The 63,892-nt window shown below is 38.0% G+C and overlaps 1 protein-coding gene, 1 long non-coding RNA gene and 2 pseudogenes across 3 annotated transcripts in view; 3 read left to right on the forward strand and 1 right to left on the reverse strand.

Moving 5' to 3' along the window:
* Positions 1–490, forward strand: part of LOC122344639 — a 1,242-nt gene extending 752 nt beyond the window's left edge. Inside the window, exons 3-4 of the long non-coding RNA XR_006250912.1 lie at positions 206–263; positions 350–490. This is a non-coding gene — a long non-coding RNA (uncharacterized LOC122344639). The remainder of the gene's footprint in view (positions 1–205; positions 264–349) is intronic.
* A 1,016-nt stretch (positions 491–1,506) lies between these two features.
* dennd1c (DENN domain containing 1C) lies at positions 1,507–10,527 on the reverse strand. Of its 2 annotated transcripts, XM_043238095.1 has the most exons (23): positions 10,347–10,527; positions 9,427–9,491; positions 9,012–9,055; positions 8,659–8,708; positions 8,453–8,572; positions 8,228–8,297; positions 8,063–8,143; positions 7,906–7,980; positions 7,619–7,672; positions 7,109–7,219; positions 6,693–6,793; positions 6,291–6,336; positions 6,104–6,205; positions 5,904–6,029; positions 5,726–5,827; positions 5,170–5,260; positions 5,052–5,092; positions 4,509–4,559; positions 4,168–4,203; positions 3,949–4,068; positions 3,282–3,370; positions 2,978–3,206; positions 1,507–2,514 (listed from the first exon to the last, which is right to left on the reverse strand). In XM_043238095.1, the coding sequence occupies exons 1-23, from the start codon at positions 10,361–10,363 to the stop codon at positions 1,756–1,758; spliced, it is 2,580 nt and encodes an 859-aa protein (XP_043094030.1). In that variant the 5' UTR covers positions 10,364–10,527; the 3' UTR covers positions 1,507–1,755. The 2 variants fall into 2 exon arrangements, with proteins under 2 accessions (XP_043094030.1, XP_043094031.1); XM_043238096.1 differs by lacking the exon at positions 7,906–7,980 and having other exon boundaries at positions 10,347–10,524.
* A 5,755-nt stretch (positions 10,528–16,282) lies between these two features.
* Positions 16,283–35,723, forward strand: LOC122343854 (annotated as a pseudogene).
* A 1,685-nt stretch (positions 35,724–37,408) lies between these two features.
* Positions 37,409–60,505, forward strand: LOC122343897 (annotated as a pseudogene).
* The last annotated feature ends 3,387 nt before the right edge of the window (positions 60,506–63,892 follow it).

Genomic DNA, 63,892 nt, shown 5'->3' on the forward strand with positions numbered 1-63,892 from the left:
ATGCATACATACAATGACTTGAGCTCAGTTCATGGTTAGTATTTTTGTAGATGTCCTTGTAGCTGTAGGTTAGTGTTGTTCTTCCAGACTAATAATTAACCCCATCAGTCCACAGCCGAACAGTAGACTCTTTTAAAATTATCTCCTCATCTGTGAATGTGTTAGTAGGAATTCACGTCTTGCTTTTATCTTCCTCCTCCACTAGGCTAAAGTTCCCTTCCAAAATGTAAAAGGATGCCCGCTGTTTAGTCCCGGTTAACCAGGTACTTTGCTCCCTCACACACACACACATCTTGTGTCTTCTAGAACGGACGCACATCCTTGGGCCGCCGTTCTCACACGTTCTCAGTCTGTGTTTGTTTTCACATGTGCGTGTGCGGAGCATCATGAGTTCGGTGAGCGCGTCGGGCCTGTTGATGCCGGTGGTCTTTCTGCTGGCTCTGGCCTTGGTTCTGTTCTCGTGCGTCCTCCGTAAGAGTCGGCAGATGGAGGGATCGTACCAGCCTAGCGCGGAAGAGCGCAAACAAGCCAAGAACCACGGAGCGGAGAAACCCGGCCTCGCTCTCCCGCTGCCCAAAGAAGAGCGACTGATCTGAACAACCCACTGTTTAGGTTGATCAGGTAGACCTAAAAATGACTTGATATTGATATTTATGTGGTCGGACACGTCTGCAGTCCCGACTAACAAGTGGAAGGTCATGGATGGAGAACGGTTAAAGTGCTGGTGGTTGGTATTTCTGGTGTTTTTGAGGTGTGAGAATGCTTTCACGTCGCAACGCACCGTTAATGCTGACAAATCAATTCAAGTACGCCTGAAGAGGTTTTCATAGCATACCCGGGATATCTGAAGACACCGGGAAGTGCATTTATCAAAAGTAAAGAAAAGTCAGATGGTTTACGTACACAGCCAAACCTGTTTGACTTTGTTTACTTCATCTGTACTTTGTTTACTCACTTTGTGAAGGAGTCACGTGGCAGCTTTACCTCCAAAATAGTTTACCATTGTCATACTGAATACTTTAAGTGAGCAAAAGATAATGTTTTGTCACAGGTTTTTCAGAGGTGGAGAGAAAATATATATGTTGCACTTTGCCAAATGATGTTTTGTATTTGTTTTTTCATGTCTGTAACACATTCCTGTTAGCAATGATGGTGATCGTTACGTGATGTTTAAATAAAATGCACGCTTATGATCGGTTTCCTGCTCTGTTCAGAGCGTGTTATTCAAGGGTTTTTGGTTGTGGCTGAGTCAATATTTACTCTGAGTTAGGAGCTGGTGCTTTGCACTCTCAGATAAGGTTTTTATAAATGATTAAATATGTTTGGATTAAAAAAAATGTGTTGGACTTTATTGATCAGAATTGGTGCATTTATCAGTTTCTTTTGATAACGTACCGTATTTAGTTAGAATAAAAGTTAAAATCGACCTGATTTACTTTAATGCACCTTCGGTGTACATTATTTCAAAGGGAAAAGTAATCCTTCACTAAATTGGAATAACTTGCATTGCCTTTTAATCGATTTTATTGATGTTAAGTTAAGTTTAAACAAACAGTTACATGAGACCTTCCACAATCCCAAAGTTTAGTATGGAACACCAAACTTTCACGATCCAGTTAAAACCCAGTGGATATTTTTATTGATTTTGACTCAAAAAAAGGGGTGCAACTGCTATTTCTTGAATATTTGTAACTGACAATATAAAGAAGTTCATCACTATAGTTTTGCTTCGGTATGCTTTTTCTTTGTAATGATCTATTGTTCAAATCTCTTCTTCAGCTCTGAGACTTTAACAGGAGGCTGGGTTTGTTCTTCTGATGTTGATGAAGCGGGCGCTTTCATGCTTTGTTCTTCAGCCTGCAGGCCCATCATTGGACCCACACTGATTTTGTGGGTTCTGATGGGAGTTTTTAGAGATTTATCGCACCCTCGGGAACTAGGAGACTCAGAGGACTTGGACTGGAACAAAGCTACAGCAGACAAAATGTTCGGTGATTTAGGTTCAGCGTTCTTCTTATCTAGCTCGTCTCTTTTGTCTATCGTTACATGGAGTGAAACGGCGGAGGTGATTCCTTCATTTGTCGGTCCGTTTGGGCCCAAGTCATTTGTCTTCATACGCTCTTTCTGGAGTTCTTCTTTGTCGAGTTGCATCTCTGTCCTCTCTGTAACTTCTGTCTCAGTTTCCAAGCTTTCCTCCGTTGTTCCGTTCATTTGTCCATCATTTTTCGAACAGCTGTCCTTTTCCTGCTCCTGAGAACCCACTTCGGGATCCTGAGAAGCATCCTGAGAAGCTTCTTCTAGAATTTGTAGATCTGAACACAGATTTTCCCCTAACTCGTTCAAGTCCTTTTCTAATTCGTTAAGCTCATTTTGTGGCTTGTCGATCGGGAGATGAGGCCCCTCCCCCTCAAAAACAGGCCCCTCCTCTAGCCCCTCCTCCTCCCAGCTCATGAGACTTCCGCTGTTTCCAAAAGAGGGACTTAGGCTCTCCTGACTTGGGTTGGTCAGACTCTTCTGAAAGAGAAATTAAATAGTGAGAGTGTGTGGCCTTTTCCACCGATAGGTTCCCGGTGCTGGACTAGTTTTCAAAAACAGTAGTCAGGTAACTAAATCAATTAAATCAACTAAATAGCAAAGCTATTTTATTTTCTCAGTTCACTTTAAATATTTGTCTTTTTTATGTAAAAGACATGCAATTTAGCAACAATTCCCCAGTTCCTGTACATTTTATTTTTCTAAATATTATAAGAAATGTTGCTATTTACTTTAATTAGAGCTATTTTATCATATGTAAAAATCATATTCCTCCATTTGAATGCATACCACACAGGGATAAATGTCTTCTGATCGTGACGCCAGGGTTATAAAGACTTTAAATGTGCTCTTAAAGCGGAGTGCAGCTTGTTTGTTGCAGGTCACGTCAAACACCTTGTCCAGCACCGTTTAGCTGCGACGCGTGAGAAGATCCAGGCCTTACATGTGTGATGAATTCACTGCTGTCGGAGCTGAAGAGGTCGAGGCTGCGTGTGCCGTACAGTAAACCTGGCTCTCTGGAGCTCTGCGCGCTCAGCGTGTCGAAGATCTCCCCGAGCAGGTCCATCTCCTCTGGGTCGGCCACAAGAGAGAGATCATCATCATCATCATCATCATCATCATCTTCCTGTAAGTCGCTGGCGCCAGAGCACTGCTCGGGACCTTCTGTTGCACTGGAAAGAAAAATGCATTGTAAAAAAATACATAAAACGGCCAGGCGTCCATGCATCGGTCTTCTCTCAACTCACCTGTCCTCATAAGCGGCGTTGCCGTCCTCTGTCTGTTGGTCATTGCCCTGGTGTCTGTGATGCTTGCGTGCCGGCCGACGCGGTCGAGACTGAAGCACAGTAGAAAAACAAACGTCATATTTAGAAGGTAAAGTGAATGTACTGTTTTGTGGTTGAACACTAGGTAGAGCCAAACTGCATGAAATGCATACATTAGTCCAGGATACAGTGTGCTACTACTATTACTCAGTTTAGAAGTATACTATTAGCAAGTTTAGAAAAGAGAAACTGCTTAAAGGTGCGAAAGCAAAGATTTCTATTTTACATAAATGCTATTCTTTTGAACACATCGTTATTCATCAAATAACTCAAAATATATCAGGGTTTCCATTGATAATAATCAGTATATTGAATCATGTGACACTGAAGACTGGAGTAATGATGTTGGAATCTCATCTTTGATTTACAGCAACAAAATTACATTTTACAATGTATTCACACAGAACAAAGTTTTAAAACTCTAGAAATTCTAATCATATTCTACAATATTGCAGATTTTTACTGTATTTTTTTTTTGTTGTAATCAAATGCAGGCTTGGTGAGCAGAAGATACTTCTGACCGGTAACATGCAGTCTGTTTTTTAGCTTTATGTCATAATTTGTGCGCAGATTCGTTTGGATGCCTTACTCTGCCAAAGTGCTGTGTGATTGGTAGACGATTCTGAAGGCAGTCTGATTGGATGAGGCGGTACGTGTGCGCTCCACACACAGACCCGCCCCTCTGCAGCATGTGAGGTTCACTTGAGTCCTGAAAGGGAAAATCCCAACAATGAAATATAAAACATTCAATCACATACTTAGCACATGTGTGTGTGTGTGTGTGTATATATAAGGAATGTAAAGTCACCTTTGATGACAGGAGGTTTTTCAGCCCAAACTTGGTCTGAGATATAAAGAGAACTATGTCATGCAAGAACAATTCAAATTAAAACCGTTTTTATGTAATATTTAATAATGCACAACAGTGATGGTCCCAAGATCTAGATCGAGACACTTTTCTCCTCTTTAGTGCACTGTGGTCAAAAACCTTCTATATATATTTATCTATTATATATGTTTTTGCAGAAGGGTTTGTACAGCACGGCGGTCAAGTACTGTTTGTATTAGAAATATAAAAAAATAAAATGAAAGCAATGTTTTACTTAAACAGATGAAATGAAACGTGACAGTAAAAGTATAAATACTCACTGCTTTGTTCGCCGTAGTCTTCCATGTCACAATCAGAGCTCCGCCCCCTTTCTGTGAGGATCCAATTTTTACAAATTGCATCGAATTTTGTGCAAAACAACTTTTCTAAAGCCTATTTTAATTATGCATCAATGTTTGATGCCCATTCTGGTTTATTTGTCTGACTGAAATGGAAATATCTGACAGCTGTAAGATGAACATTATTGTACTAGAACTTAATATGTCGGCACTCTTAAACATTTAAAGTGCTTTTTGGTTTTTTTTATCTAAATGGTTCTGGAAATAACTTTTAACATCCAAAGAGCCTTTCTGTTTTTCAAAAAAGGTCTTTGTTGAAAAGGAAGGTTCTTCAGATTATAAAAAGGTAAGAGAGAGATATGTTTTATTTATTGAATGGTTCTTTGTGGAATCAAAAATGGTTTTTCCATGACATCACTGCGAAGAACTTTTAGCACCTTTAATTTTAAGAGCGCGTACTAAAAAGAGTGCCCTTTATGCACACTGAGCAGTGTGGGTGTGTTCCAGAGTTCCTGTAAAACCTACCTTTAGGTTTCCCACCCACTGCCGTCGCAGTTTAGAGGCACCTGAGAGCAAGCACCAACAGAAGGGTGTTAAAATGAGCGACTCAACGAGCAAGTCTTATTCTGTGACGAACACTCACCAGAAGAAGCTCCACACTGAAGCACCTCTTCCTCAAACACATCATCTGGCTCTTTGCCCTGGTCCAGCATTTTCACCCGGCCGTCAATAAACTGAGAACAGTATGACATTAGAATAGGAGACACAATACAGCCTGCATATTTACAAGAAATCACGTGAAGCTGGAATTTGTGCATGCTCAAGCTTCTCCAGTTAACATTAAAATGATTGTTTTGTGTTATGAGATTTCTGAAACGTTGAAATTAGCTACATGCTAATGACTAGTATTAATCATTCAAATTAATTTTGAAGTTCATTTCATGCCATTTAAGTTTTAGAAATGTTGTTGTGTTTGTGTGCTTTTAAAATGAGAAGGATGAATTTTTATTCATAGATTTGATAATACCAATAATAATGTTCATTCTCTGTCTCATTTTACACACAGATTTTTTTTTAATAAAAACATTTTTAAGAAACATTGCTTTGAGTCACTTGAGAACTTTTTTATTTTAAGCTGCATGTACAAACACGGAAATGAAAAGACAGCCCTTAGACTTGACGTTGCATGAAACGGTTACCTCTTTGAAACACTGCAGGTGAACGGCGCTCTCCAGAAACTCCCTCATGCTTTGAGACTTATGACTGAGAAACAGCTCATTGCAGAACACCACCGGCCCTTCCTTCACCATATGAGAGAGGAAGCACTGTTAGCGTTTCTGAAGCTCTATTGATTGGACGTGAACGTGCGTCACTCACATCCGACGGCTGTAAGGCGTCCCTGTATCCTCCGAACAGCAGAGCCTGGGCTCGGAGGAAAGCGTGTGCGACCCCTGACCCGGCCGCCGCCGCCTGTTTTTTCAGCCTGACCTTCAGTCCCGCCACCTGCAGGAACAGAGAGCACCGTAAACCTTCACCCTTGCCGAGTCAGAGATCTGAAAGCGGCCCGAGAGTCTCACCACGTCGGCCGGGATCTTTTTCAGGTCCTCGTGGGGCGACTCCAGGGTGTTGCTGTCCACGTTCAGTATGACCACGTCCTCCAGAGCTCGACTCCTCACTCTCTGTCAAACACACGGAGAGAGAGAGAGCCGCGGGGTGAGTGTTTGTGGTGTGAAAGACAACCACGGGACGAGGGAAGAGTCATACCTCTGACAGACTGGAGTGAATTCCAATGAGGTACGGCATCGGTGCGCTGGAAACGGTAAAAGTGAGAGAAAAATAGGCAACGGTTACACAGGATGTATGTGAACAGATGGATTGTATCTGCACTGTTTTAGTCATTGATCTAGTGACCCTTTTTAATATTTTATTGCTTCTGTCAATCATTGAGGTTGGCATTAGCAAATAAAACATTTAATTGTTTTTAGCCTTGGTGGTATTTAACTTGGTGGTATTTATTTTTAGTTTAAAGACCCCCATTAATGCACAACAAATAACCATTTGTTAAATTAATAAAATTTAAAAAGAGAGTAAGATAAGAAACATAATTACATTTGGTCTTCTTGAATTTATGTCAGTAACACAAGTTAGATTATAATAACGTCTCACCAGCAGTAGTCCAGCAGGTGAGGAGGCAACACTGGGATGAAGATGTGCTGCCAGTACATGGGGTACAGCATCCCGTTACACGCGTGTATGCAGGCTGTCAGCTGAACACACACACACACAAATTAATTGTTTGGTGCTTGTTTAATGAAGCTCTCTCCCTACTGGTTGGGACAAAAGCTGTGATTTGTGGTGTTTAAACTCATTGTGTCACTCCTGGTTAACGTGTTTTCACGCTAGGGGTTGAAAGAAGGAAACAATCCATTTGAGCTAGCTGCAGAAATGCATGAAATGGTTGTTTTGTAATAATGTTTGTTTGTCTAAAGTGGACACTTCAGTGCATGGATTTCTTTGGGAAACGCCATGACCTGTTGCTTTCACTTTGGGAACCGAGCGTTATCGGTTCAGATTGAACTCACGGTGCTGAGTTTACTGCAGTAAAAGAGGATCCGTCTCTCAAACAACATGCTGGCGTAGAGCTGTAGCAGGTTTCCCACATCCACCGCCACCACCAGCTCCGTCAGGTTCCTCTGATGAAACACACACGCATAGACATACATACCGGAAAAAAACCAATCTCTGCTAACTATGGCTGTATTTATTTGATCGAAAAAGTACAGTAAAAAAAGTAATATTGTGAAACACGATTGTAGCTTAATAGAAATGAAATATAAAAGTACTGTTTTCTGTTGTAATATGTTGTGAAAAGTAATTTATTCATGTGATCAAAGCCGAATTTTCAGCATCATTATCACAGTCTTCAGTGCCAAGAAACATTTCTGATTATTATCGGTGTTAAAAACAGTTGGGCTGCTTAATATATTTTGTTTAAACTATTATATTAGAATAATTTATAAAGACTGCTTCATAATGCCGGAAAAAGCAGCTATTTTAAATGATAAAATTATAAAAACTATGGAAAAACTCACACTCTCTGGAATAGAAGGCAGGGCTTTGGGATCTGGTGCGATGAAGTACGGGATCTGATGGGGAGATGAATGCAATGAAACCGTCTGACCTCAAGGTTCTTAGGAGGCATGCTTTGTTATTCAAAAGGACCCATTAGTGTTTTAGTTAAGCATTGTTAGAGATCCAGGGTTAGTTTTTGAACACTGGATTAGTTCGCTCTCACAGTATGAACTGTATTAGGATTTATTAGACGCTGGGTTGAAGGTTTAGTCCGGTCGGCTGCTCTTAATGTGGATCAGGGACTCACCCCCTCCGACTCCTCCCTTTTAGGGGCGTGTCCACAGATGCCAGGCATCTTGCGTCCAATCATTAGCTTCCCTCCCTCAGTGAAGAACACACCAACCTGATTGTGATGTCGCATGTGATGTCATAAACGGAACTTCCGCCAGCCAATGAGCACTTACCATCTGCAGCGTGATGGAGCCGTTGGCTGGAGGCACGGGGTGCTTGTAGAGCACCGAGAGCAGCTCTTTCATCTCATTGGTCTAGCAGAGTGTTTGAATGAATGAAGTGGCGTTAGATACAGTAAATGGCTTTTTAAATGTGGGTCATCAGGAGTTAAATCATACCTGTCCTTTCGTTGAGTAGTCAGCTAGATTATTCAGAAGTTTGTAGAAGACCTCAAACCAGGGCAAATAACTGTGTTGGGAGACAAATTGGGTAATAAGTTTAACATACACCTCATAATGAAAACTGAAAGAAAAAGTGATCGTGGCTATGAGAAGCAGAGCGTGGGTCTTGATCAGCGAGTGTCCGTCATGTGTTTCTGGGTGTATTTTGTGGGTGTTTGAGACCTGAGGATGCACAAGCAACTCTGAGAGCTGGAGGTGAGTCTGCAGAAGCCGAAGCGCTGACATCCTTCCAGATCGGTCAGGACGAATGAGAAGTGCTGCACGGCAACGGTGTCCTTCACCCTGTCCACCAATCGACCACAGTTAATCAGTCATAACAGGTAAAAAGGTCGAGAGGTTATCTTTAGTGACGAACGAGTGATTTTCACCTCTCTATGTCATAAGGGAAGCAGAAGCGAGGCAAGGACTGCAGGGACTCCTGTGACAGAACAGAAGAAACGTCATCAAACTAAAGTTTAGAAAGCGATGCTATTAAAGTACAATTTTCAGTAACTGTTATTTGATAATTGATTGACATTAATGCCAGTTGATCTTTGGCAAAAACCAACGCTGCTGAGGAAGTGTAAATGGATGAAATATGTGTGTGCGCTCTTGCCTCATGTTATGCAGAGGTATCATTTATGTATTTTTGCACCTTTTTTTCATGCAATTATTTAAACAGTTTATTTTAAAATACACCAAATCAATAAATGAAAAGTCACTGCGATCCTAGAGTACCAACCTCATCACTAAAGTCTTCAGGGAACTGAAACAGCACACCAGGATCTGATCAAATAGAAACATACACGCAGTCAGTCACATCAGTTAATTTCTCATGCAGAGGATGTGGTTAAAGTCGGGTCAAAGTCAGCCACGCAGGGTAACCAGTCCAGCTCAGCCTGTTTCTACACAGCCAGACCTAAGTCAAACCCATCTCTCCTCTGAATCTGACTGTGCTTCTTTAACTTGTTAGCAGATCACAGCATAATAACTAGTTCCTCTGACTTTTCTCATTCTGAGGAGTGTGTATCTACCCTGCTGTGTGGTTTTTCTCGTTCAGTCATGTGACAGGAAGAGCCATTCTCAGAAGAGGCAGTTTGTGTTTATTACATCAGTTAGTCTGTGTGTGTGTGTGTGTGTGCGTGTGTGATACACACCTTTATCTCTGGCAATTGGACATGAAGCTTGAAAGAACCAGTAGAACGTTTTTTCAGGGTTTTCTCTGAGAACAACAAAACCATGAGCAAAACTGTCATCATAATAAAACTGCCACTAAAATTTCACCAGCATTAACACTGCAAGCGTGGCCAGTGACTGAATGTGAATCTTCTTCTGTAGCTCTTTTCAAAAGAGCTTAATAAGACTCTTCGTTGGTGCAGCAGGATGTGGTTGACAACTAAATTAGAAGAAGCGCATCTACAGAAAATATTTTCGGCTATGAGTTTGACCATATGTATAAAACAGACTTATGTTTGTCTGCTAAAAATATTTTTAAATGAAAAAATATCAAGAATGTGGTGAGAAAGGTTCAACTTTAGATGTTGCCTGGTCTGTTGTTTCTTAACAGGAAAATCATACTACATTTGCAATTGATTACTTTATTTTTTACTCAAAAGAGATGAGAAACCAATAACAAATGTATTGTTGAAGACGGTTACGTGTTTATAATTAATGTGTTTTTTCCACATCTTTGTGAACTTGAGAAATGATTTCACACAGCTACTGAAAATGACCAGAACTGGCGGTGATTCAAGCACAAGAAGAACTAATGAAGATTAAAAGTAGGTGCTTGATCTGACGTTTTTCTAATTCGGTGACATTGAGACTTAAAGCAGTTTTGAGGATGCTGTACGACCGAAATGAAGCGTGGAGAAGTGTGCAGACTCCTGACATCTCCTGTGGATGTCGTCTCAAAACTCTCCGAAATGTTACGTTTTTTGCATTTAGGTTTATTCACTGAATTGTGACATGATAAGTCTCGCATCCGAGAACGACAGAGCGAGGAAGAGGAAGTAAGCAGCAGACCACAAAGTGAGCAAACGGAGAGAAATCGACAGACAAATGGAGAGATTCTTACTTTATCCTGGAGCCCATGATGCGCTCGAATGTTGGGGCCCATTCGGGGATGTTCAGGGCGTCAGCAGACCGAACTCATTAGATCGTTTATTAACATGCATCGACGCACACACTTCTGCACACACACATCCTCACATCAAACAGCCAGTTCCGCCGACTAGCATACAACTTAAGACAGCACTTCCTGATCTCTCTGTGTGTGTGACCTACATGACGTTTGCCAGCTTATTGACACTAATATTCACTCTTTAACCCTTATTATCAAAAAGAAGTAGAACATTTTGCTCTTTCGTAGATCAAGTCTAGTCTTCAGGTTGAATCATTTCAGAAACATACCTTTTAATTAGACTCAAGGGTAGTATTTCATATTGCTGACTCATTTTTATATGTATGCATGCACATTTTTTGTTTTATACAGTATTATTCTGTCGTTCTTAAACTAATGTTTGTTCATTAATAACATATTTAAGCTAAAACCAAGCTTTGGTTGAAAACACATAAACACGTTAGAGGAAACACTGGAATGGACTTCCTCTATTGATTCATTGCTTTCTCATTACTCTGTTTTTATGCTCTCATCATCATTGCTCACGTGTTTGCTCTCTCTCTCTCTCTCTCTCTCTCTCTCTCTCTCTCTCTCTCTCTCTCTCTCTGTCTCTCTCTCTCTCTCTCTCTCTCTCTCTCTCTCTCTCTCTCTCTCTCTCTCTCTCTCTCTCTCTCTCTCTCTCTCTCTCTCTGTCTCTCTCTCTCTCTCTCTCTCTCTCTCTCTCTGTCTCTCTCTGTCTGTCTCTCTCTCTCTCTCTCTCTCTGACATTGAAGAGTGATCAACATGGATGTGCTGATCTTGGTCTTATTTACACAGACACACTCTTACACACACACACACACACTCCCTGTTCAGGCAGCTCCTTTGACTAATATTTCCACTGCAATGAACGCACATTCAATTTTTGGTACCAAGTGTTTTGGGGCAAAATGGTTCCCTCAAGTGTTCACTGAAAGAATGGCTTTTTAGTTGTAGATGTCAGTTTTTCTGAAAGCTAGCATAGCCCATTTCGATAATTGCGACTTTATATTCTACGACAATAGTGTGTCAATCATAATTTTGACAATTTCTTATTTTCACAATAGCCAAAGCCATAGTCTATTTATTCTATGGAATTGCAAACAAGAAAATGGATCCTGTTTGTTGTCTCCTTATTAAGTTATGACTTTTCATAAATTATGCAAATAATGCCTTTTTCAATTCAAAACGCCTACTTGTCAAAAAGTTTATCTTTGCCTATTACTGTTGCTTGTTGAACATTTCTGTCATAAATCAGTTGTTAAACATTACTTTCTTTGACCATTGAAAGTCAAACTGAAGAATCACGCTGGAATTCCCGCACGTCTTCTGTAAAGCTCGCCTTTTGTAATTTGACCAGCCATTTCAAACGTTTTGACAAGCCCAAGAACAGGTGTATTCTACTTCACCCCTACTAATAAAATACAGAAATTGAACAATTTATAAAAAAAAAAAAATACTGTCCTCAAAGTCATCCTTCTTCTCAAATTCTCCTTCTTCTGCGGGGCCGTACTGGGTACTGCTGGTACTCAGACACCAGGCCGTTCATGTTGCTCTCAGCTTCTGTGAACTCCATGTCATCTATACTCTCTCTGGTGTTTAGAACAGGAAGATCTTGCGGCGGCTCATGGAGGTGAACTGCTCCGAAATGCATTTAAACATCTCCTGGATGGCAGTGCTCGTCGAAGTGCGTTCATTGGTTACCTTGCTGGGTTCCTCCTCTATGGAAAGGCGGCAGGAAGTGAGGTTGTCGTGTTTGGGTGAGAATTAGATGGGCGATTGCTTCCACCTTACAATCCTCAACCCAGTCTTCACTGGATTCAACGGCTTTGGAGGGGCATAACCGGGCGCGATGTTCTTGGGATTATAGATACGCTTTCCATTTTCCGGTTCATCCAGTTTAGGCTGTTTATCTACCTCCGTGTTGCCACGGTTACAAATTCGCCAGAAGAGAGTGGAATGTTCAAATCTTGAAATAATGTTAATTTGGATCAGTACCTGGTATCACAATCTCATCTCATCTTGGGTCTATGTGTAATGTACCTTTCATTTTTTACTTCTGCACTGGACGAAGCTTTGATATTCTTTTCCTGACAGAGACTTGTGGCTGGCGAGTTGTCCATTTTTGAGGAACTTCGTCCACTGGACTATTCTTGCACAAACAGGTCTAAATCCCAAGTCCTCAAAGAGTTAATGATTAATGAGGATTGTGCATTAGTGAGGAAGAGCTGCTGTTATTGAGAATTACAGAACATCAGTTCTTTATGTTTTATTAGTTAAAATGATACCACCGTCATGGAGATCAGTGTTTGCTTTAGTTGGGCTCTTGACCCTTGACCCCCGTGTAACACTGCATGTCCTGTTGAGAAGCAGAGAGATTAGGGCTGGACAGTGAACTTTTGTTTTCATATGATGAGTTAATCATCAAGTGTTGACCAATGTCCAAATCTTTGTTTTTATATTTTTATTTGTATATTCAGGTTTTCAATAACCAACTAACGTGAAATTACAATATGCGGTGAGTGTAGCTCCAAAAGTTATAGTGAATGAATTTTAATTCTATGCAATGCACATAAATATTTGAACTCAAGTACTATTTATACACACAGACATCAAGAAGCAACATACCAATCTCAAATATGGTGACAGTAAAAAAAATAAACAAATAAATAAATTATTATTGTCACCACTGTCAAGGATCATGTTCATGTCTAAAGGCATGGGTAATGTAACTTATTGTTTCTGCAATAGTTGAATGTCAGTTAATAAACCAAAGAGAAAAACCTTCATGATGTTCATTCAAAAGCAAAGTGTGTAAGCCTATCTGGTTTCTCAAGCTTTTAATTTAGTAAGTTGTTTGTTGTGAAGCAATTGCTTAAAAGCAAGACACTCTGGGCTACTAAAAGGGCCAAGAGCTCAACTAATGCAAAAATTGATCTCCATGATGGTGACATAATTTTAACCAGTAAAACATCAACATCCGATCCTCTGTAATTCTCAATAACAACAGGTGTTCATCACTAATGCACAAACATCATTTAATTAGTATCTTAATAATCTAATTAACTTTAACTCTTTGAGGACTTGGGATTCGACTCAAGACTTGTTTGTGTCTTGAAAGGAATGACTTGGTTCCTCTGGTGAAATCAGCTGCTGAGTTCATGGCTGGAATAAACATATTTCTGTTCCCTGGACTTTACTTCTCTGCCTGTAATATATCTGCTTGTTTTACACTCTTTGGTCAATAAGCCTCTAGAAATGAACCCTTTTTGAACCATTTGGCTGAAGAGCCGGAAAGCTTCAGGAGGCTTCATTCTTCAATATGACTTGAAAGCTGCCTGTAGTCACTCAAACTTTGTCCAGGTGTGCATGTATATTCAGGTTGAGAGGATTGGCACACCTTGCTGTTTGTTTGGGTGGAGGCCATGAGCCCAGAAAAGACTGTAGTTGTCTCATTTCATGCTACAGGTTCTTTGTAACTTCTTAAGGAGTTCTGACTGCTCTTTCCGAATTTCATTCTTTCCCACATCGATGACGATTCAATTTGCAGTCTTGTGTGTTATCAGAATGTTCAGAAGTTCCTTGTTCAGGTAAGAGATGGTTGCTGGAGGAAAACAGCATGTAGTTGTTGTCCTGCTTCTGACGTTACTGATAAGAGTCCTGTCAAACAAACCTACTTAACGCATCCTAGGACCCAAAGGATATGGGTGTTGCTTTAAAACCAAACACCCACACCTTAACATTGCAGTTTGAAGTTCAAATTCAGCACAAGCACGTATTTTGCTGAAACATCTGTGACATTTATCTTTCAACCCTTAAAAAAAAATCAACAGAGGCTGCCAGTTTGCCAAAGGTCAAATTTACACAAACATTTTTGGAAACCTAAACTGGACTGCCATGAACTGTTCAAAATCCTGTTGTGTCCCGTTTTGTTTAATTACATTGCCCAGATCGCATCACATTGTCGGACCAGAACCGTCCAGAGGTGGAAATCCAGGGGACAAAAAGTCTTGCCATATTTTTGACCCAGCCATGAACTCAGCAGCTGTTTTCAGAGGAGGAACCAAGTCGTTCCTTTTAAGACACAAACAAGTCCTGAGTCAAATCCCAGGTCCTTAAAGAGTCAAAGTTAATGACCTAATTAAGTGACAATTTTTGGTTTTGTTGGGCTCTTGAGCCTTTTGTGCTAAAGTTCTAAAAAAAAGAACTAGCTTGTTGTTCCACAGCAAACATTTGTGTAATGAGAATCAAATCAAAAGTAGCAGATTAGCTTATGCTTCCTGTTTATAACTTATGATGAGTGAGCAACCTTGGTTTAAATTTTGTTGATTGTCTTCATTGTTTTTTCATTTCTGTGTAGGTCTAAGCAGGACATTTATCAGTGTTAAAATTCATTCATTGAAAAAATACTGCATGTTGCAGTTTTACAGGACTGATTATGCAAAACCTAAACATATAAATGAAATAAAGAAAGTTATATTGGATGTACCCAAACCAGCTTGTGATGATTATCACGTTGTTGTGTTGAGTTTAATATGCTTTTGGACTGAGAATTGTTCATTGTATTTTTGGAAAATGTGTATCTGGCCATAAATGTTATCATGATGCAGTGATTCGAGGGAAATGACTGATTAAACTGAAACAATACACTCAACTGTACCAAAGATCAAAAACTATTTAAAACATTATCTCACTAGTCGGTTTCTGAGCAGCTATACAAGTTACAAATAAGTAAAATGAAGTTTGCTTCACTGTATTTTACTTCGATAAAGTACCAACTGCGCAATGCTTAAACTGATGTGTGTGTGTGTGTGTGTGTGTGCGCGCATGTCGAAACTCATATATAGCATATATAGTCTACGTTACCTGTTGCCTTGTTTTTCCACCTTGTTTATCTGTAAATTAAATTAAATATATTTCAACAATGTATTCCTTGTATGTATATGCACATTATGTATCATATTCTAATGTGATATAATATGTCTTATTGTCACATCTAGTGTAATACTGTCTGCTCAAAATAAAGTGACCCCCTTAATGAGGTCGAACTCGACCTTTAATATATGTAAACCTTATATTTTCATTGCTACTGTATATATTATGCTGTTCACTAATAAAAGGCTGGGTACCCACCACAAGATATTTGGGCTGATTTTGGGGCAGATTTTTCTCCTTCCAACAATCCTAGGCAACGTCTCAGTTATCTTGGTGTTTCTTAAGATTATCTTATCGGATAGGAAATAGTGTGATGTGCGTTAAGAGTAATTGAATCTGCTTGGAAGAACGTCTGTGGTATCGCGATCGCACATCGCAATCGTATTCAACATGCTGAATATTTACGATTAGAAATCCTGATGCTTCGGGGAAAACGAAGACACAACACGACACGACTAAATCTAGGATTTTTTTGTTTGTTTGTGGTCTCTCACAGTTTGAAGATCTTATAAGATATTTAATATATTTCAGTGTGTACCCAGCCTAAAAGATCGACAGAACAGCTGCCAATTTACCAAAGGTTAAATTTACACAACTGGGTTTTGCAGGTCATTTACGAGAAATCTGTATTGATCTGCAGTGAACTCTTCGTGTCCTTTTGAATCTCCTGTTTGATGCACAAAACTGCACTTAGCAACTACAGCTTTATTTCTACATTAAACAATGCATAAGAATAACTTGAGAGTTTGATTCTGGGAATCCTCAAGTTATTGAGTCTGGAATATTCACCCACCAATGAAAAAAAAAAAAAAATTTTGGTTTAAATAACACTTGCTGTTGTTCAATTCTACATCGGTGAAATAAAGCTTCTAAGCATCTAACTATTAAAAAAAGGGTGTTAGTGATTCCAACAGTAAATGCAAAAAGAGCAACTGAGAGAGAGATCAGTTTGGACTCGGAGGTTGGTGGAGGGGGGGTATAAAACCGAGAGCGTTCACAGGAAGAGACACACAGACGGTCAGGATGGACGTCAAGCTGCTGTTTCTGACTGTTGTTCTTCTCTCCTCACCGATCCTCACACTATGTGACCCGCTGTGAGTATCAAACACTGTTTGTTCACGGAGTCACTAACGGATCTGTTCTCAAACGCTCTGATTTGATCTCCTCAGGTACGTTCTGTCAGCTCCTAACTTGCTGAGGGTGGGTTCCTCAGAGAACGTGTTTCTGGAGGCTCTGAATTACTCTGGAGGAGACCTGAACGTGAGGATCTTTGTAAAGGACTTCCCTGCACAAAATGTGGAGATACTGTCCAAATCGGTGACACTGACTGCAGACAGCAATTTCCAGATCCTTACAGATATAAAGGTGACACTGCATATTTTCACCTCGAGTAATTTTGGAGCATGACTCACAACTCCTTGTTCAAGCTGTTCTTCTGCCCAGGCTGGACTATTGCAATGCTCTTTTTGCAGGTCTTCCAGCCAGTTCTATCAAACCTTTACAATTAATCCAAAATGTGGCCGCAAAAATTGGCTAAAACAACATTTCTTCCATCTTCATTCGATCCTATAACTCCTGCACTCTCTATTTGATCCTATTCTATTTAATAATAATATTAAAGTAGCTTATTTCTTTTTCTTATTTTCTTTTTTGTTGTTGTATCATATTTATTGGTTTTCTTTTATGTTATTATACAATTAACAAATAGCAAAACTGCAACCCAGTTCCGAAACCGAAGAAATGCATTTTAAATAGGAAAGTCAAAATGGCTCTTTCTTTAAGCCGGTCAAAATAGAGTATTGCATGTTGTCCCTTCTTTATTGAACCTGGTCAGTTAGGTTTTCAGACTATATGCAGATCACACTACACAAACAGAGAGAGAGAGCATGTCTTATTGCTGATTGATAGAAGAGTTATATACATAGTTAGAAGATTGCGGTGGAACAGCATCAATGGTTCATGTGTTTTATTTATCAAGTTCTTTGCATTCTTGGTCGGGTCTTTTTCTCAACAAGGGTTTTCCGTTGTTACTACTGTGAGAACGTGAATATTTGACAAAGAGCCACCCATTTGAATTTCCTGGACTTCTTGTATGATTGAGAATTAGATTTTGTTGCTTTACCACTTTGAAAGACTGATACACATGCACTGGTGAACCCACACACACACAAGCATTTGTTTGTATGCTGGCTATATACTGTACAAAAATTTCTACTACATCATTTCTAGTTACATTGAAATCTGTCAAAAATATGTTTCTTTGTTGTGTTACATGATCTTACTAGAATCTCTTACAAGCTTGGTTATTTGCCTGTAGAAAGGCGACACGTTAAATCTTGGCGGTTCAGCCAGAAGATTCTGTCGTAAGACAAGCTGAATGTGATCGAAAGGGTGCATTTCTTTTAAATACCTTTCGGTTTTGTAAGAACTATATTTAAAATGGAATGGAACTCTGAGATATTAAAGTGCCAAAGGCTGTCCAAGATTAGTTGGGCTTACGCTTTCTGATTCTGAACATGGCAAGCAGACCACTGTAGAGTATACACTACATATTTCTAGAAATTGCTTCCCTGTAATTTCACGTTTACTGATAAATGCACTCCCCAACATTTGTTTGTATGACAGCTATATTCTTTTGTTATTCTGTACATGTAGAAGGCTTTGGTTGTAGTAACTCGCTCGACAAAGGGGTATGTACAAACGGTGGAGAACTCAACAGACAGGGTATTTAAGCACAGAGACTTAATTGGGAGAATTGAAAACTGCTGGACAAACACAAGTGGGGACTAATTAACTAATAATCTCAACTAGGACAGGAATCACCAAATAAGGCCAAAGGAAGACAACAGAAAACACAACACGTATGACAGCATCTGTCTTTTTGTTGTATTACAAGATCTTACTCTAGTGTCTTATGAACCAATGCTTGTGTGTTTGCCTGTAAAAGGGTTACTCTTGCTCAGATATTTTTCTATTCTATCTTCATCTTCTTCTTAATCAATACTTAAAAACAAGCCCAAAAAAACTAACTGACACTTTTTGTATCACTTGCATATACTTTCTATTTTCTTGACTTTGATTGCTTCCATTGTTCCTCACTTGTAAGATCCCTGAAGATCAGAACTTATTCTCTGATGATCCCCTGGAGAAGCAGTATGTGTATCTACAAGCTCAGTTTTCATCCGACACTCAGAAGGTGAAGATGGAGAAAGTGGTCATGCTCTCATTCCAGTCCGGATATATATTTGTACAAACAGACAAGCCCATCTACACACCTTCTAGCATAGGTACGACTAATTGATAAATGAATGTGAAATATATTTTGCATTATTGGACAGTGGGAACTTTAACTGTTACATTATAACTGAAATATAAATTTCAGTTTGACCTCTTTTGCAGTTCAGTACAGGATTTTCTCTCTGACACCCGACATGAAACCACACAGTGAGTCTGGAATCACCGTGGAAATCATGGTACATACTTTGTGTGTGTGTTTTAAGCCTTTTGAATGAAATGATAGGGACAGAGATTGTCAAACCACATTTACATACCTATGTTACACACACACTAATTTATGGCTTTTCTGCTGTAATTAACATCTAACAACCTGAGCTTTCTCAGTATTAAAGCTGATTTCTGTGTTTCTGAAGAATCCCCAAAACATCACAGTTACATCAGAGAAGATATTTCCAGTCAAAGGAATCAAGTCTGGAAAATACGCTATTCCTGAAATGGCCAGGTGTGTAAAACACCGTCAGAATGGAGAAAGCTCAGTTTGAGTGAATTTTTAATTACCTGTATGATTTCAATTAAGATTTCAATTAAGTATCTAGTAATTTATAAGAAACACCCTGCTCGTGGTCATGAACTGCATTATTATTATTATTACTATTATAATATCAGGTTTCCTGTTGTGCAACTATAACCTTAGTGTGACTTTACACATACAAAAAAAAATAACAACGGGTAATTTTCTACCTTTGCACTTTCAATGCTTCATTGGCAGGGTCCTGTCTGCGAATCCATATCCGAGCTCTTATTATAAAACATGGTCATAACACAGACAGAGTAAGAATAAAAGCAAACGGGTATGAGATATGAGTGTTCCTAATGCAAGCGTGGCTCTTCGTTTGGCGACCAATATCTAGAGGGCTTGACAAGAGACGTAAACCGATAACATGAGCAATGAATCCAAACGAGGAGCAAGAATAGGGTTAATCTGAAGCACACGGGTAATGATCAATAATAAGGAGTGTCCAGACAAGGAACTAAACTAGATTTTGAACTTAACTGAAGAAACACGGAAGGGCTGTATATATAATATAGCTATTATTAGGAGAGCGAAATTCGTTACAGAATACTCAAATTGAAATTTTCTTGCTTTTTCATAATAAGCGAGGTCAAGGGGTTATGTAACTACCAATATAAGTTTTATAAACTGCACACAGCCTGCAATAAGTGGCTATGATTTTCACAGTCACCGTCATCACTCGAGTAGGCACTACAAGGTTAAATGACAAATTTTAATTGAGCTAAAGTGTGTATCTGGCTATGTTTCAGCTCCGGGATCTGGAAGGTGGTCACACGGTTCTCAAATGTTCCTCAGAAGAAATTTAGTGCAGATTTTGAGGTCAAAGAATATGGTGAGAGCTGAGTTTACAAACTGTTGTTGCATAAGAACATGATAAGTCAAAGAATGTAAATGTTTATTTATTTGTGCGTCTGGTTTGGTTTTAGTACTTCCAACATTTGAAGTGCGATTAAAACCCAGTAAGTCATTCTTCTATGTGCGTGATGAGAGTCTGACAGTCGACATTGAAGCCAAGTAAGTAGTCAATATAACAAAAATATTCAATATTCATTACATTTAGTATGTGAAAACACTGATTTGACTGCATCCATTTAACATAACTGTAATATGGTCAGATTAAAGCAAAATGGTGGAAAAGCTCCTTTCCGTTTCCTTAAAATGTCCATGCGGCTTTTTTCTATATGACGAAGTGGACCTGTGTCAGTGACAGCCATCATCACCATTCAGTTTTTACAGCAGAATTTGAATGTTTTTATAGGTATCTGTTTGGACAGAAGGTGGAAGGAAATGCGTTCGTGGTGTTTGGTGTGATGGACGGTGAGAAGAAAACAAGTATTCCTACTTCTCTGCAAAGAGTTGAGGTGAGCGATGTCTTTAATCTCATTTCTTCTCACCTATATAGAGGAAAATTTAAACACAATAGCTTTTCACTACATATTGTAGACTGATATTTCTGTTTTTCTTGGATATGAATAGATTGAGAATGGAGAAGGCGCTGCAGAACTGACCGATGAGATGATTAAAAAGACCTTTCCAAGCATTAACCAGCTGGTTGGACGGTCGATCTATGTTTCTGTCACTCTTTTAACAGAAAGTGGTAAGATACCGTACATCTGTATGCACATGTTTACACGCATGTGTGTGATCGTATGTGAGAAGATCATCGTTTGTGTTTCAGGAAGTGAAATGGTGGAAGCAGAAAGGAGAGGCATTCAGATTGTGACGTCCCCGTACACCATCCACTTCAAAAAAACACCACACTTCTTCAAACCTGGGATGCCCTTCGACGTTTCGGTAGCCAAAGTTACTCATTATACTTCATAGATTTTTAAAAACATGTGGCACTTCAAGGTCCTGGAAAGCAGTGATGCATGATGCATCAGGACTTTCAAGGACTTTTCAAGCACAATTTTGTTTTGGTTTTCAATATTACAATTCAATATCTTTTGAATTCTAATAAACAAACTAATAAAAGGTAAACAAGTAGAGCGCAGCGCATGCAAAGTGTGCACTAACTTTGTCAAGAATACTATGACAAAGTTATCGCTTTCCTTATTTAGAGTGATTTTTCTAATGAATATATGACATGAAGAGTAAAAGCTTTGTCATACACTTGAAAAGTTATTAGCTTTATCATGCACATAGACACTAGGGGTGTACACTTAGCTCATAGGATGAGACAAAATACAGATACTTGGCTCACTAGAACGAGACAGTATTGTAATACTATTTAATTCATTCAATTCATGTATTTATTTTTGGTCTGGGTTTAATAAAAGGTGTATGTGACAAATCCTGACCAAACACCAGCTGATAAGGTGGAGGTGGAGATCAGTCCTGGAGGGCACAGTCAAACAAAATCTAATGGCATTGCGAAGGTTACCATCAACACTCAGAAAGATTTTTCTTCATTGCAGATCACCGTAAGACTTACGATTTCAACTCCACTAATGTTTATCCGGTTTCTAGAATGAAATAAATCAGTTGCCAGATGTTTAATGAGCAATGCAGCATTTTATACTTAGCTCATCAGAAAACAATGTTTATTTTGCAGGCAAAGACCAAAGCTAGAGGTTTAAGCGATGAACAGCAGGCAGTAAAGAACATGACGGCTTATGCCTATGAGCCCAAAGATGACTCCGACAACTATCTGCACATCGGCATTGATGCTTCTGAGCTTCAGATCGGTGATCAACTGAAAGTCTTTCTGAACACTGGACAAAGTCCAGGATTCAGAGATCAAGACTTCACATACATGGTAAAGATTATGATTATTTCTTGTTAAGCTACACTACAACAGCTTGTGTTTGGAACCATATGCATGCTTTTAACTCATCTGTTTCCTTTTCAGATCTTGAATAAAGGTCAGATTGTAAAAGCAGACAAGTTTACGAGAACAGGACAATCTCTAGTGGCTGTGCCTGTGACTGTAACCAAAGACATGATACCGTCCTTCCGCTTTGTGGCGTATTATCATGTGGGCTCGTCTGAAGTGGTGTCTGATTCAGTCTGGGTGGATGTGAAGGACACGTGCATGGGAACGGTGGGTCAAACATCACGAGAAATAGATGACATGCCAAACTAGGTATGACTCACTTCCTCTTATTTTAATAACAGCTCAAGGTTGAGGTGAAGGATAAAAGGAATACCTATGACACAGGAGACGAGGTTGAGCTGCAGATCACTGGAGATCCTGGAGCTAAAGTTGGTCTGGTGGTGGTTGACAAGGCTGTGCATGTCCTTAACAAGAACAGACTCACCCAGACAAAGGTGAAGATTATTCATAGTAAAAATCTTCAATTTATGAGATTTTCTGGCATTAAATGCATGCAACTGATGTTCTTTTAGATCTGGGACGTCATAGAGCAGTATGACACCGGCTGTACAGCAGGAGGAGGAAAGGACAGTATGGGGGTTTTCACTGATGCAGGTCTGATGTTTGAGTCCAGCACTGCAGGGGGCACCGATACCAGAAAAGGTTTTTTCTATCTTCAGCTGATAAATTATATATAATTCTATATAATATATAAGTGTTATTGTTAGGGTGGATTGGTGATATATCGCCCTTTTTCCTGTTTGTACTATAAACCAGTGTGTTCACAATTAAGAGTAAAAAATTGAATGAATTGTCCTCTAGAGCTTCATTGCAGCGTCCCTCCAAAGAGAAAACGAAGAGCTGAGAGTCTCCCGCAGATCACTAGTACAATTGGTGAGAAGCTGGACTCAATTTTACTCATACCAATCAAATCATTTATGAATGTATTTTTTTTAGCTGCGTTAAAATCCAGTATCTCTTTTTAGGTAATTTTTTGGGGGTTTAGAGCTTTAGAAATTCTCACCATGCTCTTCTACTTCCCTCATTGTCTTCTCAGCCAGTCAATACTCTGGTGATCTAAAGCATTGCTGCATTGATGGAATGAAAAGTAATAAACTCGGCTACACCTGTGAGCGAAGAGCCAGTTACATTGTCGATGGGGAACAGTGCGTCGAGGCCTTCATGCACTGCTGCAATGAGATAAAAAAAAGCATGATCACCGAGACGGAAGAGGAGGAGCTGGTTCTGGCTCGCAGTAAATATATATATATATATAAAATTATAATGAACAGTAGAAAAGCAGCATGGGAGCTGCTTTTATGTCCATTCTGTCCATTATGGGCCAGTTTTTTTGGCTATGAAAGATTTGTTTTCTCACTGATTTAGTTTTTTTTCTATTTTACAACAGGCGATGATGATGAAATATATTATACAGACTCTGAAGATATCGTGTCACGTACGCAATTTCCTGAGAGTTGGCTTTGGGAGGAGATTAATCCATGTAAAGAATGGTGAGCAAGAGGCTTTTAAACATGAGTTAAGTTTCAATAGCTGACTTCAGATCAGTTATTGTATGCAGTAGAAATTAATTTAAACAGGAGTGAAAAAGCCTGTTAACCGAAACGTGACTGAAACATTTGAAATTAAATAATGTATAATTGAAATAAAAGAACAACAAAAATATACCAATTATTTAATTGGTTGAACTAAGACACATATGACGCATTAGGTGATTTGAACACTTAAACAACAACGTAAAAAAAAAAATATGCTCACCTTAAGTTTGATCAAATTAATTTGTCAAATTGAAAATACTTAATAATCTATTTATATTATTTCACGAGTTCTCACTTACATATAATTAATCATAGTAACGGTAAAAGTAAGCGTGTTTGGCGTGCTGTCAGGGAGAGGGCTCGGAACTCGGTGGACTACAGAGTCCAGAGTTTTTTCCTCTTATCCGTGAAAAGCGGACAGGACTCGGTGTCCGACCCGGTCCCTGAGTGCCCCCCCACCCCCCTGTGCTCCTCCCGAAATTTGTTTATAGGTAAACATCATATCTTAACTGAGTTTGTGTTAAATGATTACTCAAAATGTTTTTTTTTTTGTTGTTTACAGTAACGATACTGTTATAGAAAAAACGATCTACCTGAAAGACTCTATCACGACCTGGCAGGTCTTGGCTGTCAGTTTGTCACCATCCCATGGTAAGTTGAATTTGCAAACCCACAATTTATGATATTTTATGAAGTCATCGTCATCGTCGTCGTCGTCATCATCATCATCATCCAGGAGCTGCTACTTTAAGAACTTCTATTGTTGTCTGTGTCTCAAAGGCATCTGTGTGGCAGAACCTGAGGAGATGGTCGTTTTTAAGGCTTTTTTCATTGACCTCAAGATTCCTTACTCAGCCGTGCGCGGTGAACAACTGGAAATCAAGGCCATTATTCACAACTACACCCCAAAGGATCTGAAAAAGGTAGGTCTGATTTGATATGAAAAGTTCATTCAGGAATTTTATTCAACATTAAAACCATCATAGTATCCATTTCCGCTTCAAACCAAAAAGATTTGTTAATGACAACATATGGATTCTGACTGTGACTAAAACTGATGAGAAGTACACCCTGTCCAGTGCTAAAACGTAAATATCCTCAATCATCGTGATTTTATATTTAAATCAAGGTGAATATATTTAAACCAGGTGCGTGTGGAGTTCATGGAGACCAAAGATGTTTGCAGCTCTGCCTGGAAGAAAGGAAAATACAGAATGATAGTACCGACAATTAAGAAAGGCTCCAGCGTAGCTGTTTCATATGTGATTATTCCCATGATGCTGGGAGATCATGATATTGAGGTGAAAGCTTCAATACTTGAGTTTGAAGATGGCGTGAGAAAGACGCTGAAAGTGGTGGTACGTCTGATGAGAATAAAACATCTAACTTTTAAAATGTGTTTCATTTGATTTGTTTATACGTTAAAGTAACGATCACTAAAAATGTCATTCTCTATAGATGAACTAGAGCACCATGGGTAGTTAACGCTCTTTCTCTTTCAGTCTGAGGGCGTACTGACTCCATTACATAGACAAAATATGGATCTCAAACCCATTAAGGATGGTGAGATTTACCTTGAACCACATGATTGGTTACAGCATTACACACATTATACATACATTGCCTGCGAATATCATTAGCATCTTTCAAAACTGTACAAAATGTGATCGGCACATGACTTCCTCCATTTTCGCATGTCAACTGGAACAGATGAAAAACCTTTACTTCTTAGAGCCAGAATACCAGATGATCAGGTTCCAGGCACATCTGCTAAAACATACATTTCAATAACTGGTAAGAAAAAAACATCTTTGTTTCTTTAAAATTGTATACATGTTTTGTTTGACGATCAGAATCAGAAAGCGCTTCATTGCCAAGTATGTTAGCATATACAAGGAATTTGTTTTAGATTCTCTGCTTGTATTCGCGTGAACTGTTGTATTACTGTATCCTGAACACAGTATAGCGTAATGCTCTGTAACGCTCCCTGATGTTAACAACGAAACGCGAACTTGAAACACATTCACTTGAGCATGGGAATGCTCATTTTGTTCAATAACATCAAAATAAACAATGTTCAATTGAATTTGAACCTTTACACTTTGTCTCTTTAACATTTTACAAGTCTTTGGTTTCGTAACCTTAATAAATCATGGCGCTTTGTTTCTTTAACATAACACCTTGTTTGAGTTGTTAGTAACGATAAAGCACTGTGGTAGACAACATACTTAAGATGGCGGACTCTAAACAGCGAAAGTCTAAACATATTGTCAACATATTGTCACTCCAGCGCACGATACCAATCTTTGTTCTATATTAAACCTACAACTGCACGTGTTTTAAACAATTTCAAAGCATTTAAACTCAACTATAAAGCGTATTTTTCTGTGTGTGTGCACAGAACGTAGCATGCAAGCTCTGAATTATGTTCTTACAGCTTGTGGCTTGCACTTGAAAGTTTAAAATTGGTTGAATAATCAAATTGGAACGGTCTATTTACAACATTATTCACATGTAAATACATACTAAATTATAAAGCCGTCTTGGTGAGTGTTCTCGATGTGTATCATTACGAATGAGTCCTTGGAAAAATACTAGTCACACAATACTCTTTTAATCCTCTAGGTGAAGAGATCTCTCAGACAGTGGAGAAGTCCATCAATGGAGATTTCATGGGTGAATTTATTTTCCAACCCTATGGTTGTGGAGAGCAAAACATGTACCTCATGACTCTTCCTCTCATTGCCACTCATTATCTGGACCACACAAATCAGTGGGATGCTGTTGGTGTGGAGCGCCGTAATGAAGCCGTCAACTATATCGACATAGGTCAGCAAAGAACAGAACTAAAAAGTGACAGAACCCAGATGATCTCTAATACCTGGACTCTGAAATAGACATTGAAATGACATTTTTCTATAAAATCTGAAATACATAAATGGTTAGTAAAGTTAATAATATTTCTTTATTAAGGTTATCAAAGGCAACTAAACTACCGCAACGAAAATGGATCTTTCGCTGTCTATAAAGAAATGCCAGGCAGCACATGGTAAATGGCATTTTTCAATATTATTGTGATTAAATGTAGCAAAGTATTAATTGTTATTAATTCACTTTTTTTTTATCTCTGTCTGTTAAAAGGTTGACAGCATATGTAGCTAAAGTCTTCTCCATGGCCAGGGATCTCATTTCTTTAGAAGATCATGTGATCTGCAGCGCTCTCAAGTGGCTGGTTCTCCACAAACAACAGCCAGACGGCTCCTTTATAGAACATGCTCCTGTATTTTCAAGAGGGATGGTGGTAAGCTGAATGCTACTATGACAAACTGTATTTAAATTCATCTTTGGAGGATAAATCGCAGTGACCAGTGACAGTCAATGTGTAAAATGGTAATGTTTTTTTCACAATTTGTAAGTAACGTCATGGGACAGATGATTTAAGTCAAGGGGAACTGCCGGTTTTAATCATACCTTTGAATTATTTGGAGGGTATCAGATTTGATACTTTCATAATAAACAATGTTTCACTGAGAGGAACACTAAATATCGAATAACACGAATAATAAATATTATCATATATTATAGAAACTTAATGGTTTAAATTATGGTTTAATTACTGAATATCTTCCTGGCCCATTTATATACTTTTGAACTAGGTCGGTGGCGTGTAGTAAGAGCCGATCTCTGACTCGTGTAACTCTTTTTCAGCTTTGTTGTGCGTCGTTTGTCGTGCAGTGTACGGGGCAAACGGGAAGCCCTGGAATTACAAATATGTCATATGTAACCCATAATCAAGATCATAAGTCATGCTGATGATAAAAACACACGTTTTTGTAATTTGTCTTTGTTCCAGGGTGGCGTGGAGGGCAATGATGCCGAATCCTCTCTGACAGCTTTTGTCTTGATTGCCATGCAAGACAGCAGAGAGATCTGCACTGATGCAGTTGTTGTAAGTCAACTTCTTCAACGTTCTGCTTGACATTTGAGCTAGAGTTTTGCCAATAAACCACGGATCTAATGTTGTTGGGGCCCAGTAGTTTTTTGGCTTCACACAAGACTGTTAAAATTAATGCCGAAGAGTCTCAACACTGAGAAGAGCAGAGTTAAAGATATGAGATTAGGTGATTAATTAAGTGATGATTGACAATTATTAAAGACACCTGATTTTTTAGAGTTATAACAATCAGCAGAGGTGGAAATCCAGCGGACAAAGAGTGAAGGTCCTTGCCATATTTTAGTTTGAGCCATGAACAGGTGATTTCACCAGAGGAAGAACCAAGTTATTAGGTGCGTTTGAATCGAAGCCACCGATTGGTGTATGACATCAAAGTACCATGAGAGCGTTTGACATCTGATGCTTGATATAATCACTCTTGCAGTACTTTTATGTCGTACACCGATCAGTGGCTGCAGCACTGCTTCTAGTCGAACACACTTACTCTTTTGAAGACACAAGCAAGTCTACAGTCAAGTCCTCAAAGAGTTAAAGTTAATGAAATGACTAATTAAGTGATGACTGAGCATTAGTGATGAACACTTACTGTTAACAATCAGCATCACTGAAGAAAACAGAAGAACTACTGACTTAACTGAATCAGTGTTTGCTTTAGTTTAGTTTGCTTTTTAGTTTTACCGAAGTTCAAAAAAATGTTTCTAAGTAAATGTAATATTTTTTATATTGATTGGAATTAACATTGTACCCAAACTTTAACAGAGTCTGCCTGAAAGTATCAGAAAGGCTGTTTCTTTCTTGGAAGGTGAACTTCGCGACTGACCAATCCTTACGCTGTTGCGATGACGCCCTATGCCATGGCCAATGAGAACAAACTCAGTAAAGAATTCTTATTGAAACACCCCACCAAAGAAAAAGGTCAGTCACGTCAACATCAAAAATGAGTCGAAATTATAAACTGTATCAAGCTCAATGGTCGGGATCAGAATATGTAGATGTTGATTCATTTACACATCTTTTTCTGTTCCTGTGTTGTTTTTGAAACAGACGGTCTGTCCTGGACTGTCCCTGGAGGACATTATCACTCACTAGAGGCGACGGCGTATGCTGTGCTGGCGCTTGTGAAAGCCAAAGAGTTTGATAAAGCAGGAGAGGCAGTGCACTGGCTGGGCAGACAACAGTCTCACTATGGAGAATATGGCACCACACAGGTGCTGTATCATATACTGTGATAGTAGTTGTTCAAAGCTGAGATCCAGCATTTCTTAGTCTACACTTTCAATAAAACATTTGCTAATGCTTCGTAAAAGGTGTTTTTATGGAAGATTTCATCGCATTTACACCATCAAGGTGTGTTTCTAGCACTTTGATGGCAGTGATTCATTTTACAAAGCGATTGGTTTGGTTTCTTCAGCTTCAGAAAGCTGTGTTTCATTCACCGGTGCGGTTACGCTGCAGTCTGGAGTCCTGTGTTTGAATGCTTTTCTGTCTTTTCTAGGCGACCATCATGGTGTTCCAGGCCGTGGCAGAGTATCGTAAGCAGGTGAAGAACCAACAAAACTTCAATCTGGACGTGGAGCTGTCCATGGCAGGAAGACAAAAACCTGTTAAATGGAATTTCAAAAATGATAATAAACATATTACGCGATCAGACAAGGTGAGGAATTAAATTATTTCAAATGATTCCTACTGTTTGTTCATTTTAGTATGGGACTTCTGTCGTTTCATTTTAATCGCCTACATCAATAGAGTTAAATTAATGAAATCGTTCTGTATTTGTTTATTCTGATGACACTAGTACGTCTGCGTTCACTCAACAGGTGGACATAGGTACGGACTTGACTGTAACCGCTCGAGGAACAGGAACAGCCACTCTCTCAGTGAGTGTTCACGAGCTTTTATACAGTCAACAGTAAGATTAAAGCATGAACATCTGATCTGAGACGTGCTGCTGTGTTCAGGTTCTGACGCTGTACTACGCCAGACCTATTGAGAAAAAGTCAGACTGCACAGCCTTTGATCTGACTGTTACAATGGAGGAAGACTCAGAAAGTAAGATTAAGTTATTTACAGTTTTACCGTTGTTTTGGGGTGTTCATTGTTCAGGGATCGGGTGGGAGGAAAAAACCCTGGCCTTGGGGGTCCACCGAGTTCTGAGTTCTCTCCCTGACAGCACGCCAAGCATGCTTGCTTTTACTATGATTAATTATATGTAAGTGCAAACTCGTGAAATCTATATATCTATACACAGTGCTGTGCAAAAGTTTTAGGTAGATGTGAAAAAAATGCTGTAAACAAAGAATGCTTTCAAAAATGGATTTTTCTAAATGAACAAAATGCCATGAATGAACAAAAGAGAAATCGAAATAAAAGCAATATTTGGTTTGACCACACTAGCAATTCTTCTAGGTACACTTACACTGGTAGGTTGTTCCAAACATCTTGGAGAACTAAGATCCCCAGATCTTCTGTGGATGTAGGCTTTCTCACATCCTTCTGTTTCTTCATGTAATCCCAGACACACTCGATGATGTTCAGATCAAGACTCTGTGGGGGCCATGCCATCACTTCCAGTACTACTACTACTACTTTAGGCTGAACATAGTTCTTAATGGCTTTGGCTGTATGTTTGGGGTCATTGTCCTGCTGCAGAATAAATCTGGGGCCAATCACACGCCTCCCTGATGGTATTGCATGATGGATAAGTATCTGCAACTCCATTTGCAGAAACGCAGCCCCAAACATTCAAGGAACCTCCACCATGCTTCACTGTTGCCTGCAGACACTCAGTATTGTAACGCTCTCCAGCCCTTCGGCGAACAAACTGCCTTCTGCTACAGCTAAATATTTCATTTTGACTCATCAGTCCAGAGCAATGCTGCAAATTTTCTGCACCCCAGCTCCTACGTTTTCCTGCATACTTGAGTCGTTTGGCCTCGTTCCCCCGATCATCCAACAGAAATCCCTGACTTTGTGCAAGTGTACCTAGAAGAATTGCTGATGGTTTGAAGGCCAAAGGTAGTAACACCAAACATTGATTTGATTGAAATTTTTCTTTTGTCACTTTGCATTTTGTGAATTGATAAAAATAAACAATCATTATTTGTATTTCTAATAGCATTTTTTCACACCTTTGCACAGTATATACATATATACATATATATATATATATATATATATATATATATATATATAAATAAAAATCTCCCGCTCACAGGAATTTGAACAATTTTTCAAAATGTACTGTAATTTTGTTTACAGTGTACAGATAATAAATTACACTAACACTACGGACATGCAAATTGAAATGTCAACTCAGGGTTTAGGAATGTAAAATGTGAAAATATGTTAGCTGTTAATCCTGGGTAAACTAGCAGGGTGAACGTGAAGCAATATAACCTAGACTTATGTTTAGAATGACCCAGGGTTAACTACTTTAAGTGTGAAAACCCCTATTTAGACCCAACTCCTTAATGACATATTATATATTTTGTTTCCCTTTAGCAAAAACAGGAGCCATTGCAACTTACAGATTCGCTTTGGATTTCATGTATGTGACCCAGTATCCTAATAAGTTTAATTTATTTATTTTTGTTGTCGTTGTCAAGACATTGTTATGATGAGTGATTTTCAGGAGTATTTTCAAATAGAACTGCAAATTGCATTTTTTATATGTGGACACGTAAGTTGTGACAATCCAAATCTTGCACAGTGACCGCTACTTTTCATTTGCAACCGTATTTTTCATGCCTTAAGAGCTATGAGCCTGACATATTAAAAATAGCGATATTAATTGGCACGTTTTCTTTTTCTCTGCGGCGCTCATGCAACCTGCCAAAACTCAAACAGAATCGCAATTCCTTTCGCATTTGAATTTCTAAAGTCTACATTAATGCTGTCAATCGAATTGAGGGGGCGGGACATAGACTGTGGAAAAAGATGGACGACGCGCCTTCATTCACTTCCATTGAATAACGCTGAGGCCGCCATTGTACGAATAGGGTGCGACCATACTGCGCTGATTTGGGACAGGAGTCTGCACATTAGTGAGAGAAATCGGGTCGATCAAAAACAAGGCCCTGTCCCTTTTTTTTTTATTAGCTGGACCGGTCAAATTTTAGTCTGCTGATTGTCATATAAGAGGCCTTTTTAAAGTGAGACTTTCATTTAGTTTGTCTCGCATCCCATTAGACTACATGGAGAACTACAGTCACGAAATCAGAACTGGTCATCAGAACCTGCCGTGGAAATGCAGCCATCAAAACCCAAAAATATCAAATGAATGTGACATTATTTAAATATGCTGAAAACACTGTAATTGTACAGTTTTTGTGGCCAAGCTCTGTGATAAATGAATCACATGACGGCAACAGAACAATAAAACTCCCTCTAAACCTCAGCATCTTTGCTTATTACAAACCAGTCGAAACGTATTCATTGATGGTTAACTGATAATAAAACAGAGGTTTAGATGCTGAAAATAATAAAGTTATAGAGTGTTTTCTTTAGCTTGACCTTGATTCTTGATCTCCATCTTCACAGCTACAAAAGTGATGCAGCTAATGCCACCATGACTATTCTGGACATTAGCATACCGACTGGATTTTACGTTGATGAAAAAGATCTTAAAGAGGTACTGTGGTGATAAACTGGTTCAGTGATGATTCACATCTGTATAGAGCAGATGAATCTAGCCTGCATGTGCAGACAAGACCTGAAACTTTTGATCACGCCATGTTCTCTGATATGTGTCATATTATTATTATTATTTCCTTGTACTCAGATGTCTTCAGGAAAGGACAGATACGTTCAGAAATATGAAAATAATAAAGTGCTGTCAGAGCGAGGATCCCTCATCCTGTACCTAAATAAGGTAATGTATGCAAACACAGACGAGTAGGATCCATGTGCAATTTAACACAATAAGCCAAAGAATAAAGAGCAAAACCAACAAAAAGCACCTCCAGGAGCGTGTTTGGAAACCTCTGTATCGACGTCCTCACTGTGATGCTGTGATGTCTGGGAAAAAGAGGACATGCGGTCACCCTATAATTAACTAATAAGACGCATCTGTACACAATAAGAGAATAATGGCAGGAGCCAAAAAACTACAAACTGACTACAAAGACACACCGGATAGGAGGAGACTTAAAAGTTCACATAAAAACGAGGCAAATGTGACCGTTTACAATGTGCAACATATTTAATATCACACACATTTTGTCTCACTAGGTTTCTCATAAAGAGAGAGAAAATGTTGTTTTCCAAATGCACAAGCAACTTGATGTGGGTCTGCTACAACCTGCTTCAGTCACGATATATGAATATTACTCACCAGGTGAGCTACTGGAGCACACGCACACACACACACACACACACGCACACACACACACACACACACACACACACACACACACACACACACACACACACACACACACACACACACACACACACACACACACACACACACACACACACACACACACACAGACAGACACACGTTTTAAGGGTGAGCTCCCCTACTTCACACAATTCCAAAGGTGCAGTGGGTTAAATAAACTTGGTAAACTAAATAAGCAGACAAATGCAACTACGGACAAGTGAAGACCATTATTGAAATGTACAGAGCTTGCATCAGCTGACTTTTCTCATTAGACATGTTTTATATTTGTTGAGATTGTATATCATTACATTTTTATTACAGTATTGTTTTTAAATAATTGACAATAGTTGTGTGTGTGTGTGTGTGTGTATCAGATGCACGCTGTACAAAGTTCTATCACCCTGAAAGAACAGATGGTGCGATATTCAGACTCTGTAAAGGAGAAACGTGCCAGTGTGCAGAAGGTATTGTTCCTTGTAGTTTAATTGTAATTTTTAAACAGTTGTTTTATAATTCTTGTTCATTGGTGTGTGTGTGTGTGTGTGTGTGTGTAAACTTGCACTTCTCTAAACACAGAAAACTGCACGTACCAGTTGAAAAACGATGTTGATGAAGAGCTACGTTGGAATACGTCGTGCGAAGCAGGCATGGATTACGGTAAATGCATTCAGTTTTCTCTGCTAATTCTCACAACCATTGCAAGTCAGTGAGCAGTCAGATAATATGATTTTTTTAATCGAAAAATGATGTTTTTTGTGCAAAGGAAAGTCATACAGGACACCATGAGAGCATAAATGATGATAATGTGTCTATTTGAGTGAAATATTCCTTTAACCCTTAAAAGAACACTGCTGGGTGTATATATATATGGATCCAACCTATAGTTAAAGTTAATGAGGTAATGGAGTGATGATGAACATCAGGTGTCTTCAGTAATAGACAATCATCACTTGATTTATGCGTTCAGTGTTCATTTTAACACTCTGTAGAATGGATCCATGTAGACAGCCAGCACTGCTGTGTGTGAATGCAATAAAAATGTTTGACTTTTGAAACTGATTGGGTGTAATCAGACGAGCCAATAACAATATAACCCCTGTTTGTGACAGTTTACAAAGTCAAAGTGGTGGGGATGAATCTGTCACAGGAAATCGACAGCTATGCCATGGAGGTGAAACACGTGCTGAAAGAAGGTGCTTTATTATTCCCTGCATGTTGAAATGCATTTGATGTGTCCTCTCCAATAACACGTTCGTCGTATCAAACTCCGTTCTCTCTTGTAGGCACTGATGTGGTCGTTGAAGGTACTGTGAGAAAATTTCTGGCTCGTCCTGCTTGCAGAGAAAATTTGAAATTGGTACAAGACAAGTCGTACCTCATCATGGGCAGATTTTTTGACATAGGTGAAAGGTGGGTACCCGTAAATGGCAAATATCCTTTTGTTCATGTCTTTGTTGTCATAATGCACTTTTAATAACCTAGAATAGAGTCGAGGTTCTTTATTTTCACAGTGCACAAAGTGCAAGGAAATTAGGGTAGACCTTATGGTGAGGTCACAATTTATAGTCTAAATAAATGACCTACAATAACACACACACACACACACACAATGGACCTTAACTGCTTACTATTGACTGCTATTGTCAATAAAGAACGTATAGCGCAGACAACGAACTCTAAATAAGTGGTTCGGTAATCGTCATCATCATAACTCGATTATAGCAGGCAGCACAAAATGTAATGTCATTAACGCAAGGTTCAAGATCCCAACTAACACGGACCACAGCAATTGTTAAATGTGATTTTCTTCTTGCACACAAAAATGCTTTGTTAAAGGATTGTTGTTAAAGTGGAAGACATTTGGTCAGTTTTTAATAAACCAAAATATGTTCACTGAACTTAACTGGTTTGAGTTGCAGTGAAAGTGAATGACTTTACAATTTCACAGATTCGTCCTCATTCAGTTTAGTTGACGCAACTTAATTAAATTTAGAGCAGTTGATGTAAATACAAAACAAATTGGAACCACTGTCCTTAATTACATAATTTAATTGAAGTTAATTCAAATAGATTTTTTTTTGTGTGTAAGGAATGAATTAGCTCAAAGTTAGCTTAGGATTTTATAGGGAGTCATTTAAAATTGGAACCGAATCAAAAAAAGCTTATTATTAGATGTATTATATAGTTAGCATAACAGAACCTTTTTGCAGGAAGCCATTATAGACCATAAAAAAAGAAAATAATTGTGTATTAAATGTATTTTATAGACGCATGCAGTTTTGAAAAACATCTCTTTTTATTAAAGCTGAAAGAATGCCTTGGGTTTTGCTGTTTTGATTTCACTCTTCTCTTCTCTTTTAGTAAGCAGTATGTTTTTGGAGAGCAGACCTGGGTTGAATACTGGCCTACGAGAGAAGAAAGCCAAACTCGAGAACACAGGGAGCGATACATCGGCATATCTGACCTCCAGAACAGGCTTTTCGAGCATGGATGTGCTACATAATTAGATAATGGGTATTTCTTGATTATAAGCAAACAAGCATAATCTCTCTCTCTGAATCTTCAATAATATTGCTTGCGTCAAAAGAATTTTGTTAAATGTCGACTGAATAAAGCTAGTTCATTTTAGAACCCTGACTTATTAATCATGGTGTCATTGTGAAAAAATAAAATAATGATAAAACAAAATATATGATAACCGTTGTGTTTTTTTCCACGAGTCCACTATGTTAGCAAATCTAAAGCTGCATAGTTTTAGTAGCTTTCTGATACACTGTAAAAAACAACCTGTTTGTTTGGTTTAATCAACTTGAAATTTGAAGTTACTTTATTTGCTTAAATAAAGTGTTTAAAACCAAAGGTCTGTTCTTCGTACCTTCTTTAATACATCTGAGATGATTTAAGAGATGCCAGATCTTCTACGCCTGATAACTGCTGGTTCTTTAAACAAATTAGCGTATTAGATTAAACTCTCTGGATTCATTTGTTTAATCCTGCACGTTCTCACGTTCTCCAAAAAGGGAAGCTGTGTAGATACTTGAAACCACGAGCCGTAGCTGATTGGCTGCACATCGGCATCGTCAAATTGTCAAATTGCTGGACTTTTATAAGGAAACCAAAGTACAGAAATGGCATAATAGGCAAATGAACTGTGCACTGTTTTTATCTGATGTATATGTTTTTCCCAGTTATTTATATGCACAATTATAAATTCAATTTTTATTTAAACAATTCGTTTAATTTTCCTCTTTGAAATCGATTTTGATCATCATATCTGCATCAATCCTATAATATCTGTAAACCACTCAAATTAATGTTCGGCTCTAGTTAACTATAGCATGTTTGTTACAGTTATAACGTAACTGTTTTATCATGAAGAACTCCTTCAATGAGTATTATACAACATTATTATATCATTGTTTTGTACAATTTTGATCCTAGGGAAACAAAACATATAACTGTACCCCAAGGACCTATTTTGTGCCTTTTAAAGGTACCATAATGAACCCAATACATGTCTTAAAGGCAGAGGTGGAGAGGCCGGATGCAGAAAGTAAAAGTTCCTTAGCATTTTGTACAAATCATGCGAGACCAAGTCTTTCCATTCAAGACACAAGTCCTCAAAGAGTTAAAGTTAATGAGATAAATAAGCGCCTAGTTAAATGATGATTGAGCATTAGTGAGCACCTGCTGTTAAATAAATACATAAATGAAAATATCAAGATCTGAAAGAAACACACACACACACACACACAATGTAATAAGTTATTTCAAGTTGAAACAACAGGGTTCTCTTTGGTTTATTGACTAGCATATAGGTATTACTGAACTGCAAAATAAATTCTATTAAACAAATGCCACCATAACGCTTCAATAGAAAACACTTTATGCTTATAAGTCACTTGAACATCATGAAGGTGTCTTATTTTGGTTTACTGCCTGACATCTGTAAGTTTGTTGTAAAAAATGTCCTATTAAACAAATGTTTCCAAAATGCTTAAATATTGGGGAGAAAAAAACTATATTACTCATATTACTCAGGTTTTTAGACATGAACACTTATTAGATCGTCAGCAGTGGTGACAATGATTATTCATGCTGCATCTTGAAGTCAGTGTGTGTCTAAATACTTCCTGTATCCTTTTATAGATTCTATGCCAATGGAATTTTTTTTAGGATGGTGGATGAGTGGTATTAAAAAAAAATTATTTATCAACAAAATGATTTGTTGCTGTTGTTTTTTTATCACGTACCAATACAACTATTAACTTTAACTCTTTAAGGACTGTTTGTGTCTTGAAAGGAATGACTTGTTCCTCCTCTGGTGAAATCAGCTGGAGTTCATGGCTGGAATAGACAACACTTTTTACTCTATGTCTTCTGGTTTTCCAACACTGGTGTTGAGCTGAAACATCTAGGACATATTTGCATGGCATTATATATTATTCGTCCATTTTTTGACCCTTAAAAGATCAACAGAACAGCTGCCAATTTACCAAAGGTTGAATTTACACAACTTGTTTCTGCAGGTCATTTACGAGAAATCTGTGCACTCACAGGAAGAGACACACAGACGGTCAGGATGGACGTCAAGCTGCTGTTTCTGACTGTTGTTCTTCTCTCCTCACCGATCCTCACACTATGTGACCCGCTGTGAGTATCAAACACTGTTTGTTCACGGAGTCACTAACGGATCTGTTCTCAAACGCTCTGATTTGATCTCCTCAGGTACGTTCTGTCAGCTCCTAACTTGCTGAGGGTGGGTTCCTCAGAGAAGGTATTTCTGGAGGCTCAGGATTACTCTGGAGGAGACCTGAACGTGAAGATCATGGTTAAGAACTACCTAAAACAAGACAAGGAGATACTGTCTAAATCGGTGACACTGACTGCAGACAGCAATTTCCAGATCCTTACAGATATAAAGGTGACCACCGTTTAGTTGTGTAATGCATCATATCCAATTTAGTTTGTATTACTAATATATATATATATATATATATTCAACACTGGTAGAGTACTAATTCATTTTCTGTCATTTAGATCCCTGATGATCAGAACTTATTCTCTGACGATCCTCTGGAGAAGCAGTTTGTGTATCTACAAGCTGAGTTTCCTACCATCACTCTGGAGAAAGTGGTCATGGTCTCATTCCAGTCTGGATATATATTTGTACAAACAGACAAGCCCATCTACACACCTTCTAGCACAGGTACCATTAAGTGTTACAAACATTATACAAAACGAATACAGAGTGTATTAATGCACAATGTGAACTTACAATCATACTGGGATGTGTGCACAAGCCCAGGAGTCACCCTGCTGAAAATACCATTTCTTCAAGGGTCCCTGAATCAATATGTTGTTCAGAGGACCTAGAAAACATAGTGGTAGAAATCTTGGTAGAAATGACGTTTTGAGTAGAGTGGCGTCTTCTCTCTTGTCTCCACAATCCCTTTGGAATTATCAAGATAGCAGGATCCTCAAAGACCTTAACTGTCAACACTCCCTCCTTTTTCCAGGATTCGTCCGTATTTGATATCTTTCCAGCTATCATCCTGTTTAAATATTTTACTGTATTAAATATTTCCCTTTAAAAATCCCAACGCGGAAACTCACATAATTTTTATGAGCCTAACCTCACTAAATGAATAATTACGTCAATATATTCCAAGGATAAGACAGACCATTAATGATGTTAATATTAGCTAAATTTTTGAGATTTAAATATATTTATATGATGTTATTTCTGGTAGTGAGTGCCGATGCTCCATTTTGTGGTTGAGACCGCCCTTAAAATGGCCAACTCCCTAAATAGTGCCCTTACTACTTACTACTACGTGATTTAGAATCTGTGATTATTCTGATCTCGCGAATCAGCTACACATTCACCTCAAAACCTTAGATTCATGAAGCACAAACCACACATGGGATATAATTCTGCAAATAACTGCAATGCCACTTTTTTCAAACAGAGATGGCGACAACGAGGTAAAAATTACGGACTCAGTGTAGCTTGCAGCGCCCTCTGTTGGTGAAAATATTCCCTACATGATCGCTCTGGTAACCAGCAACTTTTTACATCATTTTTGTGTCTGAGTGTTTATATCCAAAAGCAAAAATCTGAATAAGGGAGTAAACTGTTTTTTATAAATTGATAAGTCTACCGTTTATGTCTTTAGTCGGTTGAAGATTAAAGAGATTCAATAAAACAGTCAACGGGCGAAATGTAAATTTGACTTCATCTAAGCTTAAAGACATTGTGAAACGGAAAACATTGAGCACAAAATTGAAATGATGAATTCAACTAGGGAGGCCCCCTAATAGTCAGATACCCTTTAGTCTTGGCCAGCCAAAAATGTATTTGTTGCTTAGTCACTGAAAAAAAAAAATCCGACAAAGTCTCACAGTCTATGATGGACAGATTGGTAATGATTGGTCTATGTGGCAATTCAGTACATCAGGCAGGTAAGGAAGTTCTACGGACTGTTCACAAATCTCTATGAAGTGTGAATAGTACAATCAAAAACACTCAGCCATATCTCTCCACCTTCTCTTCAGCTGTCTCGGTGCAGCTAGGACCTCTCTCAGTTCTTAACTTCTAGCACCTGTCCACTGCTGCCAAGTCTGGGATATAACATCTCATACATCCTCATTTGGTTAATTCTAGTTCATTTTTCATGTGTTAAATTTAATTCATAATATTGCTTCTAAAATATTTTAGTTTAAAATTTACTTTTCATCGCATTTCATTCGGCTAATTCTAATTCATTCTAATGTGTTTAATTAATCGATAGTTTTATGGAGTAAATATAGTGAATCATTTTTTACGGTGTACAGATCACTGTAGCATGGTTCAGAAACGCTGCAGTACTCCAATAAATAACTAGAGTATTCTTTCATGTGGGATGGCATAGTGTTTGAAGGAGAACAATGGGAAATATGACAGAAATAACAATGCTCTGTTTTGCAATACACAAGCGTGTGTGATAAATACTGGCAGTGTACACACCACTATCAGACTTCAGATCCTAATTAGTCGGTTCAGTTGTGTTTGATCAGGGTTGATCAGAGCAGTAAGGTAGATCTCCTGGAAACAGGAAGAAGGTTGGACATCCCTGAGCTATAACACACACACATAGATACACACAGACACACGCGCACACACACACTTTGATTTTATTTGATATATTTGTACTTCCTTTGCAGTTCATTACAGGATTTTCTCCCTAACACCCAACCTGGAACTCAGTCAGTCTGGAATCACAGTTGAAATCAAGGTATGCACACACACACACACACACACACACACACACACACACACACACACACACACACACACACACACACACACACACACACACACACACACACACACGCACACACACACACACACACACACACACACACACACACACACACACACACACACACACACACACACACACACACACACACACACACACACACAAGAGATAAAAGATTTCAACTGTAATATTCAGTGCATGAGTCCAGCATCGAGTTATAATTAATATAGTTTTTGATCAAAGTTAATGAGATAATTAAGTAGCTAATTAAATTATGTAATGAACACCTTCTGTTAGCAATCATTATCACTGAAGAAAAAAGAAACACAACTTGGTCTTGGCACTGTATCAGCTTAACACTGATACAACACTGGTAATGGGCTTCATTACGCTCACGATCTCAGCAGCCCAAGAGTTTTTATACTGATTTCTGTGTTTCTGAAGAATCCTCAAGGCATCACAGTTTCATCAGAGAAGATCTTTCCAGTCAAAGGGATGAAGTCCGGAAAATATGCCATTCCTGAGATTGCCACGTACGTAAAAACACTGTCAGGACTGAAGCTTTTTGTGAAACCACAACTTCAACAATAGGGAAATGTCGCCATGCATACAGTATATATATGTTATGAAGGCAGACGTGCATGATTCTGTATGTGTTGTGTTTGTTTCAGCTCTGGGATCTGGCAGGTTATCACACTTTTACAAACACTCCTCAGAAGACGTTTACTGCAGACTTTGAGGTTAAAGAATATGGTGAGAGCTGTGATTAATCAACATGTGTAAGAAAAGGACAAGTCAAAGTATGTTTTACTTCATTTGTGTGTCTGGTTTGGTTTTAGTGCTTCCAACATTCGATGTGAAATTAAAGCCCAGTAAGTCATTCTTCCATGTGCTTGATGACAGTCTGACAGTCGACATTGAGGCCAAGTAAGACGAACATGACTAAACCACCACACTTCATTAGGATACTCCAGCTGAAATAAAATGTAACTAGTGCTAATAATAATTAATAAACATTCAACAGAGTTTTGATGTGCTTTTATAGGTATCTGTTTGGACAGAAGGTAGATGGAAATGCGTTCGTGGTGTTTGGTGTGATGGACGGTGAGAAGAAAACAAGTATTCCTACTTCTCTGCAAAAAGTTGAGGTGAGCGATGTCTTCAATCTAATTTCTTCTCACCTATATAGAGGAAAATTTAAACACAACAGCTTTTCACTACATATTGTAGACTGATATTTCTGTTTTTCTTGGATATGAATAGATTGAGAATGGAGAAGGCGCTGCAGAACTGACCGATGAGATGATTAAAAAGACCTTTCCAAGCATTAACCAGCTGGTTGGACGGTCGATCTATGTTTCTGTCAGTCTTTTAACAGAAAGTGGTAAGACTCAACAGATACTGTACATCTGTATGCACATGTTTACACGCATGTGTGTGAGAAGATCATCGTTTGTGTTTCAGGAAGTGAAATGGTGGAAGCAGAAAGGAGAGGCATTCAGATTGTGACGTCCCCGTACACCATCCACTTCAAAAAAACACCACACTTCTTCAAACCTGGGATGCCCCTCACTGTCTTGGTATAAGACACTGACTAGATCAGCGGTTCTCAAATGACAGTCCTTGTATACAGTCCCTATATTTTGCACGTCTCTCTTATTTAACACACCTGATTTAGATTAGCATCTTGTTAGAGGATCACTGCTTGAACGGTCAGTTTGGGCGGGGTGAACTGCTGGACTAGATATTTGAGAAGCTTAAAGGTTATAGGAACTGAGAATTCCTTCTTTTTTTTTTACTTGGTTTTACAACAGGTCTATGTATCAAACATTGACCAGACACCTGCTGTAAATGTGGAAGTTGAAGTGATGGGCAATCAGGGGCCAGTCAGAGGCAAAACAAAAACCAATGGCATTGCGAAGGTTGCTGTTAACACTCTGGGATTATATTCAACACTTGAGATCACTGTAAGACCTGCCATCTCGACAGCACTGATGATCTGTCAGCTTCACTGGCGATCTAGTGTAAAATAAATGAGTTAATTGATGTTAAACAAGCAGTGCAGCTGTTTATTATATTATATTACATTGTACTTAGCACATCAGAAACGAAATACTTATGATTTCCAGGCAAAGACCGTAGACCCACAATTAAGAGACGATCAGCAGGCAGTGAAGAAGATGACAGCTCAGGCCTACCAGCCCAAAGACGGCTCCAAAAACTACCTGCATATTATCATTGATGCTCTGCAGCTTCAGATTCATGATCAAATTACAGTTTATCTAATTACCGGACGAAGTCCAGGATTTAAAGATCAGGACTTCACATACATGGTGAGAAACAGTCATGTCATGGTTCAAGCAGAGATGTCATTGTTTGAGTAAAATGTGTATAGTTTTTGTATTATATTGAATATTATGAGTAAATTAATATGTTTATTTTGTCATCTGTATCATTTTTAGATCTTAAGTAAAGGTCAGATTGTAGAAGTAGGCAGGTTTAAGCCAAATGAACAATCTCTAGTGGCTGTGCCTGTGACTGTAACCAAAGACATGATACCGCCCTTCCGCTTTGTGGCGATATTATCATGTGGGCTCGTCTGAAGTGGTGTCTGATTCAGTCTGGGTCGATGTGAAGGACACGTGCATGGGAACGGTGGGTCAAGTAAGATCACCAAATAACTTGTTGTGCCAAGCAGCTAGTTTTTTTTCTTGACACAGCATGTCTTGTTTTAATGACAGCTCAAGGTTGAGGTGAAGGATAATAGGAATACCTACAGCACAGGAGATGATGTTCAGCTGCAGATCACTGGAGATCCTGGAGCTAAAGTTGGTCTGGTGGTGGTTGACAAGGCTGTGCATGTCCTTAACAAGAACAGACTCACCCAGACAAAGGTGAAGGGCATTCATCAGCTCCTCGAAAGTCATTGGATGCTTGAGATTTGTTTGTAAATGGTCTGTTTCTTTAGATCTGGGACGTCATAGAGCAGTATGACACCGGCTGTACAGCAGGAGGAGGAAAGGACAGTATGGGGGTTTTCACCGATGCAGGTCTGATGTTTGTGTCCAACACTGCAGGAGGAACCAACACCAGAACAAGTATATATGTGTATTTGTACACACACACACATACACACACACACACACACACATATATATATATATATATATACATATATATATATATATATATATATATATATATATATATATATATATACATATATATATATATATATATATATATATATATATATATATATATATATATATATATATATATATATATATATATATATATATATATATATATATATATATATTCCGATGCATCATAATTTTTACTTCTGTTCTGAGCTTGTTTTTTTTGTCATGGGCACAGTAGACAATTGAGGCAGCTTTATTGCAAAGAATTTGCGCTGTGAGACGTGTGCACATTGCTTGAAAGTATGTGCTTCCACCCACCATGTTTTAATTTAGATATACTTTCATTAATAGTTTGGAATGCAGTACTTTATAGATGCATGAAAGTCATGCACTAACAGACTTTCACATGCGGTTTTTATTTGCTTGTTCTGGAGCAACTGATCGCCACTGCAGTTGAATGCACTAAATGAATTTTTCAGTACTTTTATATGAAATCGATGTAAACATAGTCAGTTATACAGAGTAGGATGGATCTGATATATCAAGATATAGACCGAAAAATAGATCTGTGCATTAGTCTGAATGCAGCCAATTGAAGATGCCACTGTCTCATCAATAATAAAGGGCAAAAATGCTGAGAAAATACGAATCAAAACCTTCCATCAAAGTTGTCTATGCTCTTTTCTTCTTATCCACTTAATGTTACCTATATACTGTATATAATGAATTTTCCTCTAGCACCAGCGTGTCCCTTACTTTCAAAGAGAAGACGGCGATCACTGGGTGAGAAACAGCAATTCTGAATCAACTCATTTAAATATTAGAAATGTTTTCAGAGTTCATCTTTGCTGTTAAATATGTTCAGAGGTGGAAAGTCCAGGGGTCAGAAAAGTACTGCCATATGTAATATTGATTGTAAAAACATTACAATCAATATTTCTGATTAATTTAATAGAATTAATCATATTAAATGTTTCTGATTAACCTTAAAAAAAAAAAAGTAAAATGGCATAAAAATGTGCACTTTCAACAAAAATATTCACTGCACAAAAAGACTACCTGCAAAAAATTTAATATGCATGCACGTTATGTCAACCTATTCACAAATTAATATTTTTGTTGTTTACATGGAACACCCCCAAACCAATAAAGAAATCAGGTGGTGTTGATTTATGTTTTGATATCAACATAATTTCACCTGAATCTCTCAGTTTGGTGTATTTTATCAATTATAGCCATCATCTGATTTTAACTAAAGCAAACACTGATCTCCATGATGGTGGCATCATTTCAACATATCACCATCTGGTCCTCTAATTCTCAATAACAGCAGTTGTTCACTACTAGTGCATAATCATCATTTAATCTTAATTATCTCATTACCTTTGACTTGTATGACTTGTTCCTCTGGTGAAATCAGATGCTGAGTTCATAGCTGGAATAAACAGGACTTTTGCTTTTGTCCCCTGAGCTTCCACCTCTGACAAACGAAGCCTCCAGAAATGAATCCTTTAAGAAAAACTGAAAAGCTCCTGTCTTCACGAGGCTTCATCTGGCCATCACCACACATATTAGCTCACATATTACTCGCATTGTGAGGATCACTGTATGACAGGGCTGTCCAGGTTTGGTTCAACTCTAATTAAACACCTGAAGCATGTTAGAAACTTTCATGCTTGTGTGTTGAGGTAAATTGGAGTTAAACTCTGATGGACATCGGCGCTCCAGGACTGAGTTTGGACAGCCCTGCTGTGATGTCACTGTGATCATTGCATGACCTCACGTGTTGACTGAGCAGTGTTACTCCAGTCCTTATGTGGCTTTGCCCTTGAATTAAATACATTGATGAATTAAGAAACAGATATGCATTTATATTTATTAAGATATATTGATAGCAATAAATGTATCCACAGATGCTGGAGATATTAATGATTGTTTCTGTGAAAAACAGATGATGATGATGGCAGTTATACAGATTCTGAAGATATTGTCTCACGCACACAGTTCCCTGAGAGCTGTTTTTTTGAGGAGATTGATCTACCCAATAACAATGGAAACTACTAGTAAGAGTCTGTTTCTTTAGACAACACTATTGTATTGAACTGAATCACGCAAGTCTTTCCTTGCTCATTTTTCAGTGAATCAACATCAGCCACAAATAAACTGATCTACCTGAAAGACTCTATCACTACGTGGCAGATCTTGGCTGTCAGTCTGTCTCCAACACTTGGTAAGAAGAAGCTGCAAACCCAATATATATGCTCTGAAAAGCAACATTAGCATCCAGGAGCTGTTACTTTAAGAACTTCTATTGTTGTTTGTGTCCCAAAGGCATCTGTGTGGCAGAACCTGAGGAGATAGTCTTTTCTAAGAGATTTTTTATTGATCTCAAGATTCCTTACTCAGCTGTGCGTGTGAACAACTGGAAATCAAGGCCATTATTCACAACTACACCCCAGTTAAACTGAAGAAGGTAGATCTCATTTGATATTTAAACATATGAGGTAAAAATTAAAGCCATAGCAACCAATTATGCTTTAATCAAATCATGTACTACATCATAAAATGTTTCACTGTAATTTTACAGTAATAATCCGACAGCAGCTTCACTTTTAGTACTTTAAGTACTTATTTTTTTTTTATTTTGGCATATAATTATGGTGTAGTAAAAATTATCCTGTAAAATACTGTTAGCACATTTGCCTTTAGGTTACTGTAATTGTACAGTTTTTAGCCATGTTAAAGTATGTTACTGTAATGCATTAAATTTCAGTAACTGCCATGCATGTTTCTAAACTAATAGTTATAACAATTATAGAGTATAAATATTAATACATATTTATATTAATAAATATCAATAAATATTTTTATTCGGATGTTACCCAGCATGCATTGCAGTACGAAGCATTCTGTTGATTGTCTCCTCTGCTGAGATTCATTTGCCACCCAAACCAGCTTGTGATAATTATCTCATCATAAAAACAGCTAACATCTGCTCATTGTCCAGCACTGATCTCTCTGCTTCTCAACACCACACGAACTGTAAATTCATCTGTAATTTAATTTGTACATATTTATCTTTGTCTTTGTAATTTATATTGTACCTGTATCCTGCACTTGCTGCTTATTGCACTCCTGGTTAGACCTGAACTGCATTTCGTTACCTTGTACTTGTACATTGTGTGATGACAATAAAGTTGAATCTAATCTAATCTAAATTGCTACAGAGAGAGATTTAAAACTGGAGTCAAGGGTCAAGAGCCCAACTAAAGCAAACACTATATCAAGGGTGGCGTAATCATTTTAGCCAGTAAAACATCAACATGTGATCCTTTGTAATTTAATTAATCACTTAATTATCTCATTAACTATTTGAGGACTTGGGATTTGACTCAAGACTTGTTGGTGTCTTGAAAGGAATGACTTGGTTCCTCCTTTGATAAAATTTGGTACTGGTTGTGCATTATGACTTATGTGATTATTGTTATTATTATTATTCTTTTGATATTATTATTAATTATCTCCCTTACCGTATAATTTGCTCTGAGGAACACAAATTAAACGATTCATGGCTTTATTCCTATTCTGTTGGGTTTGTATTGCATTTAATATGCTTTCAGACTGAGAATTGTTTAATGTATTTTTTGGAAAATGCGCTTCTGTAGTTTTGCTTACATCATACTATTGTTTGCCTGGTAAGTTTTTTTTTTTTCTTCTGTAGTTTTTTTATTGTCAAATCTGAGTCTCATTCTATATAAATAAATGTTTTCACCAGGTGCGTGTGGAGTTCATGGAGACAGAAGATGTTTGCAGCTCTGCCTGGAAGAAAGGAAAATACAGAACAATAATATCAGTTGATAAGGACTCCAGCGTAGCAGTTTCATACGTGATTATTCCCATGACGACGGGAGATCATGATATTGAGGTGAAAGCTTCGATATTAGATTTTGAAGATGGAGTGAGAAAGACGCTGAAGGTGGTGGTAGGTTTGATGGGAAATCTGTCACTTCTCTGCACTTCCGTTTCATTCGATTTGGTTAGATGTTAATGCAATGATCAATGAATGTCATCCCAATCAACAATTTGATTTCACAGTATTATCACCACGAGCTCATGAGCAAGATTAAACACCTGCATGAACTAAAGCAGGGTAGAGTCTGATCCGGTTCTGATCTCACCTGTCTGAAGCCCTAATAATCCTGAACACATTTATTAGCTTGTTTGATTATGCTTGAAGCTGAATTCTCCAGGACCGTGGCTCCCCCTGAACTAGAGCAACAAAAGCTGGTAGTTTACACTCTTTTTCTCTTTCAGCCTGAGGGTGTGCTGAGTATAATACGTGAAGCAAATGTGGAGCTCAATCCTAATAAGAATGGTGAGAGTTGCTGGGAACCACGCTAAAAACGTCACTGTGTTATACTTCTGTTGTTACTCAACACCAGAGTCAAGGGTTTTTAAACATTCTTCCATCTTGCTGTTTTTCTGCGTTTCTCTTCCCAAATGGATCAGGTGAAAATCCTTTCGTTTTTAAAGCTGCCATACCGGCTGATCGGTTTCCAGACACACCTGCTTACACGAACATCTTCATTACCGGTAAGGAAAGGGATGATTTCATTTGTTTATTTCTTTAAAGTTGCATTCATGTTTTATTTTGAGAGAAATGAAGTCCATTGTTAAATTAAGCTTGTGGAGATTTCAGCCAAGTTGTTCACAAAAGGGTTCATTTCTGGAGGCTTTGTTTGCTCACAGCACCACCTGGTCACCAAAGAGTGTAAAACAAGCAGATACATGTGAAAAAATTAGGACACCCTTTGAAAGCATGTGGTTTTATTGTAACATTTTTAATAAATGGTTATTTCATCTCAGTTTCAACAATACAGAGAGATTAAAGTAATCAAACTAAATGAAAACTGAAGAAAAGTCTTTTCAAGATCTTCTGTACATGTCATTCTACAAAAATGCCTATTCTAACTGAGGAAAAAGATAGGACACCCTCACATGTATTCCCTCTTAAATTGGCTCAGATCTCACACAGGTACATCACACCAGGTGCACATAATTAGTAGATCGTTACTCTGCATGTTGAATGAGGCTTGCCTCTATTTAAACCTCAGACATTTAGTTTGGTGTGCTCCTGACTGTTGAAGTGAGAGTGAGCACCATGGTGAGAGAGCAAAGAGCTGTCAGAGGACTTCAGAAAAAGATTGTAGCAGCCTATGAGTCTGGGAAGGATTTAAAAGATCTCAAAAGATTTTGAAATCAGCCATTCCACTGTCCGGAAGATAGTCTACAAGTGGAGGGCTTTCAAAACAACTGCCAACATGCCCAGGACTGGTCGCCCCAGCAAGTTCACCCCAAGAGCAGACCGCAAGATGCTAAAAGAGGTCTCCAAAAACCCTAAAGTGTCATCTCGAGAACTACAGCAGGCTCTGGTTACTGTTGATGTAGAAGTACATGCCTCTACAATCAGAAAGAGACTGTACAAGTTTAACTTGCATGGGAGGTGTGCAAGGAGGAAATCTTTGCTTTCCAACAGAAACATCAAGGCCAGACTGACATTTGCCAGAGATAAAGTTGACAAAGACCAGGACTTCTGGAATAATGTTCTTTGGACAGATGAGTCCAAAATTGAATTATTTGGACACAAGAGCAGAGGACATGTTTGGCGTAAACCAAACACAGCATTCCAAGAAAAGAACCTCATACCAACTGTGAAGCATGGAGGTGGAAGTGTCATGGTTTGGGGCTGCTTTGCTGCAGCAGGACCTGGTCAGCTCACCATCATAGAATCCCCCATGAATTCTACTGTGTATCAGAAGGTGCTTGAAGAACATGTGAGACCATCAGTTAGAAAATTAAAGCTGAAGCGGAACTGGACCATGCAACATGACAATGACCCAAAACATACTAGTAAATCAACCAAAGATTGGCTGAAAAAGAAGAAATGGAGAGTCCTGGAACGGCCAAGTCAAAGTCCAGATTTGAATCCCATTGAGATGCTGTGGGGTGACTTGAAAGGGCTGTCTGTGCAAGAAACCCTCAAACATCTCACAGCTGAAAAGTTCTGCATTGAGGAGTGGGGTAAAATTTCCTCAGACCGATGTCGGAGACTGGTAGATGGCTACAAGAACCGTCTCACTGCCGTTATTTCAGCCAAAGGAGGTAACACTCGCTATTAGGGGGCAAGGGTGTCCTATCTTTTCCTCAGTTAGAATAGGCATTTTTGTAGAATGACATGTACAGAAGATCTTGAAAAGACTTTTCTTCAGTTTTCATTGTTTAGTTTGATTACTTTAATCTCTCTGTATTGTTGAAACTGAGATGAAATAACCATTTATTAAAAATGTTACAATAAAACCACATGCTTTCAAAGGGTGTCCTAATTTTTTCACATGACTGTATATTAGAGACAGGTGTTAAATCCAGGGGACAAAGAGTAAAAGTGTAAAAATCCTGCCATATGTTTATTCCACTCATGATCTCAGCAGCTGATTTCACCAGAAATCTATTTTTTCATCTTTTTTTTTTTTTTAATTTCATCAAAGGAGGAACCAAGTCATTCCTTTCAAGACACAAACAAGTCTCGAGTCAAATTCCAAGTCGGCAAAAAGTTAAAGTTAGGTTAATTAAGAGTTCATTTTATAGAGTACAATTATAGAGTTAATTTTGCTTTTGAGTTTGCCGTGACAGCAGCAGTCTCAAAAGTGTTAAGAAGCTTTAAAACACAATAGCATTTAAGTATTGAACCTACCTTGGATTTGAAATTTCAGTTGCTATCTAGACACCTTGCAACTGCTACAGCAAACACTTTAAATGTTGAACATGAATAATGATGTCCATTATATCAGGCTGAGCTAGAAGCCGTAGGCCTGTGCCATCTAGTTTTGAGACTTTGTCTTTACTTTGGCGCACCATTAAAATACTCTAAAGGATGCTCTTCTTTCTTTCCAGTTTTTTCTTGATCATTTGTGTTAGTCTTAGCTTGGTTTTTCTTCTTTCATTTCTCCAGCTGAAGAGATCACTCAGGCAGTCGAAGTCGAGCAGGCCATCAGTGGAAGCTTCATGGGTCGACTTATTGTCCAACCCGTTGGATATGGAGAGACAATAATGATCTATATGACTCTTCCTCTCATTGCCACTCATTATCTGGACCACACAAATCAGTGGGATGCTGTTGGTGGTGGAGCGCCGTAATGAAGCCGTCAACCATGTCAACACAGGTCAGCAGAACACAACAGATATAAAGTATCTATATCTATAACTATACAAATATCACACTGCCAGCATCTAGAATGATTTTGAGGCCCGTTTACACTAGGCGTTTTCTCGTTATATTATACAGTTTGTCAATTGGTACAATTGTTAATTGCCGAAATACAAGTACAATACAATTGTTAATTTTTACTTGTTTGTTAATTGAAGAACAAATCCCAATTCAACCCTTGGTGATTAGTGTAGTTTAGTTGGGCAGTTTGATTAATTAATTACTATATATATATATATATATATATATATATATATATATATATATATATATATATATATATATATATATATATATATATATTATCCTTTTGTATTAAGGATATCAGCGGCAGTTGAGTTATCGTAAATCAGATGGATCCTACGCTGCATGGACACAAAGACCGAGCAGCACATGGTAGTTTTATTTAAATTGATTAAATTTGTTTTTATCTGTCATTATTTCCAATTTCTCCTTAAAACGTATGATGATGATTAACAATAAATATTATTGGTGGAAAATTGTTGCTTGTTAATAAGTTACATTTGTTTCTGTCTGTTAAAGGCTGACAGCATACGTGGCCAAAGTCTTCTTCATGGCCAGGGATCTTGTTGTGATGGAGGACAATGTGCTCTGCAGTGCCTCAAGTGGCTGGTCCTCAACAAACAACAGTCAGACGGCTCTTTTAAAGAGGATTCAGCTGTAATTCACAGAGAGATGGTGGTAAGTTGAACGTCACTATGACCGATTGCATTTAAACAAAATGCAGTTCAAGTGATACAAAGGAAAAATATATTTCAATGCTTTTGCTCTTATATATATAAAAGTATTGCACTCTGCTGAACACGCTTGCTCAGTACTAGTACTAGTTAATTCTGCTGTTATATATTTATTTCATTGTTTTGTTTGTTTTTGGAGTGATCCATGACGAAATTGTTTGGGCAACACAAACATTTTTACCCCAAAAGCAAAGATCACCATGTCCCTATAGTAAGATATAAGATAAGCTTATTGGTTGACCACAGGGACAGTTGGCCTAATGATTAGAGTTGGACTTGTAACCAAAGTTCGCAAGTTTGAGCCTCAGGTGCGGCAGAAATTGTTGGTAGGGAGTGAATAATCACCCTCTATTCCTGGCCTTACATCACTTTCCCAAAATTATAATAATAATAAACTAATGATAAATAATAAACAGCAGATCTAACATAGGGCAACAAATCTAACAAATTGTTGCACCCATCTCCTGTAGTCCTCTAGTCATGAAAAAGTTTTTACCAAACTTTGCTGATTTGATTTTTTTAATGATTTTCTGTTTATTATTGCTTTATTCCAGGGTGATGTACAGGGCAAAGATGCCGATGCCTCTCTGACGGCCTTTGTCGTGATTGCCATGCAAGAGGGCAAAGATGTTTGTGATCAAACAGTTGGTGTAAGTACACATCTTTTTAGAACTATTAAAAATGAACATTGGCTTTTTCACACTCTTATGATTTTACGCACACTTTTACAGAGTCTGCCTGACAGTATGAGGAAGGCTGTTACGTTCTTGGAAGGTCGACTTCACAACTGAGCAACCCTTACGCTGTTGCGATGGCATCCCACGCCATGGCCAATGCCGACAAATTCAATAAAGAAATGTTGATGAAACACTCTACTCCAACAGAAGGTAAGTCAAGTCAAAAAGCCACCAAAAAGAGATTCATTTTGCAACTCACCCAAATAGTTGAAGCATTACAAAGGCATTGTGGTGCAATGACAGCTGCTTGAGATAAAGAAGGAATGTTTCTGTTGTCTACTCATACTGTAGACTAGTTCACGCTCTTCTCTTCTGAGCGATCAATCACAGGCCGACATCACTCCGTAATGAGCACTTCTTGGCTGTAAATTCTTAACAATTGTGTTTCTATTGCTGTGTTGTGTTTGAAACAGGCGGTCGGTATTGGAGAGTCTCTGGACAGCATCATCACTCACTAGAGGCGACGGCGTATGCTGTGCTGGCGCTTGTGAAAGCCAAAGAGTTTGATAAAGCAGGAGAGGCAGTGCACTGGCTGGGCAGACAACAGTCTCACTATGGAGGATCTGGAACCACACAGGTGCTGTACATCAACACCTCATCATTTGACACTACAGGACTTGATTTCAATGCTTTTCTGTCTTTTCTAGGCGACCATCATGGTGTTCCAGGCCGTGGCAGAGTATCATACGCAGGTGAAGAACAAACAAAACTTCAATCTGGACGTGGAGCTGTCTGTACAAGGAAGAAGCAAACCTGTCAAATGGATTTTCCAAAGAAATAACATGCATCTTAGACGGACAGAGAGGGTGAGGATTACCTCATCTGCTACATTTTAAGTTGTTTGCTGCTCATTTCTGTTAAAGTACATAAGGTTTTATTAAATGAAGAATTGGGTGTTTTGTTTACCATTCGTGATTTTATTACCTATGCTAAAAGTGTGTGATCAATGAAATCTTAAGGTTTTAAGTATGCTGATGCCTCAAATGCTTCTGCGTTCACTCAACAGTTTGACCTAAGCCAGGAATTTAATGTAACTGCTCGAGGAACTGGAAGAGCCACTCTCTCTGTGAGTTTTCATGCACTATATGTGTTTACAGGAGAGGAACAACAGAGTATTAGGTATTTACCCGCTAGAAATGTGATGTTCCCGGAGTGTTCTCAGAGCATCCCGCTGGTGTCAATGACATTTAACAAACACTTCCTGAGATGATCATGATGTGGAGCACTTAAAAACACTAGAACCGCCGAGGCTCACTTTATGCCTAAAAATGGCAGGGAAAATTTTACAGCTGTTTTTATATGGCTATTATTTCACTGTATTATGCCACAATATTCACAAGGAAGTGTAAATGTCATGGAATGATTATATCTAGTTATCAACTACATTTTTGTCCTGGCTTTTTAATAAAAATTACACTCTGCTTTTTTTCATAACGGTAAATATAAGCTAAACAAGTCTGCATTGACAATGGGAGTTGTCAACATATTTGGGTTGTATAATATTATAAGTCATTAATGAATATAGGCTTATTAAAGGACTAGTTCACCCAAAAATGAAAATTGCCCCATAAACTACTCGCCCTCAAGCCGTGCTAGGTGTTTATGGCTTTTTCTTTAAGATGAATGTTTTTTTTTTTTTTTTTTTTAAAATGTATCCTGGCTCTTCTAATCTTAGTAATGCTGGTGGATAGCAGCCACTATTTTGAAGCTCCGTAAATCAGATATATCCACAAGTACTGTGACGTAAAAATGCGATCACATGTCCTCTAAAGCAGATTGACCTATGACTCAATGAAGCTGGAACTCGATGCTCTTGTGAAAAATAACTGGAAGTCAGTATATGCCGTATATATCGCTGCAATAAAAAAAAAAAAAATGCATATCATAAGAAAAATACATTCTATATGAATACCAGTATACCACCCAGCACTACTACTTATACCTATTTAGCAACCATAAATCATCTTTCTTTACTTATTTTGTCTTTATTTATTAAATCACTAGGTCACTGAGTGAAAGTGTTGCCTAGCAATGAACAATTTTAGAACATAAGCGGCCAGAAAATGACAGCACGAAAATACAGCTGTTATATGGTGGGTAAATTTGGGTATAAATGCACTTCGTTTTGATCTGGCTTCATATAAACAATTTTTAACAACAGGGGATTATAAATTATGCTGTTTTAGTAAGGCAATGACTGGGAGACTTATCGACATTTGAATAACAGCAAAGGGTAAAATGTAGTGTTAAAGGGTTGAGGGTCTGTTATTTGGAGGATCTTCAGAATAACACTCAGAGTGCGTTTGATCCCACAACACAGAGTATTACAGTAACACTGAAAGAGAAGAACTTAAGAACATTAACAAGCAGAAAGAAAGAGAAACAAATAAAGAGAGACCAACAGAAACACAACTACTACTCAGGAGCTGATTACACCAGTGGAGGAACCAAAGTTATTCCTTTCAAGACACAACCAAGCAGAGTCAAATCCCAAATCCTCAAAGACTTCATGAGATAACTGAGTAATTAAATGAGGTTTGAACAATAGTAATGAAGTGGGAGATGCTGAGATCTTGAGATTTCCTCTCAGGCTGTGACTTAGTCAGTTGTAGTTGTGTTTCAGTTGGTCTTTTTCTTTTGGTAATTCTGCTTGTCATTAATGTTCGGCTCTGTTTCAGTGTTACTTTAACACTGTTCAGAGTGTGTTGATCTGAAAATCCTCAGAATAACGACTCTCAATCCTTTAAAGGCCTCCACATCTCGCTCATCTCAGGAAACGTTCAGTGAATGTCAATGACTCTGGCGGGATGCTCTGAGAACATTACATTAGTGCTTGTGAACTACTTTTGTTGTTATTAATGTTGAGTATTCAAAACACGTTTGAATCTAGACAAATATAGCAGTTTTTTTCCTGTGTGATTTATGACACACAGCGTGTTAAATATCAACACACTGCCTGTGTTAAAATGGATTTAGCACCAAATGTGTTGTCCTTAACTTGACACACAGGTGTGTTAAAATATAACCGGTTGTGTTGCTGTGTTCAGGTTACGACGCAGTACTACGCCAGACCTGCTGAGAACACAGACTGTACAGCCTTTAATCTGAATGTTACGATGGAAAAAGACAGCAAACGTAAGTTCTTACCCTTTCTGGGGGAATTTCAGAAATAAAACCTCAAATACTTTGTGTGCTGCTTTTTATTTGAATTACTTTTCTTGTTTTCTTTAGCGGAACCATACGCCATTGAAACGTACAAGCTCACTCTGGATTTCTAGTATGTGAACATGTTCTAATCATTTGTTATGCTGGAAAACCGTTTCATTTCCACACTTTGTTTGTTCCCATCTCACTTTTCTCATTCTGGTGGTATGTCCACGTCGCAAATGTGATGCTTTACAAAAACAATAAATCTGAGGTAAAACAGACTTGGATTTACACCAAAAGCTCTAGTGTGAAAACAGCCTTAAAGGCAGAATGAGAAGATGAAGGAAAACACCAAAACTGTTATAACATCTGTTCTTGATCTCCATCTTCGCAGCTACAAAAGTGATAAAACCGATGCCACCATGACTATTCTGGACATTAGCATACCGACTGGATTTTACGTTGATCAAAAAGATCTCAAAGAGGTAGTGTGGTGATAAACTTATGTTTTTAGAAGAGGAACTCAACACATTTTCAGACATAACATAAATCATTTTGATAATGCATTGCGTTTTTTGATATTTTCTTGCACTCAGATGTCTTCAGGAAAGGACATATATATTCAGAAATATGAAAACCAAATACTGTCAGAGCAAAGATCTCTCATCCTGTACTTAAATAAGGTATGTCAGCAAACTCTCGTTCTTCCTCATGTAGTCTGAAAAATATGTGCTTTTGCTTTAATATTCTGTGAAATGTTTAATACTTGATTCTGATGGAAGTGCTTCATTAACTGCACAGTTACTGCACAGCCGTGGCATTTGCTTCAGTTGGGCTCTTGATGTTTTAATGCTATTTTTTGTTTCTGGCTGCTACAACATAAAACAGTTCTTGTATTTTAAGTAAATGTTTATGTATTGAAGTCATCATAAAGCAGGCCTGCTTCTCTGATCTCATTTACTGGGTACACTTTAATGACACTGCGTTTTGTTTTAGTTTAATATCGTTATCATTCTGCAAAATAAACTACTATGAACAAATGTAAGAAGTCTTATGCACAACACCTTTAGTACTACAACATCCTTATGACAGCAGCATATGAACCTCACAAATAGTGAGTAAAAAGCTTTATGCTGCAATGCATGCTGGGTACCAGTGCAGTACAAACCTCGCTTATGAAGCATTGCAACGATTAAAATATGCCACTGATTGATTGATCTGTTTATTATTTTGGTTGATTGTCACTGTTGTTTAGATTCATACACTGATTCTTGATGTGTGTGTTTGCATAGCAGAGCATTTCTTTTAATCTGTTGTTGTGCCTCTTTTTTTGCCACAACATTTACAGCAAACAACGCTGACCATCAAAAAGCATGTCGTAGCTAATCAGAAGTCATCCACAGCTCTAAATATGCTGTTTGTCAGTTGAGATACATACACTGATTAACTATCATTTCAGTCTAAATGCAACTATAGATTAGATTTTTTTATATTATTATTTAATGTGTTAATAACGAGCAAAATCACTTTTTTTTTTTTACATTTGATTTATTGTTAGGTTTTGCGTGAAGATCAACCAATAATTTCCATCAGAATGCACAAGATGTTTAATGTGGGTCTGCTACCACCTGCTGCAGTCACAATATATGAATATTACTCACCAGGTAAGGAGCATCTTCTACACACCCAAAATATATCATTTAGCCAAAACGATTAACCAATGAAAATAATACACTGAAGTATGGAGTGGATGGAATAAATCAATTCGCTTCGAATCAAAAGTTGTTCTGCTGTAACAGATTTCAACACACAAGGACATTGTTTTAAAAGTGCAAAACAAATGCTCTGGTTTAAGGCTGAAAGTGTGTATGACTTGCTGCATGCATCTTGGATTTATTTTCTGGCAAGGTTTCACAATGCACGAGAATTTATAATTAAATGTGTTTTCAGATGCACGCTGTACAAAGTTCTACCACCCTGAAAGGAGAGATCTTTGCAAGATCAAAGGAGATCTTTGCAAGTGTGTAGAAGGTATTAAACTCCTTCACCAAACATGTTTAACAAAAGCCATTCAGCATTTTTCATAAAAGCATAATAATCTTAAGCACACTCTGTAATTCTCAATAACAGGTGTTCATCGATAATACACAACCATCATTTCATTAGTCTCTTAATTATCTCATTAACTTTAACTCTTTGAGGACTTATGACAAACAATCACATTTATTATTATTATTTTTCGAGATTAGGTCCATCTTCCTTCACGAGGTTTTGTGATTCCACTAAAAGGATTGTCTTTATATAGTTTTTTAAAAAAGAGATTAGGATTCAAAACCTTCCCATATATATATATACACTATGTAGTATCTATATAGTTTGGGATAAATGGATGAAAAATGGCTAGTTTTCCACAGAAGACCTTCAGTTTTAACGCATGAGTGGAATAATTCATCTATCATTGTGTTTGTTCATAATTCAACGTGATTCAACTGTGTATGAAACTAGCTGCTAGGGAGGTGTTTCATGCTCAGTGCTATATCATAAGTTGATGACAGATAGGGCTAGGATGTTGTTCGATGTCTCTTTTGAGAGCTGTGATTGGAGTTCTTTATATGGTGTTATAAGTCATGTTATTAATTTACTTAATTTTATATTGGATGAAAATGTTTTGTTAGTGTGTTGTGTATTTTTTTTTTTTTTTTTTAAATCTCAACGCAGAAAGATGCAGTTACCAAAAAGGATCGGGATATAGATCAGGAGCGTTTTTCTACAGCCTGTGGAGCTGGTGTGGATTATGGTAAACACACATGTTCTTCTTCCTCAGCCATTGACGTCTAGTCTCACAGCTTTGATGTAACACCAGTATAACACAAGTGTTTCACAGTTTACAAAGCCACAGTGGTGGAGATGGATCTGAGAAAAGGCTTTGACAGCTATGACATGAAGGTAGAGCTGGTGCTGAGAAAAGGTACACTTAATTATTCAGTGTCCAGCTAAATATAAATATAATAGGTTATGACTTTTGAACTGTGGCTGACATGTGGGATGTTTCTGTGTAAAAAGCATCACCGCTTCTTCTGTCTTGTAGGCGTTGATAAGAATGCGGATGCGAACGTGACAAACTATCTGGCTCATCCCAGTTGCAGAGATCATTTAGGATTGGTAAAAGGAAAGTCGTACCTCGTCATGGGCAAATCTGTTGACCTGACAAAGCTCGGCGAAAGGTAGGTGTTGGCGTTTTCCTACAGGATTCTGGTTTTGCACAAAAGTGTTATAGGATGTAATAACTCATGTTATCGTTTGCTACCGTCTGTTATGGCCCTGGTGGTTGTTGTCAATACAGTCACATGCATTCTTGTGTCTGCCTTTTATTTGATGCCTAAGTGAGTTCTAAACATGGTGTCAGAAGATGTATAATGCACTCAGTAACAGAGCATTCAGATTAAGTTTTCGCCCGTGGACGCTGACAGCACCTCGTCCGTGAAGTGGCATTCCAGCCCACTTTGCAGCCCACGTACCATAATATAACCAGGATTATTCACTGGTCACAGGTCTTGCTGTGTGATCGAGAGAGGGATCTGAATGCAGGCATGTTTATTACCAAAGTTTAACTGTGTTGGACATTAAATCTATTCTGGATGCAATTAGAGAAGAAATTTCTGGCAGGCTTCAAGTAATCTTCACAGTATCTTTATTGTCAAAGATTTGCACCTCCACCTATGACTTCTGCTCTTCGTTTGTCTGGTTGTTATAATTCATTTACAGCAGCCAAAAATTATGGAATACTTTAAAGTCAAGAGCACAACTACAGTAAACACTTAACTACCGTATTTACTTTGGAAGGGTTCATTTAACACCTGGGATTTTGCTGTGTAGGATGGTCATTGATCAGTTTTTACAACTAGTTAGAAGGGACGTCCTTCAAGCTTGTCTGTTCCCTGATACCATTGGTGTGCTGACAGAGCAAGAAGATGTACAACTCATCAACCAAACAGTACCTGAATGTGACAAACCAGCAGCTACAGACAATCAGAGATCACAACGAAGGGGATGATGCACTACAGGCTTTCAAAACCATTGTTCTTGCAGAATGAAAAACAGCGCATACAAGAATTGTGGCCTTATCGAGATCAAATTAGTGCATTATTTTTAAATCATTGTGCCTAGAGATGCCTAAGCGCATTCAGTAGTATGCAAGCGAACCTCAAAGACTTTGTGAGACCTTTGGAAACCATGCCATCTCATTACACTCCTACCAGGCCATGACAAATTGCCAGGTCATTGCCAAAAGGACCATCTCTTAATCATAGACCATTTCTTAGATTTTACAAGACTGAACTGCTTTCTGATCTATCAGAAACAGCCATCAGGCTCTGCAAGGCTCAGTTTTCTCGACATGAGCTGACATGTGCCGTTTAGGTTTGGAATTTGAGCATGTAGGCTCCTCACAAGAAATATCCCAAACTGAATGAAAAGGCAGAATCAGCTATCGAGATTTCAAAAATCCTTTTGTGCAAAGCTACGCACAACAAAATCAGCCCTTGGACAGAAATCACTCATTGGAGAAACACGCCAATACATAGACAACAGCTCAGCCCAAAGATCTGGAAAAGCATCTGGCAAATTTCTTCTGTCACAGATCAGCTTGTGACGTGCCAGAGCTGCACACAGGATAGGGAATCTACACGAAGCCTCATACTGTTATCAATTTGAGTTTCTTTAGTAAATGGGATTGTTAAGTTCTTATAGTCAACTTCTTCTGGCTGATCGTTGTACATAGCCTGGTGGTTGTTGTCAATACGGTCACATACAAGTTTTTTGTCTGGCTTTTATGTGAGAGCTGAACAAAAAGAACCAGAACCCAGTAAATAAACGGATGAATTTATAGAATGCAGCCTAACATCATAATGTATTTAGAAATATATTATGGTGACATTTAAATAAAATTCCTGGATGAGTCATTTGTCAGACTGATGAAAACCAAGTCAAACTATGCCCTAAAAAAAAGGCTTTTTAGTGTACACTTATTAAAAAAATGAATTCATATGTTTTTCAATAGTGTTTTCTGGTGTTTTTAGTCTGCAGTATATGTTTGGAGAGCAGACCTGGGTTGAATACTGGCCTACAAAAGAAGAAAGCCAAACGAAAGAACACAGGGAGCGATACAGCGGTATCTCCAAAATCCAAGACATCCTTCTCCAGCGTAGATGTCCTGTTTAACATTTCTTTATTACTGGAAATGTAACATCATCTCTTGCATACTATAAATGAATTGTTCTTGATAACATATGAATGGTGTAATTCCATGATAAAGATTAAATCAATAAAACTAGCTTGTTTATGCTGGATTGATCAGAGAAGCAGCGACATCAGCGCTGGACAGTGAGCGCAGTAGTAGGTGTTTACATATGATGAGGTAATCAAAGGGTATTATTCACATCCAAAATGTTTTCTTGTTTTATTTGTTTATATGAACTACATGTGAAACTACATGTGATGCATCATCAAGAACCAGCACATGAACCTCTACAACGGTGGCAATCAACAAAATTCTTCATGGTGCAATACATGCTGTGTAATAGTAATACCATAGTGAAAACTCCCATCATGCACTGCGGCATGAATAATTATTGTCTCCACCGCCTCCAAAGCCTGAGCAGTGCAGTTCTTTCTTTCCAATATTTAAGCATTACGTTTTTTTAAGCAATATTACTTTTGCCCATTATTAGCTTCAAGTGTGTGTTTAAGCAAATACGTTAATAATTACATACATGTTAAAGTGTAGCTTGATGCTAATACCTTTAATTACATCACAGGATGTATTCTAGTAAGCATTAAAGATCATTTAAACTAAATGTTATGTATCTGAATTTAATGCTGTATATGGAGCAGCAGATGATGATGATGATGATGATGAAAAAACAATAGCTCCTGCACAACCGTAGGCTGCAGTTTCAGGACAGTTTAGTTTAGTTGTACATTATAGCAAGATATTGATCTCAGTAGTATTTCTTTTTAAATATTTTTGTAAATTTACGTGAATTTACACAAACTATAAATGAAAAATGTACATCAACCTTAAAAAAAAAACTGGAGTAACTTAGAAGACTTAGTTTCTGCATATTATACTGCATATTGGTTAACCTCCTTAAGGTTCATTAGATCATCATCAGGTAAATGAAAGATGGAATCATACATATACAGTCACAGAATTACAACCAGATATTTTAAAGGTTTTTGGGAGACAAGAAAGACTCAGCGCCCAGCAATGGCAAATTCTGGATTGCTAAGATCGGCTGAATACAAAATTGTAAAACTTATTACCTCTGGGGAGCTGGAGAATGAGCCCGTTTACTTTTCTTTAATGGATATAAAAGCTGCATTTGGCGTTTTTACATTATTACTACGCATATTTTTCATCATGTCCATTAAGCGGTGAAAGAGAACGTGTTTGTCATCTCCTTTTGTGTGCCTAACATTCATTTGTATAGTAAAATAAGGCAATTCAGAAGAAGGGTTCAGTTCAGTCCGTTCATTAAACTCGGTTCGATCGGATCTGAATCAAAAGAGTCGCGAGGGAACGTTTGGTGTGAAGAAAATTTAAATTAAAAGGAAGAAAAATAGCTCCGTCTCACAAAAAGTACACACTGCTTTAAGCAACCGCTTGAAGAAAAGAAAAGTAAAGCTGATCTCTCCTACCCGTTCTGAGGAGAAGTTCACTCAGTCGAGTCTCTCGAGGGTTGACTCATCGCCATCACGAAACTCGTTGAACTAAACGAACTTCACGCTCTGGAGAAAAACCTGACCTGCATAAATACAGGCAATAATACGTTCACACAAGCACGTCAGAATTATCGTTACACAATGTGAACTTTTAAAACTAGCATCAAACAACAGACTTCTCTTAACTCGTGAAAATTACATTTAAGAAGTACGTTACTGGAGTTCGCAGCGCCACACGACCGTTTATACACATTAGAAAATGTGAACTCACCAAAATCCGAAGAAATAAACAACAAAGATGCATTTTGTATCTTTATTCCGCTGCTTTCGTCTCGTGAATCTCTCGGAGAAGAAACTAAAATGGCGCCCAGCACGAGCGGCTAACGTGGTGGGCAGGGCTTCTGTTCCACTCGAACGCAATTGGATGATCACCCGCGATTCACTGACACGCGAATTAACATACATTTTTATTTTATTTAATTAACGTATTTTATGAAACAGGGTTACATTTGAATTATAAGTATTTTGGAACAAGCAAAATAATTATTTTTAAAGCAATAACTAAAAAAAAACTTTATGAAATTATGCACATAAAACATTTGCATGAAACAAACAGAGAGACACGTTTGTACAAGATGCTAGTTATAGTTCATGCATCATTTACCTCTAAAGATAATTATCAAATGATATGTTTTAACTTTTCTATTATGCTGACATTTGTTCTGATTAGCATTTCTCTTTTTGCCATATCACCCAGAAAATGCTACTTTCTGAGTAAAGAAAAGAAAATTGCATGCGTTATCTGAACTTTTCTAACGTTCATATAGCCCCCATCACACCACCAGTTAGTTATTTTATATTTTCTTCCAATATTTCTGTTACAGAATTACATTTACATTTTCAGCATCTCTTTCCTGTGTTAGCACTGCCGTTTACAGACTCAAGATTAAGTCGTTGTATATCGGAGATAACGCTTTACGATTAACTTCACTGCTTTCGTCAATATTGTTTTCTGCATCAATGAAATCTTCAGTTATCTCTATTAGCTTCAGGATCTCACATAACCGTGTCAGCTAGAGAACAGGAACAGACACTCTCTCAGTAAATTTCACGAGCTTTTATAAAGTCAAAGCCAGTTGAAAGTGTTAGTGTTAAGTGTTATCCTAGTCTGAGACTTTTACAGAATATCAGATGTCACATAGCAGGTGTCAAACACCAGGCTTTCCAGTCATTTCAATATATAAAAATAGCATATAGTAGTTTCCTAAAGCAGTACTTACAGAGATATACCTGATTGAACAGCATTACCAAGCCTGGAAAGAGCCAAAATAATAAAAAAACTGTCTAAAGAGTCATATACCTTGGCTGGCTTGGTGGAGTAAGATATGGCATGATTTTATTCCTTTAATTGAATCATGATGATACGCCTGCTGAAGACAACAGCAACACCAATAATCCATACATTTATAAAGCTTTGCGTGCTCATTACAGACCATCAACTTTAACAATTAAAACATTCAGGGCACTGTTCTCTGGAAGGTTTATGTAGGATTTAATTGGTTTTATGAGCCATGAAGGAGACCAGTGAAACCAAATTGCACTTTCCAAAAAATACTAATAGTTATCTTTAACAATGTAGTGATGCACAGTTCACAAAAATTACACACACACACACACACAGGGTTCTGTTATTTGTGTGATGGTCTCTCCTGCTGACAGCATACACTCAGAAGTATCCAGGACAGATTAAACACTCCAAGAGCAAAGACAGGGCAATTGTGTTGTGCATTCACTGTGAGTCAGAGTGAATTTAGCTGATATTTTAAAGCATAATAGTACTTAATAGTAAATGGAGCTTGTGTGTGTTGGATAGTCCTTTCTGACCTGTATATTTGTTTTCAGAGATAGTGATGATTCATCAAAATATTTGTGTTATAAAATTATATTTT

Source organism: Puntigrus tetrazona, chromosome 1 (genome assembly GCF_018831695.1).
Source record: "Puntigrus tetrazona isolate hp1 chromosome 1, ASM1883169v1, whole genome shotgun sequence".
In the NCBI taxonomy this organism is placed as follows: Eukaryota; Metazoa; Chordata; class Actinopteri; order Cypriniformes; family Cyprinidae; genus Puntigrus; species Puntigrus tetrazona.

Bases quoted from the DNA above. Each gene is read 5' to 3' on its own strand.
- dennd1c (XM_043238095.1), bottom strand. The intron at 4,560-5,051 runs GTAGGTTTTACA...GGATCCTCACAG, and splicing joins AGTGGGTGGGAAACCTAAAG to AAAGGGGGCGGAGCTCTGAT. The intron at 2,515-2,977 runs GTAAGGCCTGGA...TTTCTCTTTCAG, and splicing joins GCAGTGAATTCATCACACAT to AAGAGTCTGACCAACCCAAG.